Source organism: Orbicella franksi, chromosome 10, assembly GCF_964199315.1.
Source record: "Orbicella franksi chromosome 10, jaOrbFran1.1, whole genome shotgun sequence".
Lineage (NCBI taxonomy): Eukaryota > Metazoa > Cnidaria > Anthozoa > Scleractinia > Merulinidae > Orbicella > Orbicella franksi.
In genome coordinates this window covers 9,287,761-9,348,708 of record NC_138154.1, presented here as the reverse complement: position 1 = coordinate 9,348,708, position 60,948 = coordinate 9,287,761, and the positions used below count along the sequence as shown (strand labels likewise).

Below are 60,948 nucleotides of genomic sequence, written 5' to 3'. Positions count from 1 at the left end.
TATATATTTTGCAAAAAGAATGGGGGAAAAGGCTTTTTTTACTTTTTAAGTTAAAGCAAAAAAACTATTTTTGAATATCATTAACCCCTTACAGCGCGTTGACACCTCTAATTAAAATTCACCGCCAGTTGTCACATGTAATGCGAATTGCGGTGTGATATTTCATTTGTGCACGCGAACTGTTCTCGATCTGGTTGTTTCATCGCAAGTTGGCTTTCGTTCTTGTCAAATTTTCTTTATGTCAGGACGAAAAATTCTTGCCCATTTTCGTCTTCTAAGAAGCCGAAGAGGCGAAAATCTGGTGGAACCCACAGGTTCAGCGTCGAACAAGATCTTTGGCTCTGAGCGACCAAGGGTCGCACTAGAACCAAGAAGACTGGTTGAAGGAACTCGAGGACACTGGTCCCGCCAATGAAGCTAAAGGACAAAATACAACAAGTGCTAGTCGCACGAAATTGTTGTAGAACGGACGCGATTCCGAAACTTCCGCAACGAGAGAGTCAAGCGCAGATGTAGATGTAGACCTCGAGATTTCCTCTTTTTCATGCTTGTTGGCTTCATGAGGCATGGTTTCAAAAAATATCTGGAGAACGAAGGAGCCGACCATGAAGTCTTTTAAGTAAAAGTAATCACGGCAGTTTAACTTGTAGTTTGTCGCTTCTCGGACGATTTCACTGCAACGGGTTTCCGCGCCAGAATATTAGTCGTCTGTTTATTTCAAGTTGTCATAACCCATTGTTGTGTAAACTGACCCATGCCGACATCTGTCAGTGCCAAGGGGATTTTTAACACCAATTCATACCAATCTCATAAAAAGTTTTTAGTATTTTTCTCGATAAAATAAAACTGCATATAAGGATGAACATTTTTAGTTCGCTTACGCGCGTCTTCCTATGGAATTGGCTGAATATCGGCAGGTATGTTCTAGGAGACCTCCTTCGAAAAACGGTGTCGGGCTTTGTTTAATTTCGCTTCCGTTTCAAAGTTATGACCTCTTTAGTAGAAGGAAACGTCCGCATTAAAAATATCATAGTTTAGGAAAGTGTAGAAAAAAATCAAACGAAATCTGAGGGTGATGTGTGAGAAAACATTTCCGATGTAAATCGCGCCGCTCCGATAATTGACGCGCGGAAGCGAACCAGTTTAAGCGAAGCAGTGTTTCTGGGTATTTCTTTTAATACCACTGCGACAATAACTTTTAGAAAATTTCAGAGATATAATTGTATTCTATAACTATTAAGCTTTCCGAAAATGTATAGGTTGATGGGGTTTTCTTTCAAAGCGCCAGCGTAAGAGCGCGATTTCCGAACACTGTCAATCCACCTACCATGTTACCTTAAAAATCCAAGCTTTCGCCGATCTACTTCATCATCAGGGATAAGAAAAAATATTCCGCGTAAGGCTTATATACAAATGTCCTTAGTCACAGGATGGAGAAGGCTTATATACATCCAACGATTGTATAATTATTAATTGCGATTGAATTTTTTCTTCTGATGAAGGGAACTTGATGATGTCTGTTTTACAAGAAGACAATGATGTCTGATGATTAACTCCCTGACAATGTCGGATTGGCAGCAATAAAACTGTTTAAGTGACGCATGAACCCTTTTCTTATCTTTATCTTCACTTGATGACAGTCTTTGGGCCCCCAACCGCAGGAAGAGCTCTGAAAAATAACTTTCAAGTTATTAAGATAGCATAAATGACTCCTGCAATGGGCATGTTACTGCTAACAATACTGTAACATAAAAATACAATTTTTGGCAACGGACAAGTTTGTGTTCTTTTTAACAACTGATTTTCCCCTTCTCTCTCGCTCCCAGGAACCATTGCGTTTCTTCGGTCACGCCTAAGGGAACAATGGGCAGCGAGCGCCTGGAAGTTTAGGCGGTGAACGCCAAACCAGTTAAACTGCACCATTCTCGAACATGGGAAAAATTATTAGGGACGAGACATTTTCCGCTCATAATTATTGACAACTGGTTCATCCCTTTATCTATCCCACGACGTCATCATTGGTTGTTTCATGGTAGATCGTTATCGAAACTGTGCATCAGACAGCAAGCTGCAAATTTTGCATAATATCTAATTTTAAGCCGAGTTAATTTCATAGGCTAAAAGTTGACATATTTGGTAATATCAGTTGATTCGCTGTTTAAATGACCGAATAAAACACCAATTTGATGCAAATCAACTGAATGCCGTCTGTGGCATGGCCTGGAAAAAAAGTGGGAAATTTGCCAGCGTAAGGTTTCACCCGAAATTCTGAGAAAAATTGTGAAGCAGAGTCTCAGAGTGTCTGTCGCAGAGGTAGGTGAATTTGTTCCACCAACCGAGGTAAAAAGAAATAACTTTTGAGTTTTTGAACGACCAGCAAAGGCCCGTGTTCGTGAGGATAGACAACAACACATTCAGCCCACCTGTCTCTTCTTCGTGACTCAGTTTTGACATATTGTGGTGGATTCTAGGGAAAAAACTAGAATACCGAAAAAATAGTACTTAAAATGACGGGGAAATATAAAAGCACTCAACAGAGAAATGGCATTCGTGGAGCAGTGCATCTGATCTTTTCCCATTTAGGCAATATGAAAAGCTTTGTAAAAATGTGTTAGCCATTGAGGAAATTTTATACCGATGTCACAAAATATCAACAACCTTTCGTATTTTTCGTGTAGACTAAACACCACCTACGTAGATTAATTTATCATTCCCAGTTTATTAAGTAGACGAAGTTTCAAGAGAATCCGTGGCAAACTTATGGAAATATGGGACCTGAAACTTGACAATTTTTGCAAAGAAATATATGCCTGGAGGCAAGCGTTGCCCCCCAGTCATACATTTCTTTGTCAAAATTGGAAAGTTTGGGGCCCCATAGTTTTATGAGTTTGCAACAGATTCTTATGAAAACTCGCATATTACCCATATTCGACATGATAAATCGAGCAGTGGGCGCATTTTTTGATAGGAATGGAAAAAATTGGAAAAAATGAGACATCCGTAAAAGGTCCATTCCGCTTTTATCTTTTCATATTTAACACCTGCAGGCTCGCGAAATAAAGTAGTATTTGACATCGATGACAACAGCGATATAAATATAAAAATTTAACTCCGTAGCCTTTTCACTGATAAAGACTTTCACGGGTTGATGCGCTTTCATATATTTTTAACATTTTATCCTACATATGGCTTTCTACCTGACTGACTGGCCATATTGAACATTTCCAATATACGGAATATCTTAAAAAGTTTCTTCGCTTCTTTGCTGAACATGTACCAGCGTTTATTCCATCACAAGAAAGATTAATTAACAAGCTGAAGAACCTTCCCTTGTTAATTGACAAAAAAGATAGATTTTTGCTAGTTTTTGAAGTTTGTTGCCCACGTCTCTCTCGTAAGCCATTATTCATTAGTTTCTATCTTCTAAAATCACCCGCTCAAATTGTCTCAACATTTATTTATTTTTATTAACATTGTTTAGTATTCATCTTGCAAAATGATTCTGGTAAATCAAAGGAAACTAAGTTAATTTGGAATCATAACGTTGTCCACTCTTGATAATGTTATGTTAACAAAGATAGTTCATTTTTATTCTGTCGTAAATCCGTGCGTTCTCATTCGTTCTTTCTTTGTAGGGATTTGTAATCATAAACCATGCATTTTTTTTTCTTTAGTGCAATATATATAATAGACTACTTACTAACCTAGCCTACTCGAGCCGTACTGGGAAATATTTCCTCTTGGTCGTGCCCTAGGTCGTTTTTATATGGACCTCGCTGCGTTCAGCCAGTACTGCCACGACCCCGGGCCAACATTCCTCACACTTAGTTAGTAAGAGGTTAATATTTTTATTGTTATTTAATAGCCGAAATGGAATAATTACAAGAAGAAGCCTATAAATCTTCGTTCAAAGAAATGGCTGCTAGCAATTCTTCTGCGAAAGAGGACATTGACTGGTTTCCAGTCTTCGTCACTGAGTTTCTTGTGATATCGATGATCAATGCCATCACCATCACCGCCTTTGCAACACATCGCCATCTACGCAAGCGTAGTACGTACCTCATAATGAACATGACCGTAGCCGACCTACTGGTGGGTGTCGTGACAGGACCACTGACCGTCTACTACGATTGCACCTTGCCAGGATCAATTATTTGCGCCTTGCAAGTCACCTTCCCAATAGCTTCCCCGGTCAATCTTTCTTTGATATCTCTAGAGAGGCTACATGCAACACTTTTTCCCTTTAGACATTGCTTGATTTCGAAATGGGTTTACATCAAAATTATCATCGCTAGCTGGTTAACAAGTCTCCTTCTGGCCTTTGTCAGGAATATTTTAACAGAAGAAGCATTTGAGTACACTGAGGCATCATTTGGAGCTGTCACGTTACTTGCCCTCGTGATCTCTTATATCATAATTGTTGTAAATGTTCAAATAAGTCCTCATTCACAACATCATGGATCAATTCACAAAGAAAAGAAACTATCAGTCACATTATTCATAGTCACTGGAGTTTCCGTTCTCACGATTCTTCCTATGGCTATTTACCATTCCGTGCCAGTAGACATAAAGAACGGACGGCATAGTGCATCAAGCGCTGATATTCACGATATCCTGATGATGATATATTTTGCAAATTCCATAGTGAATCCTCTTGTATACGCCATACGAATGCAGGAATTTAGAAAAGCGTTAAGAAACCTTGTATCAGGCAAGAGGCAAGCAGCGCAGAAACGACAGAGGAGAGCCGACCAGGAAAGAGCTCTACGTTCACAACCTGAAACTAACTTGTAAACTCCAAACAAAAGACTGTTTGTACCCCTCCCTTTTCACCTACGAAAGAAGTTTACACGGAGAATATCCTCAAATGCAAGTGATGAGTTTTGTGTAAATTTGTTGAGGGTAGAAGTAGGAGCATTTCAACAAGTACATCGTGCCTGAAAACCGAATAATTGTGCTTGTTTCTATGATTTGGTAGATCGCGTAAAAGGGCTCTTTCTCAAAATAGAAAGTTTTGATAAGATCGTTGTAATCAGAACAAGAATAATTAAAAATTTGACATATCACGAGAATGATACGATTTTAATCTATTAATTTGCTAAAATATTGATTAAAGAAAAATCAATAACAATGTAATTGGGAAATGATACGTGGGTTCTATTCCAATTGAAGGCTCTGACACCAAATAGCATTTTACCACATTGATGTCAACACAACCCTGTTGTGCGTCACGTTGATAGCACACCCTCCACCAAGATGGTGTTACAAATAGAGAGAAGAAACGGACGATCGCGCTCCATTGAGAGAAGTGGTTTGCCGTCATAATATTGATAGCATCAACATCCGAACAACTCTGCCACCTTGCCTTTTGAGCCTGGCTAATTACCGACCAAAGCAAAAGTCAACCTTGTCGTGGGATTTCGGTGGCGTTCAAATCTAAAGCCCACAAGAAACCGAAATCTTTTGGTTCATAGCCAAGCAAGGCCACCGGGACGGGTTAGTTCGGTTTCATAGATAAAACTAGCCCTGAGGCCTTTAGCTTTCTTTTTCTGGTAATTTCCACGAGAAATTTAATACAAAGAAAAAGAAGATCAAATGTAGAAGTTTGGAAGAAACCCTCAACGCCATGTTAAAATTTTCATAGATTGCCACTGGTGTTGCATGTTAAGTCCAATTTAATCCTAATTACCTCTGATGCCAGATAAAAAGGCATGTTATTCCCTCGTTAACGGACCAAAAAGGATAAAAGGATGAGTGATTTAAAGAACAATCAATGTCATATACTGTATTGTGTCGACGTGTATCTCTTTGCCAGTTAGTACACGTCTAGTGTGAACAATAAACAATTGTATTTTAGTCTCGTTCTGACGAAGAGAGGTTCTGGTTCTTAAGGACGTTCGTGCTAATTGTTTCTGCGCATCCTTACAGCGCACACAAATTCACACGCCAAGTCATGCAGAGAGCGCATGCTACGTAATATCATGAATAATGAAAGGGCAGATGGCCATTGCGAGAGCTTTGCCTGGATTTAACGATCTTAGATGTTCGGTGACCCCTATTTTTCTTTTGATAAATCATTTTCTCTACCGATTTTCTACGTTTAGCGAAAAATAAGAAAATCTCTCAACTAGAAGTTTGCATTTTTTGCAAAATGCACCATCGAATTCCGTTCCTTTTAGCTCTTCGTTTATCTGTGCGACGGTTTCCAATGCCTCTTGAAGGGTTAAGTTTTGTGAAAACGTTCGTAAAATTTAGAAATATTTACGCAACACACCCACTTCTACAAAATATGACTACGGTCGTTTTCCTCCGTTGACTCACCTTCGGTATTTTTAGCTATAAACCGCTGTAGACCATGCTGAATTACGTGCGCGAATTTTTCAAAATCACGCTTGTTTTCCAGACGCTTTATCTCTGAAACGAATTCGGTGACCCCCAATTTGTTTTAGCTTTTCTGACACAAGTAACTCATTATCTGACTGCACTAAAATTTAAAACAAAATCTATCGACTGCAAAATGTTCGCGCGAACGTCCTTAAATGGTGATTTTAAGAGGACTTGTATTAGTTTTATTTAGATTTTTTCATTTTTTAATATCCCATTGTATTATTTTTACTCAGATTTTTACAGTTGGTGTGATATCTCACGATTTTTACTGACTTAACAAGTGTACCTGTAGATGTACATATCTTTGACCGTTTTAATTTAAACGTAAGGATATTAAGGCTAAAAAAATAAAGGTGTAAATAAAATTATTTAGCTGTGCATTTGTTCTCTTCGTCTTCAATTCGATCACAGCACACTTTGGATACTCAAAGACGAGGGAAAGTTTAACAAGAACTATGAAGCTACCAAGTTAACAATAACTACCAGTGCTTTTCTTCTCTTGATCTGCACGTCATGGATTCAACAGCCTTATGTCTCTAAAAGGCGAGGAAAAGTCTTAAACATAACTATTAAGTTATTAAGGTATATCGCAGGCGACAATAAAAATACTAAAGTACTTAAAGAGAAATACGAAAATTTCAGTAAAAGTATTGAACACGGACGAGTCGGTGCCGGTGTGTTCTTTTTAATAACTGCCTCCTCCGCTACTATCTCGTCCCCAGGCGCCCTTGCATTTCGTCGGTAATTCAGGAAAATAGAGCAGCACGGTGCCTGATGGTTAGGCGCAAAAATTGCTTATTTTAAAAGTGCAACAAACCAGCTACACCGTGCTAGAATATGGCAAACAAGATTGGGAACGAGGAAATTTCAGCTTATGATTATGGACATGCGGACATCCTTCCCATGACGTTCGACATTGATCGTTTCACGGCAGATCGCTATCGGAGTATCGAAGGTCGCAGATCGCCATCGAAGTACTGCCAGGATTTAGCTAGCAGGCTGGGAATTTGGTATAAAATCCCCATTCAAGCCCAGTTAATTTTAAGTTTACATGTTCGGTAACAGTTGTGCGAACTTTGATGCTCGCAAATTAACTGGATTTCGTCTGGAGCCCAAAGCAGAAGCGGATAAACAACAAAATATCTACTAGCGTAAAAATTCACCTGAAATTTCGGGGAAAGTAGTGTTAGCCGAGTTTCAAGTTGAGGTAAGTTAATTTTTTTTCCATCAAGAAAGGGAAATCAAAAAAGAAACTATATAATATGGTTTTGTCGACCAACGAAGGCCTCTGTTCGATTCCTAAGGGTAGCCGACAACAACACAAATTAAAAGCAAGAAACTGACAAAATAGCAGAGAAAATGACGAGAGAAGAAGGAGGAAGGCATTCGTAGTAACATTCATCTAATCCTTCCCGATAAAGGCGAAACAAAGACGTCTGTGAAAATGTGTTACCAGTTAATTCTGCTTAGCTTTTGTGCCAAGCGTATATAAAATTTGAGCTATTGTTTGAATTTGCAACGATGAATACAGCGCTGTAAATATTGAGTTTTGTTATTGACAGTATTTTAACCCCCAATTCTTATCGAGGATTAAGAATATCAAGGGATTGTAAGCTTTTTCATCAGTTTTAGTTTGTTACAAGATCGGGGCTACACTTCAAACCAGGGGAATACTTTGCGAAATGATTAGGGAACAAAATTCGAAGAATACTTCATTCTTTTAGGATTATTATTTACAAATTTGGTTTATTCACGTTTTTCTCTTTTACTTGCACGGCAGAATATAACAATGTTTGCATTGTTATGGCTCTCTGCCAGTCGGATAATACAAAACATTTTTGAAAAGCCAGTTTATTGCACATTTGTGAGCGAGATAGTTCTTTTCAAGCTCTAAAATGTTTATTTTAGTGGCACAAAACTATGAAGATCATTATTTTTTTCTTTCGTTGCTTGGGATGAGGCGAGGTCACCGTTTTTCAGTGCAATGTCATAAAGTTTGTTTTTGCATAGTCCGTGATAAGCTTTTATTCATTCTGTATTAATTAGCTTTCTTGGTTTTGAAATCACCTGCGCACTTGCAAATTGTCACAGCATTGCTTGTTTTTAACCTTTTTGTTTATTTTCAAAGTGCATCTTTTAGAGGTAAGTAACTTTTAAGTTACTTAAAAGTTCGTTTTGAATCATAGTATTGTCTTCTCTTCACATCGTCATGGTAATTAAAAGCAATTTATCATTATTCTTAAATAATTTCAGAACAACGAGAAAGCGTACCCAATATCAACATGAATTTATTAAATTGTCATGTCCACTGAATATATTTAGATACTTTGTATGGTTAATTCATTCGTAGCTGGACTGGAATACTAACAGGACCAAAGCTATTAAATTTTGTTCACAGAAATGACTACTGAACATTCCCCTGTAAAACAAGACACCGACTGGTTTCCAGTCCTAATCCCTGAATTTCTTGTGATATTGATAATCAATGCCATCACTATCGCCGCCTTTGCAAGAATCCGCCACCTACGCAAGCGCAGTACGTACCTCATAATAAACCTGACTGTGGCTGATCTACTGGTGGGTGCCGTGGCAGGGCCACTGTATATGTACCACAAGCGTAAGGAAGACCGCGATTTGACATGGCCAGGATTTATCACTTGGGCCGTTCAATTAACCTTCCTAATGGCTTCCCCGTTAAATCTTTCCTTAATTTCTTTAGAGCGGCTACATGCAGCACTTTTTCCCTTCAGGCATTGCTTAATCAGAAAATGGTTTTATGTTAAAATCATCATAGGTAGCTGGTTTATAACTTTGCTACTTGCCTCTCTCATGGCTGGTTTGTATTTGAACAAACCATATTCAGCATTTGCCTACGCAAGAACAGCATTTGATGTTGTAAATTTGCTTGTCCTCGCAGTCTCTTATATCATTATTATTCTAAATGTTCAAAGAAGCCGTTATCCAAAAAATGCTGCCGCATTACAAGCTGAAAGGAAACTATCCATTACACTATCGATAGTCACTGGGGTTTCTGTTCTAACCATTCTTCCCTGGGCTATTTACAAATCCCTGCCAAAACACATTGAGGCAAAACGGGACAAGAAATCAAACCTCTATATTCACCAAATGCTCGCAGTGATATCTTTTGCCAATTCCATAGTGAACCCTCTTGTATATGCCATACGAATGCAGGAATTTAGAAAAACGTTAGGAAAGCTTGTATCACGACAGAAGCAGCGACGACCAACAAGAGCCGGACAGAAAAGAACTAATCGTTCAAAACCTGACACGAAGTTATAAACTCCAACTGGAAAAGACGGAGATTAAGCGGTAAAACCTACCGTTGCAGGTGAACTGAGACCAAGGAATAAAATGAAGCCATGGAAATAACATGATTACCTTTTTGCCCGTGTTTCCCGGATAGAAAACTTTGACTACTGTTTCGTTTTCAAACGAGCTTCCATAATTATGACTTGTAGGCATTGCCATCAAGAACTTTCACAATTGTGCCTGTTGAGATCTAGGAGAGAGTGGCAACTTGTACCGTACTTGTATTGTACTTGGAAACTAGTTTTCAACAATTAACTTTCAGTTTAGCCAGAGTTGCCTATTCAGCAGCGTAACTGGGCTTTGGTGGGCTCCTTTCAAAAGAAAATTATACAATTTATTCTAGCTCAAGGAAAAGCAAGGGCTGGTACCAAAACTTGACACAATTGTACCGGGCTGTATCTGCCTTCCATTTTTTATATCTGCATCTCGAAAATAGCCTGGGTGACTCCTGTGATCTTGATTTTACCCAGAGTAGCTTCAAATACAAATGATCAGTTAAAGTAAATTTGTCTCAGAGACTGAAAATTCCTACTTTTTGGTAAAATCAGTTTTGGCATTTGTAAAACTTTTTGCCGATTTTAAAATGTTGCAACACGTATATCGCGTCTCATAAAGTGTTTAACTTTGTAACACTTTTCCCAAAATTGTGAGGAAGAAACTCTCTTTCTCAATGTACCGATTTCAACAAGTTTTGATAAGAACGTTGTATGACGAATGAAAATAATAATAATTATAATCATAATCATAATCATAATCATAATCATAATCATAATCATAATAATAACAACAACAATAGTAATAGTAATAATAATAAACTCCTGTATCTCGAGAATTAAAAGGAAGCGAAGAATAGTGCGACAACCAGTGTGGCGAGAGTTCAAAGAGGATCACTGAACAGAATAAGTCTGTTTTTCTAAACAATATAAGCTAAATACGTGTAAAGCTGCTTACTACCATCTGACGAATGTGCGACCGAACATGCAATATCGCTATCCTGAATATTGCAAAATATAAAGTATTTGGCTGCAAGGATGATATTATTTTAAATATCTTGAATCCTGTGTTGCTACTGAGCCACCCAAAAAGAATTTTACATTCCATGAAGGTTATTATAGTCTTTTCACAAAATAAAATCATTATTACTGGATTGGATACCATAGGAAAAAAATAATACTATTTCCGATTGACCAGTACTTGCGCCCTGAGTGATGGACAGACAACTTGCCTTTTGACACTGCAGTCCTACTTTCAATGTGGTGAACTGGCTCGTGTTTTTAATAAAAGATCATGAGTTAAAGACGATTTCAAAGTAGTGTTCTTACGCTAATAATGGTACTCTTTTATTAAAATAAAAAGGATTATAGATTTAGCCAAGCCTAGAAGCTAGCAGAGCTCCCATAAAATACTAATCAGTTACTGGCCATGGGAAAAAAAAAACCTTTAAAACAATTCGCCAAAAAGCATTTAGTCAAACCGGATGAATTGAACGAACAAAAAAAGGAAACTTCCCAAACATAACATGCAAATTACCACGTGCGAGTGTCAAATAGAAAATCCTTTTTGCAGTCAGATAGCAAGCTGCAAATTTTGCATAATATCTTATTTTAAGCCCAGTTAAAATAAAAGGCTAAAAGTTGACATATTCGGTAATATAGGTCGATACTGTATTTAGCCGATCAGATAAAACGAGGAATTATTACCTGGGAATTCCACGCTAAATTTTAAGCCAAAAATCCCCTTTCCGTTTAAACGAGAAAAGTGAAAACCTGATTATGAAAACTTCCTCGATCAATTTTGAATTAAAAGTTGCTGCGAGTAAATTTTTAGTCACTATTGCAAGATTTCGTTTCAGCATTGCGGAGTTCCTATCAAAACAAAAACGGTTTGTCTGTAAGTTCGTTAAGATTAAAATAGTCGAAAATACAAAATACACTAGAATAAAATTGCAGACATCGTACGAGTCGAGGCTATTGACAACAAAAGCAGCCATTTTCTTTTGAGTAGCTTCCTTTTTCCCGCTTGTGATCGTGTTAAATTGGTACTTTTTCGTGACGTCACCGATGATCTTTGTTAGCAAGGAAATTTTGCATATAATTTCAATTTAAGACCAATTAAGATCAAGCGTTGGCGTATTCTGTAATTTGATTGATGCAACTGAATGTTGTCTGGGCCCGAAGACAAAACCGAAGGAACAGTAAGAAAATAACCAGGGTATAATTTACTTTTAATTTCTGGAGAAAGCTGTGTTTCAAGGTAAGAAAAAAACTCTTGCGAACTAGAAAAGTTTAGAATTTTTCTATGAGAAAGGATTTGGATCAAAAGGTTTTGTTGAACAGTTCAGCACATCTGTGTCCTCTTTTGGATTTTATGTTGTTCGGGTTGTGGTAGATTTTAGTCGTAAAACCAAAATCCTGCCAAACATAGCACCTTAGATGACCGGGAGTATTGAATGAATAGCGGTACTCATCTACGACGTTATCCCAACTGACTGTTTTATGGAAAAGAGTCAGGTCTTTTGTACTACACCAAATTTAATCCTTCAAAGTAAACACAATACAGAATTGCGAAGTTAAGTCCGCTTGACTCTTGTGTATTTCTAAGATCAAGATCATATAACTCTCAAATCATTGAGCAGTGTCTGGAATTAAGAATATAATTGTTGAAAGCTCTCTAGCAGATGGCCAATTGTCGGTAACACTGTCTTCGTTAGTAGATAAGCTACTTGTCAAGGGAGATAAGTATTTGCTGAATTATCAAGTATGTTTTTGCTAACGAAATAAAAAGTAAAGAACCTTAGATTTCGCAGAATCATTACTACGAAAATGGGTTTGCTGGTTGAAGAAGGTTTCCTCGTGCAGTAGGAGGTGACCATAATAAGCGTCCAAAATAAAACCATCTCGCTGACACATCATATTAAACATCCTGCATAGACGACCGGTGGCAAACACATGCCGAGCAGAAGTGAAAACACTGAGGTGGACTTCTTTCTAATCATAAAGAAACGCTTGCTCAACCATTTTTCCATATATCGGTGAAATTTGTTATTCCCGGTCCAGAATAAAGTTTTTTTTTCATCACCATCATTTGAATAAATCGATGATCATCGAATCAGCTGCACAAAATTTTGTCCATCTGCTCATGGCTATATGGGCATGAATTTTCACACACTGCTTTTTATTGAGCTTGTTTATCTATCCAAGTAAAATATGTTTTATGAAATCTAAAATCCATGTTCTCACGGATCATTCATTCTTAAACAATTACTGAAGCAAAGACCTATAAAAAACTTAATTTATCAGATTGTCGTGTAAGACTTCTCAAGAGACTGAATATACTTAAGCAACTTTATACCACAATTCTTTCTTAAATCGTTTTAGCTGGGCTGGAATAAATACGAGAACGCCATTGCAGAAGGAACGTTGAATCTCGTTTCATGAGATGACTACTGATCAAGAAGATTCTGCAGTCTTGTTTCCAGTCTTCATCACTGAATTTCTTGTGATATCGATTATCAATGCCATCACTATCATCGCCTTTGCAAGAATCCGCCACCTACGCAAGCGCAGTACGTACCTCATAATGAACCTGACTGTCATTGATCTGCTGGTGGGTGCCGTGACGGGACCAATGTACGTTTACCAGGAAGATAAAGAAAGTAACGGTTTCACGTGGCCAGGATCTCTTGTTTGGGCTATAGAAATTACCTTCCCAATAGCTTCCCAGGTCAATCTTTCCTTGATATCCTTAGAGCGGCTACATGCAACACTTTTTCCCTTCAGGCATTGCTTGATCACAAAACGGCTTTACTTTAAAATCATCGTTGGTAGCTGGCTGATAATTTTCGCTATCGCCTTTGTCATGGCTAGTTTATCAGAGTCATTTCAATACGCATGGGCATCATTTAGTGCTGTCACTTTACTTGTCCTAGCAGTCTGTTGTATCATTATCGTTGTAAATGTTCAAAGAAGTCCCCATTCACAACATCATGGTTCAGTTCACACGGAGAGAAAACTATCAATAACATTATTACTAGCGACTGGAGTTTCCGTTCTCACTACTTTGCCCTGGATTGTTTACCATTCCATGCCAGGTGATCTACAAGAAGAATTGTCCGATTCGTCAAGGGTTGAAATCTCTGACAAGCTAGCTATAATCTATTTCGCGAGTTCCATTGTAAATCCTCTCGTGTATGCCATACGAATGCATGAGTTTAGAAAAGCCATAGGAAACCTTGTTTGTAACAGAACGCAGGTCAGAGTGAATCCTTCACAGCCTCATATCGTGCCATAAACTGTAAACCACGGAAACGGTGAGCTAAAACCCACATTACCCAGACTATCGAAACTACCAACTATCAACTAAAGAGAAACAATTCCAGGAGAAGACGCTGCAGTAAAAATTGAGGTAAGTACTGAAATGGCTAGCTATTCACAGCAGTCCCTTTCATGCTCGTATAATTTTTGGAGAAAATTGGCGACCGCGTTCAAAGAGACCTAATGTGAAGACGAAAATAGGGGGTTCGGTGAGGGAGGGAAAATAAAAACCAAAGAAAGAGAACTCGGCCAAAAGGATGGAAGGTATGAGCGTGAGAGGGAGAAGCACTCGTTAAGGATCTGGGCTAGAGAACGCTAGTCACTTGAAAGCTGTTTATATGAATACACTAGGGAGTCGGACCTTATACTCGCTCTGCAAGGGACTGGTCCGAATAGCCAATTATTCACAGATGTCCCTTTCATGCTCGCATAAGATTTGGAGAAAACTGACGACAGTGGAAAGTCACACGAAATGTGCAAACACACAACACCCATCTAAACAAACTCCATAACTTCAGACAAACCAATAAAAGTTCCACGACTCAAAGTCATTAAACAAGCCAAAACTAATTTTAGTCCAAAACTCAACAGGCCCTTATGCATTTATATACTCCATGCCATTCGATATCAACGCAACAGTAAGGCAAAAGAAAATAGATAAAGGGGAACTAAGAAAACAATACCATGAGTACAAACCGAGGATAAGGAAATCTTGATGAAATATAGGCTGCCATCCCTTGGGGGAACCTACAGGAACAAAGGAACAATAAAACTTAAAACAAAAGGGCAAGGAAGACAAAAACACAAAGAAACCCTCTAATGCAAGGGATGGTAGCCTGAGCGCCAGTAATCCGGCCAGGCACTAGCTATAGACACCCTTTCAGGTTACCATGGAGAGAAAAAAGAAAATAGAAAAATAAAGGAAGGGAAACAGTAGAAACAAATTAGGAGAAGCAGCGAGATAGCGAGAGGTCAAGGTAAACAACAGGAAGACAAGCGAAACAAAGGAACTGGCAAAATGAACGGTAACAATTGGCGAGAAAAGCCGGCACAAAACAAAGCAAAAAACCTGCAACTGTAAGTTAGCTTGAGTGTCATCCTGAACAACAGCCTGGGTGACCTCAACGCCTTGAGCGGCCCGACCTTGACCAACCTCATCCACCATAGTAGCAAGCTATTACAGAGAGGAAAGGATAAAGTGCTTAGAGCACGCTAGCTACGTAAAAGTGATATGAATACATTAGAGAGTCGGATCTCCTACTCGCTCTGCAAGGGACTGGTGCGAATACCGAAACAGTTTATCTACCTCTGCTCCTTAGATGGAAAATGTCGAACACTGACATTTTCGTATGTCAATAGTTTCCAGAATCTTACATACAATTTGATAAGGCCCACATAACGAGCTACATGACTTAAACGTAACTAAAATAATGACTAACTAAATAAACAAATAAATAACCAAACTAAGAAAGAAAATGATTACAGTTCACGTTAAACAAAACACTACTTCTTTAATTAGGCACAGAGTTAACCTTCACAGAGCTCCATTAGAACACTAAGAGATTACAATGCACGATACTGATTACAATTGAAAATATTGTAGAATTATTATACGTAACATGCAGGGAACACCCATCTAAGTTATGGAGTTCTAAAGAGATTGTTTTTTTTCTTTCACCGTTGTTTCATTGATTACACCATTTTTGTCTCTTTTTTTTCTAGTTGGTAACAGCATTTTTGACATTAATTCATTCAATTGTTTAAGGAAATTAGTACTTCAGCCACAATATAACATCGCTTATATATAATTGCTTAAACTGAACTTAGATGTGTTGCTGTGTGATCGAAACATCATCGGATCTTCCTCGGATATCTTCGGTTATCTTCGGAAATCTTCGGAAATTTTCGGAAAATGTTCGGAATATCGAGTTGAACACGATTTGAATTCGAATTGAATTTGAATTCGAGTTGAATTCGTATCCACGCGCGGGCATGTAATATCCTCTATATATACATGGTACACAAGTTATTACTAATTTGAGACGTAAACTTAAGATGATTAGAATAAGGATGTATAAATAAATAAATGAAATGTGCAAGGGTAAAAAAAAGGAAAAGTTCCTAAACTTAGAAAAAATCTAGAACAAGAACCATAAATAAATATACATGTATAGCTAATTCAATATGAAACAAAAAAGCAGTATTTGATAAAAATTCTTCCACTTTCTGATAAAAGCTTCAAGGGTTATATTTTTAAAGCAATTTGTTGAGGGATCTCTAACTTGTTTTTCGGGAAAGAAAGAGAGCTGTCAAACATACAATATTGCATTCCTGAATATCGTAAAAGATAAAGTATCTGGCTACAAGAATGATATAATTTAAAATATCTTGAACTCCGTGTTGCTATCGTGCCAACTAAAATGGAAATTACAGTCCGTGAGGGTTATTGTCTTTTGACAAAACAAAATCATTATTACTGAATTGGATACCATAGGGATAAAATAATACTATTTTTGATTGCCCAGCACTTGCGCCCTTTCATGTGATGGATATATAACCTGCCTTTTATTGCTACAATCCTAAAATATTTTTCTTGCAATAATAAATGTACTCTTATATTACTATTAAAACACAATATAGATTTAGCCAGCCTACAAGCGGAGCTCCCATAAAATACTTATCATTTAATGAAAAAAAAAACATTTAAATAAATTCACCAAAAAGGATTTCACCAAACCGAATGAATTGAACGGACAAAACGAGAAAATTTACATAAACACAATATGCAAATTTCCATGTGCGAGTGTCAAATAGAAAATCATGTTTGCTTTTAAAGCATAGAATTCTCTACGAAAGATAACCGAATGAAAGAAAAGTTAAGTACTTCATAAAGTTAAGTAAATCATCATTCAAGCAAAGCTAGGATATGCATATAATAGCAGAAAACGTCGAAAATTTTAAAGAATTACTCCCCTCAGTGTCGGTAGCTAGTGGTGGATGGTTACCGAGCATCGAGTCACCTCCACTGCGGGGAATATTGTTAAAAACTCACGTTACAATTAGATTATTTTTACCGACAGCTTTGCAATTATTTTATCGGCTGTAGCTTTGCCAGTCGTTTAAAAAATCGAATCCCACTTCGAAGCAATACTGTACATTGCCATTTTGTTTTCCCGAAAGTTGCATTAAATGGGCGATCTCTATTCCGAACACAGTTGAAAGCGCATTGATAGTCATGTCAGCCATCAAGGAAAAGGTAAATGTCGTCTGAGTCCTGAAAAAATAAGCGGGAAACAGCAAGAATTTTGTCAACGTGAAGCTTCAACTAGAATTCTGAGGAAATCGTGAAGCCGAGTTTCAGCTTAGGAAGTAATAAATGTTTTATGATCAAGAAAATGAAAAACAAGAAAGTTAGAATTTTTTTTTAACCAACAAAGGCCTGTGATCTTATGTAGCAAAAACACATCTAGCCCATCTGTATCTTCTTAGTATCTAAGTTTTGACATAATGTCGTGGATTCTAGCGGGAAAAGAAAAATATAGCTTTTAAAATGAAGGGAACATATCAAGGCGCTCAACAGAGGGATATCATTTGTAGTAAAATGCATCTGACGCTTCCCGATAAAGGAAATATATAAATGTCTGTCAAAATGTGGCAGTCATTAATTCCAATTTTGTGTCGTTTATTTTCAATAACCGTTTAAAAAAAGAATATTTCAAGAACTCACTTAACTACACATGTGCAAGCAAACGTTTTTTTTTTTGTCACAAAAAAGATTATACGAATGTTTCTGTGTTATTCCGCATGAAAAGAAGATTTTTTTTTTCAGGTTGATAGCTTTTTCTTGCTCACGATTCTCTCAAAGCCATTATTCCATCCGTTGGAATAAGGTGTCTTTCCTTTAAAGTAACCTGCAATACTCTGCCTGCACTGAGAAATTAGTGACAGCCTGAGTTAGAATCGCAAAACTAAAACCTGCGCTTCAAAACTGAACGCGAAAGACGCAGATTTGACTTATCAAACCCGATTCCCAGTTTGGCCATTTTAACTCATCCTTTTCTCAGTCTGTTAACAACCCTCTCTGACACTGAGTTGGTATTATTTCAACTTACACGGCAAATGAAAACCGGATCATGGCAATTTCCTTCAGCAAATTTGAATTAAAGGCTTGCTTCAAGAAAACTGTCAGTCACTATTACAATAATGCGTCAAAAGCATTGCGGAGTTCCTATCAAACAAACACGGTTTGTCTGTAAGTTCTAGACATCAAAGAAGTCTGAGATACAAAAACGCACGCTTTACATTATTGGTAACAATGCACTAGAATAAAATTGCTAACATCGGATAAGTTTAAGCTATAGGCAACAATAGCAGACATTTTCTATATTTTTTGAGCAACTGCTTTTTCCCCGCTTTGTCGTTTTGCTGACGTCATGGAAGATCGTTTCATGGCAGAACGCTGCTGACTTTGACGGTCAGGTTGACAAGCAATGAAATTTTGAATAAGATTCGATTAAGCCAAATCTTAATTAAGTTAGATGTCAATTTCAATATCGAGCGTTGACATATTTTGTAAAATGATTGATATACAACTGAATATCGTCTGAGCCCGAAGACAAACCCCGAGGAAAAGCAAGAAAATAACCAAAGTAAAATTTACCTTTAACCGTCTGGAAAAAAATATCTTTCAAGGTAAGAGAAATGTCTTGCAAAAAAGGAAACAGTTCAGCACATCTGTCTTATCTTTTCGATTACATGTTGGTCGGGTTGTGGTAAATTTTAATCGTAAAAATCCGGACATAACATCAAGAGTGGAGGGGGATATTGACTGAATGGCGGTACTCATCTTGAACGTTATCAAAACTGTCTGTTTCATGAAATAGAGTCAGGTCGCTTGTGCTACGAAAAAATTTAATCCTTCCGAGTGAAGGCAATACGGACTTGCTAAGTTAACTCTACTTTACTCTGGTGTAGATTCGACCCATTTCGTCCCTGTCCATAAAAATGGAAAATAACTCGGCAAGGGTCAAAAATTCGATTTCGCTCATATTTTCATGGTAGATAGGCTAGGGCATAACAAAAACTACTGGATAGTTTTTTTGGCAAAATATCCTTTTCAAATATCCTTTTATTTCAAAGAAATAGGCAAATTACCAAATTCCGTTAAAATTGTCATTTGACGCACCATTTTATTAAACAAGTTTGAGAGCCTCGCATGCAAAACCACGAAATGTTCTAGCCTTATTTGGTTTAAAAGGCAGGTCTAAAGCCGATTTGACGTGTTTCTAGTCGATCTCTCAACATTTGTCGCACATAAAGCAGAAGTTTGCTTTTGTTTACACAACGTTAACGTCCGATGTACATCGCCTACTGTCAACCTATTATTGGTCGAATACCATGAATCTGTGACCATCTTTCTGCGCATACGAACATCACTGCATCTGAGTCAAAAACGGCTGAGTCATTTGTAGATAGGTGCTTTTTTTTGCACTGCGCCAAAATATTACGTTTGATCGATTGCTGACCATTGCTGATAAGCGTGTCGGCGCAGCACAATCTTACAGCCGTTATTTGTACGTCACGCAATGCTGTCACGGCATATGCTGCGCATTTTGATCTATTGTGTATAGAGCACTCTCAGGATAAGTGAAACAATTTAATCATTGTTCCTCTGTTTGTTCATATATATAATAATATGTGTATATTTATATAATCGTATTCTATAGTGTACTTGGCCTCGGTTCAAATCACATTTGTACGTTCTGATGTTTCAGACAACAGCTGATAAAGCTAGTGCCTGTACTCACTAGAATTTTTAAAAAATCGCCATAAACAAATTATAGATCAATGAAGCAAGAACTAGCTGAAATAAAAATAGGAAATCACAACGTGTCTAATTCGTGAGAAAAGCAGACTAAATTTAATTAGTAATTACGTGAGTAAATAGCCCTGGCAATGCCATTTTATTTGGTGTATTTTGTTTGTTTAGTGGCGACGCATTGGTATGTTTGTAACAGAAAATAGAGGACTGTTGTCAATACAGTCCAAAATTATTGTCAGTGAAATATTGTAAATAAAACACCTATTGACCGGTTACCACCGCGGCCACCATTTGGTCGTTCCGATAAGGGTTTCATTTAAGCGGCCACTCAAAATTTAAAAACTTTGTTTTGGAAAGGCCGGGCGATGGCAGATAAGAGTCTGAAATTGAAGGTGCATGACGAGTGATAATTCAAACACACGTCTATCACGATTGTCTTAAATTGACTCCATGTTCACCTAGAAATTTATAACCCGAAAGTGAAAAATTAAATATTTAAGGTACACCAACCTCTATTTAAGCGGCTAGCCCCATTAAGCGGTCACCACCAATTTCCCCGAGGGTAGCCCACTGTATTACTAGTAAACCAAAAATAATTGCACAGCGCGAAAAGACCTAGGTATGAGTTTAGCGTTACAGTATTACGCAAGGCGTGTAGGTAGCGGTGGTCGAGTAAAAGATAACAACAGGGGCAATGGTAAACTATTCATTCTTTTAATTTCTTAATTTAATCTCTTCCTTCTCAACGCGATTGTGCGTTCCCAGTGGTTCTAAAGGCTTACGGAGCCTTACATATTAGGATAGAAATTGTCCTATCCCTACCCCCTAAAATGGGATGACAACATTGCGTGACGAACAAGGAACCGCTGCAAGCAAGGATTCAAGCCATCAAACCATGATGATCAAATGTAATATTTTGGTGTAGTGCAAAGCAAGCAACTATCTACAAATGACTTAGCCGTTTTGGACTTAGATGCAGTGGTGATCATATATGTCGAAAGAGGGTCACAGATTCGTGGTATTCGACCGTTAAATAATTTGACAGTTGGCGATGTACATCGGACGTTATGTAAACAAAAGCAAACTTCTGCTTTATGTGCGACGAAACACGTCAAATCGGCTTTGGACCTGCCTTTTACAGCCAATGAGGTTAGAACATTTCGAAATTATCAGCTCTGTGTCTATTTCAACTTAACGTAGGTCAAGTCATGTGGCGCATGCTAAAATATACGTCTAACCCGTAAATTGAAATTTGACGAGGGAATGGTCAAATATTTGCATTTTTAACGTACTTTGAAAAGCTCTCGCGTCGCTCACAATGATCTGCCCAAAGAAATTTTTACAGGAATCTGTAGACCGTCCTTCTGCGATTCAACCACCGGAAGCTTAATCCATTTGAAGGTTTCGCACATAGTGAAAAATTAATTATATTCACGAAGTACTTTTAAGTGAATGAAATACATGTCTTCGAAATTTAATTATTTTGCACCCAAAAAGACAACGCAACATTCCCTAAAATCAACCCAGTACACATTTAAACATTGCACAAAAATATGTGAGTGTTTAAAAGACGGAAGAATCATGTGGTTTTGCATGCGAGGCTCCCAAACTTGCTTAATAAAATGGTGCGTCAACTGACGATTTTAACGGAATTTGGTAATTTGCTTATTTCTTTGAAATAAAAGGATATTTTGCCAAAAAGAACTATCCAGTAGATTTTGTCATGCCCTAGCCTATCATCCATAAGAATATGAGCGAAATCGAATTTTCGACCCTTGCCGCGAAATTAAGAATTTGTCTGATTTTTACAGGCAGGCACTCTTAAGATCATATAACGCTAAATAGATAACCTACTGTCGGTTTTACTCCGCTAGCCGGATAAGCTACATGTCGAGGGAAATAAGTATTTGCTGGATAGGCCAATTTCGATATAACCAAATTTTAACTTGGCTCCGAGGCTTAGGGGAACATAACAAAAGTAATAATTGTTAATTATTCATCCTTCATCCTCGAAGCGAGTTCATTTATTTTATTCCCATAAGCCTCGTAGCCATTTTAGAGTTTTAACGTATTGAAATTGGCCTATTATCAGCTATTTTGTTCTAACGAAATGAAAAGTGAAGAACCTTAAATTTCGCACAAACATTATCAGCTAAATGGGCTTGCTGGTTGACAGAGTTTCCTTCCGAAGTGAGGGCTTAAGGCTGCCGCACACTAGCCGATTTTAAGTCGCCAACAAAAAATCTTCACTTGTCGGCTAGTGTGCGGGAAATTCAGACAAGTCGGGGCTTCTCGGGCGATATCTGACAGTGCTAGATCTCAAAACGTCTTGTCGGGCTTTGTCTGCTAGTATGCGGTGAACCAAGGTAATTTGTCGGGGCTCGCGTGCGCCTCAACGTATTAGGAAATGTCATGAGGGTCACGGCAGTGGAATAGGCGCCATCTTGATTTTGGACGACTTAGCACCAAGCCTCAACGCGGTTAGTCGCGACAAAAAATCGGGTAGTGTGCGGCAAGCTGATGGCCCGACAAATTTTAACCCGATTTGACTCCGACAAAAAATCTGCAGTTCTACGACAAAAAATCGGCTAGTGTTCGGCAGCCTTTAAATGTACAGTAATTCGCTACATGGGTTTCATTCTTGTAAAGACACATAACTCTGTTACAAGAAAATAACGAGAGTGTATCGTTTAGTTCGAGATTTTAACTTTATTATACTTTACGAAGTTTCTCAGAGCGCTTTACGCAGGTGTACTCGAACCATAGGCGTACGAGTTGGGGGAGGGGGGGCGAGAGGGGCTACAGCCCCCCCCCCCCCCCACCCCTCCCCAGCTACGGAAAATTACGTAATTTTTCGGGCAAAACGGTCATGATTCGGGTAACGACATTTGGGAGAAAACATGAAAAAATAATGCTGTTGATGTGATTTCCAAAACTCGTAACAAAAAAAGTTTCTACTTTTTATGAAGCTCTGTGCGATTAGACGCCCGACCGGGTGTCTGTAGGCCGTTAAGTTCGTACCTGAAGCAGTATCGTGAGCGTACCGTACGATCGTTCTGTAGAAAGTGTACCATTTGTATCTGCTGCTGATCATAAGTATCGTTAGCGCACCCAAAACGCCACGGTAGTCAGTCGGGACAGCGCTTTCAGCCTTTCCTTTTAGATTTTAAGGCTTGTAAGCTACTTTCTCTGACATTTGCCTTGCAAAAAAGGACTTAGACTGAAATTTTATGAGGGACCTGGGGTTTTCTGTCAGCTACATGTTGGCTAAATGTGTATCGCGGAAATCCACAATAAGGATATTATTTCCTTTCCCAATTTTCCATCAACAAAACAAGGACATGAATCAAAGCGAACGAAGACCAAGGCTTTTTTCTTGTGGTGGCTCTGAAAGGGCCTTTTGGAATGCCTTAACAATGGGGTGTTTTAATTTCTTCCTTGAATTTTTCTTTGGAGGTGTTCCTCTAATACGTCCATGTTGTTTACCATCCTATTTACGTGGCTTCTGAATTCATTGAAGGCTTGCAGTGTGCGCTGCAAGTCTGCTGTGGCCAAGACTATCTCGAACGACTTCTAGGAATGCCTCACGTTGTTCTTTGAACGTCTCGAGTATGTCGAGACGTACGTCTGGAATATATGATTGCTTCTGTAACGGTCCATCTTCAAACACAACTGTCACTGTTGCTGATGAGCCGATCGCTGAACGAACGCCATGAAAAGGAGCACTTTCTCTTTTAATAAGTTTTAGATTTTAGTAGATTGAGACTGTTGATAGAGGACATTGAGTATGCAAGCTTTCAATTTTACTATCTTTATGAACGTTTATGTTTGTCACGCAATTTGAGTGCGTTTGCATCCCGATTTCAACACTCACACATTGGCATTGAGTAATTTTTTCGGGCAACAAGGTCACCCCCCCCCCCCCCTAACCTTTCTGCTCTTGTTGCTCAGACGTTCTTGAGTTCGTGCTGGGATTCTACTTGGTTCACGATCACGTCTAAAAATACGATGACGTTTCTGAAGATGCTTTTTGTCAAGTTGAAGAGTTGATAGCCCCGGTTGATAGCTCCCTTGGTATAACATGATTCTTGATAAATTCACTCAAAATGTTCGTTCGTAAATTGATTTCTCGTAAGGCTTGCAAACCGACCCGTTCCGAAAACACTTAACGTCCTTTGGTGTTGGTCTACCGCGAACGGTGTGTAACGTCCTTTACTGTTGATCTACCGCGAACGGTGTGTTCGTTTGTATGTGATTTCATCGCCCTAGAAATCATGGAATCCGTGCTAACTTTTCACGACGGCAACTTCTGTAAATTCCGTGTACTGCACGCATGTACAGGTGGCGCATACGCTTTAGAGACCAGACGATGATTTGTGACTGAACGAGGAAAAAAAAAACGGAGAGCCGAATTTTAAACCCAGGCCTCACTGCCTGGGTAATGGGTAGTTCACATTTTGTTAAAGCCTCTGTATACAAGAATTGTAGAACAGTTCATAATTGCGAAATGTCTTCATGCGAAGCTTCGATAGGTCAATTGGTAGGACGCTGGAGTGCAGTATTTTTCCACCGTCTTGCGGTAATTCGTTCAAATCAGTTACAAATGATTAATTTTCGTTTATTTTATTTTTTTTTCTTTTTGCTGAGGATGAACAGCGGTTGGATATATCGTTCACCAAGACATCGCCGTAGTTTTCTTGCAATTTCCTTTGTTTATGAACAAAAACAAGACCTTTAAATTAATTAAGATGGTGAATTTTAAGCTCGGTAACGAAATGTGAAGGTGAATTAATCAACATGACACGAGCGTGGGACAAAGAAAAATTCTGAGTCCCCGACAGGAATCGAACCCATGACCTCCCGAACACCGGGCGGGCGCTCTATCCACTGAGCTACGAGAACTCATGGAGAGCAAGGTTATTTAACTGAGTTCATATATGTTCATATATGAACTCAGTTAACATATATGGACTGAGTTCATATATCTTCATATATGAACTTAGTTAAATGACTTTGCTCTCCATGAGTTCTCGTAACTCAGTGGATAGAGCGCCCGCCCGGTGGTCGGGAGGTCATGGGTTTGATTCCTGTCAGGGACTCAGAATTTTTCTTTGTCCCACGCTCGTGTCATGTTGATTAATTCACCTTCACAAGACCTTTAAAGTTTGTAAATTTGCGCAAGTGGTGAAAGTACGTACACACGTACGTAGAAACGGACAGGCGTGGAACAGAAAATGACGTGCCAACCAAAACTTTTTACCTCGATGGGCTACCAACTTTTCTAAGTATGGTATCCCGCTGCGGCACCTTCGAAGCGCAGGAGCTTCGCCGTTAAGACAGCGTGAATGGCAATCCAAATACTCCAGTGTTTGAAATGTTAATGCTAACAACACATTAAAATGAAAATATAATGCTTGAGAAAAGAGGATTTTTAACCACAACTAAAACCGATTTCATTTTAACAACTGAGATTTCTGCTTCTGTCTCGTTCCAAGGACCTTTGCATTTCATCGCCAACCGCGGGGCTTGATGAATTTTTCAAGAGTAACAGGCCCACAATTCAACTGCGTCACTGCCTCGAACATTAGAAAAAATTGTTGAGTACGAGACATTTTCCGCTCAAAATTCTTGACAACTGGTTCATCCCTTTATCTGTCCCATGACGTGATATTTGATTGTTTAATAGCAGATCGCTATTGAAATTGTGCCGTCAGATGGCAAGCTGCAAATTTTGCATAATGTATAACTTTAAGCCGAGTTAATTTCAAAGACTAAAATTTGGCGTCTTCGGTAATATCGGTTGATTCTCTGTTTAACAGACCGAATAAAACGCGAAATTTGATGCAAATCAACTGATAGTCGTCTGAGGAATGGAACCGAAGCGGGAAACAGTAAGCAATTTGCCAACATGAAGTTTTACCTTAAATGCTCGGCAAAATTATGAATCCGAGTCTCAGCCTAAGAGGCAAGTAATGTTTTCTATCAAGAAAATGAAAACAGAAAGGTTAGAATTTTTTAACCAACAAAGTCGTGTTTGTAAGGAACAGACACAAATTCAGCTCATCTATCTCTTCTTTGTAAATCAGTTTTGATAGATTGTGGTGGATTCTAGTGGAAAAAAGTGGAATACCGAAAAAATAGCTCTTAAAATACCACTTAAAATAGCTCTTAAAATTCAGTCACATAATAGAGGGATGTCATCTATAGTAGAATTCATCTGACCCTTCCCAATAAAGGAATCATACAAATGTCTGTCAAAATGTGGCAGTTATGATTCAGCTTTTATGTCGTTGATATTCATTTGCTCCAAAAAAAAGGTATATTTTTACAAAGTCGCTTAACTACTCATTATTGATTCTTTTATGACAGATCGCTATCGAAACTGTACATCAGATAGCAAGCTGCAAATAGCCTCATTTTAGGCCAAGTTAATTTCAAAGGCTAAACGTTGGCGTATTCGATAATATCAGTTGATTCCCTGTTTAACGGACCGAATAAAACATCAAATTTGATTCTAAATCAGCTGAATGTCGTCTGAGGCCTGAAACAAAAGCGGGAAACAGCAACAAATTTGCCAACGCGAAGTTTCACCTGAAATTCTGGGGAAACCTGTGAAGCCGAGTCTCAGCTTAGGAGGTAAGTACTGTTTTATGATCAAGAAAATGAAAAACAACAAAGTTAGAATTTTCTTTAACCAACAAAGGCCTGTAATCTTATGGGGCAAAAACACATCCAGCCCATCTCTCTCTTCTTCGTATGTCAGTTTTGACATAACGTCGTGGATTCTAGGAGAAAATGAAAAAAAATATTGCTTTTAAAATGAAGGGAACATAGCAAGGCGCTTTGACTCTTATGCAAGGAAATTTTCCATATGAGTCAAATTTAAGCCTAATTTAGATGTCAATTTCAAAGATCAAGCGTTGACATAGACTGTAAAATGGTTGATGCAACTGAATTTCCCGAAGACAAACCCCAAGAAAAAGCAAGAAAATAACCAATGTAAATTTACCTGTAATTTCTGAGCAAAAATATCTTTCAGGGTAAGAGAAATGCCTTGCGAAAAAGGAAGCAGTTCAGCACATCTGTCTCGTCTTTTCGATTATATGTTGGTCGGGTTGTGGCAAATTTTAGTCGTAAAACTACAATCCTGCCAAACATAGCACCTTAGATGACCGGGCATATTGAATGAATGGCGGTACTCATCTAGAACGTTATCAAAACCGACTGTTTCATGGAATAGAGTCAGGTCGTTTGTACTACAAAAACATTTAATCCTTCAGATTGAACGCAATACAGAATTGCTAAGCTAACTCCGCTTTACTCTAATCTATATTTGACCCATTCAAGATCATATAACACTAAAGTTTACTTCCAGCCTCGAAGAACTCTCCAGTAGACAACCTATTGTCGGTTTTACTCCGCTGGTAGATAAGCAACCTCTCGAGAGAAATAAGTATTTGCTGAATAGGCCAGTTTCGATATATCCAAATTCTAACTTGGCTCCGAAGCTTAAGGGAACAAAACAAAAGAGATTAATTATTCAGTCCTCATCCTCGATGCAGGTTCATTTATTTTATTCCCGTAGCCAAGTTAGAGTTTTTATATACTAAAATTGGCCTATTATCAGATTTTTTTTTCTAACGAAATGAAAAGTGAGGAACCTTCACAGAAACAATATCACGTAAATGGGCTTGCTGGTTAACAAAGTTTCCTTCCGAAGTGGGGAATCAATAATAAGCGTCCTACAATAAAGCCTATGAAAGGCAAAACTTCCCGGATAGACACCCAGCGAACAGGCGACAAGCAGCAATGAGAAGGGCGAGGTGACCGAGGTGGACTTCTTTCTTACCGAAAACTAGCACTTGCTCAACAATTTTTCCTTATATTGGTAAAATTTGTTATTCCCAATCTGAAATAAGGTGTTATTCATCAGCAGCATTTGAATATAAAGCGATGTTCGTCAAATCAGCTGAGCAAAATTTCGTCCATCTGTTTACGGCTATATGGGCATAAATTGTCACACAACACTGCTCTTTAATGAGCTTGTTTATCCAAAGCGAAACATTATCATCCGGCGAGTAAAATATGTCTATGACAACTGAAATCCGTGTAAATTATAATCATTTATTCTTAAATATTTAAGGGAGCACAGGCATATAAAAACGTAACATTATTTATTAAATTTTTACGTTTGCTTTCTCTAAACTGGCAACGAGCTATACTAATGTACTTTATTTCATTATCATTCTTGTTTTGAAATGACCTTAGCTGTGCTGGAATAAATACGAGAACGCCATTGCAGAAAGAACGTTGAATCCGGGTTAACGAGATCACTACTAATGATTCTCCAGTCTGGTTCCCAGTCTTCATCACTGAATTTCTTGTGATATCGATTATCAATGCCATCACTATCATCGCCTTTGCAAGAATCTGCCATCTACGCAAGCGCAGTACGAACCTTATAATTAACCTGACGGTGGCCGATCTACTGGTGGGTGCCGTGACAGGACCACTGTTTGTGTGCCACCAAAGAAAGAAAGACATGCTGCCACGCTTTATTATTAGGCCCATTGATCTCACCTTCCCAATAGCTTCCCAGGTCAATCTTTCCTTGATATCCTCAGAGCGGCTACATGCCACACTTTTTCCTTTCAGGCATTGCTTCATCACGAAACGGCTTTACTTTAAAATTATCGTCGGTAGCTGGCTTATAATTTTCGCTATCGCCTTTGTCATGGCTAATTTGTCAAAACAAGCATTTCAATACGCATGGGCATCATTTAGTGTTCTCACACTCCTTGTCCTTACAGTTTCATATATCATTATTATCGTAAATGTTCAAAGAAGTCCTTGTTCTCAACATCATGGTTCAATTCACACGGAAAGAAAACTGTCAGTAACATTATTCATAGTCACTGGAGTTTCCGTTCTCACCATTTTACCCTGGGCTGTGTCCCATTCTATGCCAGTCGATCTACAGGAAGAATTGTCCGATGCGTCAGGGATTGAAATCCATCTTGTGCTAGCTGTAATCTATTTCGCGAGTTCCATTGTGAATCCTCTTGTGTATGCCATACGAATGCAGGAATTTCGAAAAGCTATAAGAAATCTTGTTTGTTAAAGTACGGAGCCCACCAGAGTGAGTCCTTTACAGCTTCAAACCATGCCGTAAACTGTAAACCACAGAAACGTTGAACTAAACACACGTCACACAGACCATCGACGGCGTCAACTCTCAACTGAAGAGAAACAATTCCAGGAGAAGATGCAGCAGTAAAAACTGAGCTGAGAAAAATACCAAATCATTTTATCCATTTCTGCCTTACAGATGCAAAATGTCCAACACTGACATTTTTGGTATGTCAATAGTTTCCAGAATCTTACGTTCAAGTCACTAAGGCCCAGGCACTCCGAGCTACAAGACTAAACATGGATATAATACTGGCTAATTACACAAACAAGATATGAAATAAATAAAGTTAAATACTCGAATAGTTAAATAATTCGTATAGCTCGAATGTTAGACCTTTTCTTCTGATATCTCGTGAAACGTATTCCTATGTGCCACTTGGCCATACATTCTCTGTAATAACCTTCCCATAATGGTACATACTCGGTAATTAAACAAATAATTTTCCTAGCTTGAGAATTAAAGGTATTGACCTGAAATTTAGCCGACATCATCTCTGTATCATTAACTTTAAAATAATTATTTTAGTTTGGGATTTGAATTACTTTTAAACGAGTGATTAACATCTCTTTTTAAGTGTCTCTATGCATAAATTGTTAAACAGTAATTAATTGCAGCATGTCTTCATGCGACACTTCGATAGCTCAATAGACCAATTTCGATAAATTAAAATTCAGCCTGAAACAATAGATCCCAGTACGAGTTTCTGGGGAATAACTACGAGTTTGTGGGGTTTATTTCCCAGAGCCTCGTGCTGAGGTCTATTGTGTTAGGCTGAATTTTAATATATCGAAATTGGTCTATTGGTACGACCCTGGAGTGCAGTTTTTGTCCACTGTCTTGCGGTAACTGGCTCAAATCCGTTACAAATATTTAATTTTCGTTTTTCTTTTATTTTTGCTGAGGATAAACGGCCGCTAGGTATATCGTTTACCTAGACATCGCCGTAGTTTTGTTGCAATTTCCTTTGTTTATGAACAAAAACAAGACCTTTAAAGCTTGTAAATTTGCGTGAGTGGTGAAGGTACGCAGGTATGTAGGGACGGACAGGCGTCAAACGGAAAATGGCATTACAACCAAACTTTAATTAACTCGATGGGCTACCAAATTTTCTAAGTCTGGGCCCCGCTGTCGCGCCTTCGAGGCCCAAATGCTCTGCTGTTAAACACGGAGCGATCCTATATAACGGGGCTAAGGTGTTCAGCCTGACAATCACAAATCCCAAAGGATTACCAATGCTCCCATTTGATTGGCTTATTCTCTCAGGTCTAATTTTAGCGCGTTGCCACAAAATTTTGGAGAGCGATGGGTGTAATTTTCTGTTTTATTTTACAAGTAAGCAATGCGTTTTGAAATAAATGAACAATAGCTTTAAGAGAAGAGTTTACAAAGAAAACTGACTTTTTTAATTTCAACTTCATAATTTTGTTCCTCCATTTGCGAAAGCCTATCGTATGAATTCGCGCTTTTCACTCGAATTTACAAATGCCGTGTCTAGTTCTTTTGACGCCAGAGTGTCTTTGCTCCTTCGAGGATTAATGCGGTTGGGAAATTAAAACTCGTAAAAAAAAAAAACAGGTACAAGCAGACTGCGAAGGGTATATATTATATCTACGGTAATATGGTAATTCTTCAGCCAGTTTACAAAAGAAATTCGGTAAGGTGAACATTGGCTGCTATTGTATTCTTGCGGCTAAAATTCAGCCGACCTTTTACGAACGCAACTTTTTATTTTTTTTATTGCATTCCGCCATGAGCCTTCCTTTTTCTTTCTAATGTCAATATTCTGCAGGCGAAATCTCACTTTGCATTTTTCAAGTTCTCTTGTTTCTTTGTTGTACTTTTTGTTTCCGATTTCTTTGCTCTAAATATAGAACAGTTTGAGGAATATAAACTCAGCGCTTCTGCGCCATCATTACGCTCACAAATCTGAATGATTTTAAATATCCCACCAAAATCCGTCTGTGTTCACGGGCTAACCAAAATCATCTCTTACGAGATTTGTTTTCGTTCTCGGCATGCTGAGATAAGTGGAAACAGATAGCTTGTTGACCGCAGGCATCAGCTTTGTTATTTTAGCTAGCGGCGAAATTTGAATGATCCGCGAAGTGACGAAGATAATTCATCGTATTTGTTCTTCCAAAGGCATCTTCTGAAGTGTTAATATAAGTTTTATTTTCACCTTATTTTTATTGTTTACCTTATATTATTCTGTGTAAATGACTCCGTTTTTTTAACGAGCAAAACGCTATTTCTCCACGGCTTCTATGTTATGCGACCGTTATTTCGGCTTTCCACCATTGCACAAAAAAGCCAACAAAGTGCTTCAAAGGTGGCGTGTCCGTGCCTTTTATAGGATCGCTCCGTGTTTAAGACAGCGTAAGTGGTAATCCAAATACTCCTCTGTAAGGCATGTCAGTGCTAACAATTCACGAACCTAAAAATAAAATGTTTGACAAAAGCGAGTTTTAACGACAACGAAAACCGTTTTCTTTTCAACATCTGGATTTTCCGCTTTCTCTCGTCCCCAGGCATCTTTGCAGTCAATCGGTCAGGCCGGACTCGAACATCAGAAAAACTATTGAGTACGAGACATTTTTCCGCTCATAATTACTGACAACTGATCAGTCCGGAATATCCCGATAAATTAGGACATCTGTGATGTCACGAAACTCACGTTTCAACCAATGAGAATGCGTGTTTTGGTTGGAGTGTTGTGTTTCAAAACAAACCAAGAGATTCAAGATGGCGGACAAAGGGAGTCGCGAGTACTTTCCAATGCCATGAATGCGGACCTTCGGAGGTATAGATTTATCTCGAATTGAGTTAAATACTGTCCAAATTATAAAATAAAAGGAAAATTTGTGTTAGCGTTCCATGTCACAGACAATTCTGCCCAGATAACGATTATCCTCGGACCGAAGGAAGCACCACAGAACGCAATGCGGGCCACGTTTGACGAGCTGCTGTTATCATTCTTTGGAAAGAGACCGTACAATCGGTAAGCATCTTTACTCTGCATTTTTCTAAGCACAGAAATGATCGATATGAGAATTGAGGTTTTCCTCTTATCTAGGGATTATCGGGCCGAAATCGACAGCACGCGCGTGTTCTTATATGCCAGCAAAGATAAATTGTAGATGTCCGAAATGTTATACGTTTTGGCTAAATCGAGGAAATGAAATCATCATTAAACAAATTTCACGAGTGAGAAAATCTTGTTCTGTTATACAAAATATACTAAGCTAGAGAAAATGTATCCAAAATTTTAGTGTCGTCAGATGCAGGGATAGTCAAAAATTCTGTCAATATGTTCTTTGTAAATCTGAAATTTCTCCATTTTGGTATTTATTTCAAATATTTCTTGTATCTATTTATTACTCTGCTAAAACATGTCATGTCTGATTTCCACATTTAAATTATGAAAACTTACATATAATTGCTGACTTTCACAAGTTATTTACCCAAAAATATCAAAATATAATTCCTGGACAGGTTGACAAGGGAGCATTCACAATCCATCCACATCTCCCAAGGTTTTATTATATATTTATTTAAAGTATACAAAACAAACTCAGTCTTGAAAGTGAAATCCATTTTATTTTATTCACTCTTTAGGTACTCTCAACCTTGAATTTGCCTCTTGGCAGAATGCAGGACCTGAAACAAATCACAAGCGCTTAGAAGATTATTACATTGCTTACAGATGTCAATATTATTACAAATGTATTTTTCGTTTTAACATGTGAATTTATTTTGAATGTAGTTACCACATTAGCCTCATTAAATAAGAGATTGCCCTCAAGTGGTCTGATAACTCTTATTTTTTCTATTTTTTATTACATATTCTTAACCAAACTGATATGTTTCCTGTTCACAACCAATTAATGTTTTGCATTAGTTTCACAATTAGTGATGTTCAACACTCGACATTACATTCTAAACTCTCGTACCTTTTCAGTCTTTGCGTTCATAAAAATTGTTTTGCAAAAACATTACTTTCTGGTGCATTCAAGCTTCATGGGGAGGTGAAAAGAACTATCATCTACTAGGAACAGCTGCTGTGTGTATAGTTTTTAAACAATGCCAAAAAAAAGAGTACAATGCCCCCTTCAAACCTTAACTTACATGTTTTCATGGCCCTCAACGTCTAGTAAATGAGCACAAACAATCTCTCTACCCTTTGTGCCATTGCTTGAGATACTGATAGCATCCATTTACAGGGAATCACTGCACTACCCCTGGCCTGTCTGTTTCGCTGCTACCTCTGTGCTGTAGGTGGTTTTCAACAGGCTGCTGGCTCTCCAGTGATAAAACTGGGGTGCACATTCGGTGAATCCACCAAAACAGAGACCTCCCAAATTTGTTTAATTTCGTCCGCGTACTTAGCGACGTCTTATTTCCTCTCTTTTCCCTTTGTTTTTTCCCCAAAAATTCGGCAAAGTGCTTCGCGCAGTCGAGTATTCTCTTCCATGTACTTATGAGAGAGAAATTGAAAACAACTGTCATAAAAAATGAAGGAACGATGCATTACTCAAGCCTTATAACAACAGCGGTTCAGGTACACTTGTAACGCCTCAAATTCAAAGAGAGTTTACAAAATATCGACGTTGTTTACAACCGTGTAATTTGGCATGATGAAACTTTAACAACATTAGAACCAGTAAAAAATATACACAGCTCAATGAAAAATACGTGAATACTAGAAAATAATGCGTACACTTTACTAACCTTCATATTTGGCCACCAAATGGCGTCTACATCGTCGCTTGACACCAAAAAAACTCAAAGATTAGAAGACAGTCAACGTTCTCCTACTACCAAAATGGCCGCTTATTCTCCTTCTCAACGTTTGGTCGCAAAAAGTCCTGGATAATGCTGGCCAGACGCTATGCGAGACTGGAAACAACATACTTTCTTTGTCCGCATAAAAGGTCCGCCATTTTCCCTGCTAACAATAGCTTCATGACGTCATGACTGTCCTAATTTATCGGGATATTCCGGACTGCTGTTCAATCTCTTCATCTATCCCATGACGTCATTATCAATTGTTTCATGACAGATCGCTAACGATAGCGAGATAAGATAGCAATTTGCAAATTTTGCATATAGGTTCATTTCAGGCCAAATTATTTTCAAAGACTCAAAGTTAGATAATATCAGTTGATTCCCTGTTTAACGGACAGAATAAAAGACTGAATTTGATTCTAAATCAACTGAATGTCGTTTGTGGCCTGGAACAAAAGCGGGAAACAGCAAGACATTTGCTAACGTAAAGTTTTACCTGAAATACTCGGGAAAGTCGTGAAGTCAAGTCTCAGCATAGGAGGTAAGCAATGTTTTCGATCAAGAAAATGAAAACCATTTTTAACCAACAAATTTCTGTGTTTGTAAACACTTCTTCGTAAGTCAGTTCCGATATGATGTAGTAAATTCTAGCGGGAAAATTAGCTATAGAATACCGAGACAAATAGTACTTAAAATGACGGGAAGATATCAAGGCGCAAATTCATCAGACCCTACCCGATAAAGAAAATACACAGATGTCTGTTAAAAAGTGGCAGTCATAATTCTGCTTTGTGTCATTTATATTCATTTTCTGTTTAAAAAAGGATTATTTGAAAAAGTCACTTGACTGTACATGAACAAGCAGAACAGTTTTCCCTTAAGCACTAGCTTTTATTGTAATTGCATCCTATCACAAAAAGATTATTTACAACTCTGACGAACGTCCCTTTGTTATTCGGCATGAAAAGTAAATTTTTGCAGGTGTGTGGTTTCTCTGGCTCACGTCTCTCTCATAAGCCATCATTCATTCCGTTGGAATATAAATTGTCTTTTCTAAAGTCCACCTACACAACATTGCCTGTTATTGAACTTTTTATCCTTGTAAAATGCATCCCTTAGATCTAATTGCTGTCAAAGGGGCAAAATTGCCAGCCATTATCGCAAAAAACAAAATCCGACGCAAGTTTTTGCAAAATTTCAAACACTTTGCAAGACGAATGCACTTGAAATACATTTCCCAGGTTCAAAACAAAACCATTTACCCCTTCCACGTTAGATATACCTGGGATCTCTCAGTGTAAAGCAGGAGCTCTAGAAACCTACCTGAAGGAAGTTAAGAGGCATTGCCTTTATTTTTGTCTCCTGCGGAGAGAACGACAGGATTGTTAGGTTTTGACTACCGCTCGTATTGCGGGCGCAGCTACCGTAAGCAAGGAAACTGCTGACAAAAAGGTACAAGGGGAGCCATGGGGAAAAAAATCGAGCAAGCGATTTCTATCCAGGTCCTGTGTTTGACTTTGAAATTCTTTTGCAAGCTATTGTCCTCCAAAAACACTATGCACAACCTAAACGTGAGAAGAAAAATATTCATGTCCTAGAAAATTGTCCAACAATTACCCTCCTCCCCCGTCAATAAAATAATGGTCCGTTCCTAAATTGAATCTATTATATTGTCAAGTTTGTGTCCTCTAAATTACTAAATAATGTTAGCTATTTTTTAACCCTTAGCTGAAATGGAACAATTACAAGAAGAAGCCTATTATTCTTCGTTCAAAGAAATGACTGCTGAAGATTTTCCAAAAAAAAGAGGATACTAACTGGTTTCCAGTCGTCATCACTGAGTTTCTTGTGATATCCATAACCAATGCCATCACAATTATCGCCTTTATAAAAAAATCGCCATCTACGCAAGCGCAGTACTTACCTCATAATTAATCTGACTGTGGGCGATCTACTGGTGGGTACCGTGACGGGACCAATGTTTGTGTACTTTGGACAGCAAGATTGCACCTGGCCAGGATTATTTAGTTGCGCCTTGCAAGTCATGTTCCCAATAGCTTCACAGGTCAATCTTTCCTTGATATCCTTGGAGCGGCTACATGCAACACTTTTCCCTTTCAGGCATTGCTTGACCACGAAATGGGTTTACTTTAAAATTATCATCGCTAGCTGGTTAATACGTTTCTCTCTGGCCTTTGTCATGGTTAATTTAACACAAGAGGCCATACACTACGCATTGGCATCATTCAGTGTTGTCACTTTACTTATCCTCACGGTCTCCTATATCATCATTTTCATAAATGTTCAAAGCAACCCTTATTCACAACATCATGGTTCAGTTGGCAAGGAAAGGAAACTGTCAGTAGCATTATTCATAGTCACTGGAGTTTCCATTCTCACCATTCTTCCTATGGCTATCCTAAACTCCTTACCAGAAGGCATGATGCAAAAATGGCTCAGTGCGTCAAGCGTCGATCTCCATAAAACTCTAGCTGTGATATATTTTGATAATTCCATTGTGAATCCTCTTGTATATGCCATACGAATGCAGGAATTTAGAAAAGCGTTTGTAAACTTGGTATCACGACCAAGCCAAGTCGATAAGCGACAACAGGCGGGAGCCGAGCAGAAAAGATGTCATCGTTCACAAACTCAAACTGTGTTGTAAACTGCCAAAGATTCGAAAAGATCCTGGCGAGGTAGGTTACCGCACCCTCGTTGATATTTAAAACTCGGTGAGAAAACTTATACTATTATCTCGTTTGGAAACGAACAACCATAACCTTGACGCGGACATCACTGAATAGAAACTGTGCCCCTAGCTGGATTTTTTTTTTTTTTTTTTTTTTTTTTTTTTTTACAGTCTACGAATACATCACAGAAAAGGAATTTTTTAGTAGGTAAATTTTATTTACATAAATTAAATAATTACTGGAGCAAAGACCTATAAATAATGGTAATTGAACTGAGTGGAGTGCAATTTGGTCTGAAATCACAAGTATGATTTCAGACCAAAATTGCACGACACGAAGTTCAATTGCCACGTTATTAGATCCATTTTGAAATCGCACAATTTTATCGCGTTAAATTGTAGATTTTTGCTGTATTGTTCCAATAGCCGGTTTGTTGAAAATAACGGGACCGGAAACGCAATTACGTCTCATTTAGTGTGCAAAACGATGTCATGTGACGAAAACTCATTCGAGCATTACAAAGAAACAAGCAATTCTGCAGTCAGAACGAAAATAGTCTACTTCAAGCATAAAAGTTCAATTCTCGTCGCCTAAATCAATGATGGAAGGCCTTCCTTTCTTCTGTGGTTGAGGTTGAGACTTTTCGTTGTCTTTTGAGAAGGAATTTGAAGGTGCATCCGGTGTAATTCTGCGATGGATTTCTTTTGAGTTGTGAAACTCCCTCGAGTGCACGATGCCCAGTGGATAGTACGTTTTTCTTTTTCTTTTAAATATCGTTTAATGGCATGATTTTAAGGGAGTCCAGCTTGTTGTCATCTCCGTTTTTTGTGACCTCGTGTAGAACTGAATACTCAGGACCTTGTCAGTTCTTGCAGCGCCGTTTGTTTTAAGATATTTTCAAGATGGCGGGACTGGCACCAGCTTCGGAAGACGTTCGTTCATTCACTGTTTCGTGGAGTAGGGCGTATATTGACTATGTTTATTCACAGCAACAGAGCTGAGCTATAATGTTGCTTTGTTTGAAACTACCGGAAACCTGGAAACATCTACCTTCTTGAGATGGCTCTGAATTTGTTGTTGTGCGCTTTTCGTTTGTTTATGTTTTTCTGTACTCAGTATCATACGGATCTTGAGCAGATGTTGAAGAAAAATCGCCTAAATATTCGTCAAAATGGACACTGAAAGTTGGAAACTTCCAGTAAAGCAGGTCTTCAGCCTGAAGGAGCTCATAATCGTCATTCAGAAACTGTAATTAATTAAATTCGTCAATTGTTTTGGAAAAAAAACAATAACAAAGTTTTGGCAATAGCAGTTACAAACTTCTCCACGCAGTGGCTCTTTGCCTTTCATTTCCCTGAAATTTTATTGATTATTTTAAACTAACCTTGAAATCTGATTGGTTGTTTTGTTTAACAGCCCCATTCTCATTGGCTGAGAAAAAGATGCGATTTAGAGCAAAAAATAGTGCGATTCGTGAATAAATCGCACCACTGAGAGCCAATCCGATTGCAAGGATAGCCACTGATTTCAAAATGGATTTAATAAAGAACTTAATTTATCACATTGTCGTGTTAGACTTCTCGAAACTCAGTAGAGACTGAATACACTTAAGCATCTTTACACCACAATTCTTTTTTAAATCGTTTTAGCTGGGCTGGAATAAATACGAGAACGCCATTGCAGAAAGAACGTTGAATCTCGTTTCATGAGATGACCACTGATCAGGAAGATTCTGCAGTCTTGTTTTCACTCGTCATCACTGAATTTCATGGATATCGATTATCAATGCCATCACTATCATCGCCTTTGCAAGAATCCGCCAGCTACGCAAGCGCAGTACGTACCTCATAATGAACCTGACTGTGGCCGATCTACTGGTGGGTGCCGTGACGGGACCAATGTACGTTTACTAGGAAGATAAAGAAAGCAACGGTTTCACGTGGCCAGGATCTCTTGTTTGGGCTACAGAAATCACCTTCCCAATAGCTTCCCAGGTCAATATTTCCTTGATACCCTTAGAGCGGCAACATGTAACACTTTTCCCTTCGCTTGATCACGAAACGGCTTTACTTTAAAATCATCGTCGGTAGCTGGCTGATAGTTTTCGCTATCGCCTTTGTCATGGCTAGTTTATCAGAATCATTTCAATACGCATGGGCATCATTTAGTGCTGTCACTTTACTTCTCCTAGCAGTCTGTTGGATCATTATCATTGTAAATGTTCAAAGAAGTCCCAATTCACAACATCATGGTTCAGTTCACACGGAAAGAAAACTATCAGTCACATTATTACTAGTGACTGGAGTTTCCGTTCTCACTACTTTGCCCTGGGCTGTTTACCATTCCATGCCAGGCGATCTACAAGAAGAATTGCCCGATTCGTCAAGGGTTGAAATCTCTGACATGCTAGCTATAATCTATTTCGCGAGTTCCATTGTAAATCCTCTCGTGTATGCCATGCGAATGCATCAGTTTAGGAAAGCCGTAGGAAACCTTGTTTGTCAGGTTTGTAACAGAACGCAGGCCCGAGTGGATCCTTTACAGCCTCATACCGTGCCATAAACTGTAAACCACGGAAACGATGAGCTAAAACCCACATTACCCAGACTATCGACACTATAATTGTAATTATAATTATAATTTATTGATTTATAGTGCGCTTTTTAACATACCAGGTGATCAAAAGCGCATTACAACAATAAATAACCTAAAACTATACAAGTATTAAAAATGTACAATAAAATTTAAAAATAATAATAAAAAAAACACTACATCATTTATTATATATACATATTTAAGAAATATTAAAAGCTAATTTAAAAAGATAAGTTTTAAGACTTCACTTAAAAGTGGAAATACATTTGATCATGCGGAGGCTAACAGGAAGAGTGTTCCACAGAGTGGGCTCAGCCACACTGAAGAATCTGTCACCAAATGACTTTTTCATTCTCTCCGAAGGATGCTTTAATAAAACACCTTCAGTAGAGCGCAGCGAATAGCGTGTAATAGTCTTAATATGAGTTAAATCAATGATGTAACTAGGTGCCATGCCATAGAGGGCTTTGAAAGTAAGTAATAAAATTTAAAATTAATTCTATATGTTACTGGTAACCAGTGTAAATTTATCAAAATGGGCGTAATATGGTCATACTTTTTACATGACATAAGCAGCCTAGCTGCAGCGTTTTGAACTCTTTGCAATTTAGCTATTTCACAGTCCGGTAGTCCATAGAGAAGTCCATTACAATAATCAATTTCATGCAATACCATTTCTAATTTATCCCTAGGCAGAAAGTGGCTTATTCTCTTGATATTATGTAACCAGAAAAATGCCGCACTACAAGACTTAGAAATATGGGTCGACATAGAAAAATGCGAGTCGAACCAGGCGCCTAGATTACGCACTACCTTAACAGGCTTAATATCGATCATGCCAACACGGACTGAACAGTGATTGATTTTCAGCAACTGTTGTCTCGATCCGATAACAAGAAATTCAGTCTTATCATCGTTGATCTTTAATTTGTCCCGGTACATCCATTTACGTAAGTCACTAATGCATCGCTCCATGGCTTCCAATGCCTTCACTTGATCCATAGGACTGTTAGGATTAAAAGACAAGTAAAGTTGCGTGTCGTCAGCGAAGCAGTGCGCATTCGGCAGGTGGACTTGTACTATCTCAAAGAGCTTGGAGGCGTAAACCACAAACAGAAGCGGGCCGAGACAGCTGCCTTGTGGGACACCAAAACGCAGATCGAAGCTATCAGATGTAGCCCCCTCAAACAAACACGCTGGCTGCGTCCCGACAAATACGACGAGAACCACTCTAAAGCCTTCCCGCCTATACCAAAATCAGTGGTCAAGCGTTTTAGCAAAATCGAGTGGTCTACGGTGTCAAAAGCAGCGCTTAAGTCAAAGAGGACAAGTAGTGTAACACGCTGCGAGTTCATATTCAATAGAATATCATTAGCAACTTTGACCAACGCTGTCTCCGTACTGTGATACCGGCGATATGCCGATTGTAATAGCGGATAGAGACCGAACCGGACAAGGTGGTCGTATGTCTGATTGAATACTGCGCGCTCAGTGAGCTTGGAAATATAAGCCAAGTTGCTTACAGGACGCGAGTTCTTGAAGAGAGATTCGAGTCCCATCCGATCCGAGTTCTTTAACAGTGGTATGACCACGGCCTCTTTCCAGCTGTCAGGAAAAATTCCCGATTCCAACGAGCTGTTAATTATGTTGGTGATCACCGGAATAAGTGGTTCACTACAGGACTTCAGTAAGTGCGTGGGTATGGGATCGAGGCAACAGGATGTTGATTTAGAGTTCGCAATGAGCATACGCACATCATCCTCGGCTAATAGCTCAAAAGCTTCAGTACGAGTCGGAGGAATTGTAGAGTCACTATTTACAACACTGTCATCCATGACATAACCCTGATCATTCGGGACATAACCCTGGTCAAGCTCTTCGCGCAGTCGGCTGATTTTTTGCACAAAGTACTTCCCAATGTCATTTGCAAGCGCTGATTTGTCCGTATAGTCCGAGAGGCATAACGAGTTCTTTTCCACCAGAAGGTTTTTCACAGCACGAAATAACTTGCCTTGGTTATCAGAATTCTAGCTGATAAAATCCGTTAGAAAAGCTGATTTTGCTTCTTTCAGCAAATGCGTAACATGGTTTTTGTGTCGTTTTGTGTCAACTAAAGAGAAGCAATTCAAGGAGAAGACGCTGTAGTAAAAACTGAGCTAAGTACTGAAATAGCTAGCTATTCACAGCAGTCCCTATCATACTCGTATAATTTTGGGGGAAACTTGGCGACCGCGTTCAAAGAGACCTAATGTGAAGACGAAAATAGGGGGTTCGGTGAGGGAGGGAAAATAAAAACCAAAGAAAGAGAACTCGGCCAAAAGGATGGAAGGTATGAGCGTGAAAGGGAGATGCACTTGTTAAGGATCTGGGCTAGAGAACGCCAGTCACTTGAAAGCTGTTGATAGGAATACTCCAGGGAGTCGGATCTTATACTCACTCTGCAAGGGACTGGTCCGAATAGCCAATTATTCACAGCAGTCCCTTTCATGCTTGCATAAGATTTGGAGAAAACTGACGACAGTGGAAAGTCACACGAAATGTGCAAACACACAACACCCATCTAAACAAACTCCATAACTTCAGACAAACCAATAAAGCTCCACGACTCAAAGTCATTAAACAAGCCAAAACTAATTTTAGTCCAAAACTCAACAGGCCCTTATACATTTATATACTCCATGCCATTCGATATCAACGCAACAGTAAGGCAAAAGAAAATAGATAAAGGGGAACTAAGAAAACAATACCATGAGTACAAACCGAGGATAAGGAAATATTGATGAAATATAGGCTGCCATCCCTTGGGGGAACATACAGGAACAAAGAAACAATAAAACAAAAGGGCAAAGAAGACAAAAACACAAAGAAACCCTCTCATGCAAGGGATGGTAGCCTGAGCGCCCGCAATCCGGCGAGGCACTAGCTATAGACACCCTTCCGGAAACATAAAGGAAGGGAAACAGTAGAAACAAATTAGGAGAAGCAGTGAGATAGCGAGAGGTCAAGGTAAACAACAGGAAGACAAGCGAAACATAGGAACTGGCAAAATGAACGGTAACAATTGGCGAGAAGAGCCGGCACAAAACAAAGCAAAAACCTGCAACTGTAAGTTAGCTTGAGTATCATCCTGAACAACAGCCTGGTTGACCTCAACGCCTTGAGCGGCCGGAGCTTGACCAACATTCATCCACCATAGTAGCAAGCTATTAGAGCGAAGGAAGGATTAAGTGCTTCGAGCACGCTAGCTACGTGAAAGTGATATTAATACATTAGAGAGTCGGATCTTCTACTCGCTCTGTAAGGGACTGGTGCGAATACCGAAACAGTTTATCTACCTCTGCTCCTTAGATGGAAAATATCTAACACTGACATTTTCGTATGTCAATAGTTTCCAGAATCTTACATACAAGTCAATAACTGAATGACTAAATGAATAAACAAATGAATAACTAAACTAAGAAAGAAAATGATTACAGTTCACGTTACAAAGAACCGCCACTTCTTTAATTAGGCACAGAGTCAACCTTTACAGAGCTCCATTACAGCACTAAGACATTACAATACTCGATACTGATTACAATTGACAATATTGTAGAATTATTATACGTAAACTTTATGTGTAAAAAGCATGGATCGCCCATCTAAGTTATGGAGTTCTAAAGAGAGGTTTTTTCTTTCACCGTTGTTTTATTAATTACATCATTTTTGTCTCTTTTTTTTTTGTTGGTAACAGCATTTTTGACATTAATTCATTCAATCGTTTAGGGAAATAGTACTTTAGCCACAATATAACAATATTTATTATATAAACACTAGTGAAATATCAGGATTTCTTCTTTTACTAAAAAATCATATCTTCATCGCGCGCAGTGAAGATACTATTTTTATCTTTTACGTGTGAGGATATTGGTTTCGCCATGGTTTCTAACATGATAATCGCTTAAACTGAACTTAGATGTGTTGCTGTGTGATCGAAACATCATCGGATCTTCCTCGGATATCGTCGGTTATCTTCGGAAACCTTCGGTAATCTTCGGAAATTTTCGGGAAATTTTCGGAAACGTTTGCCTGGCCTTCTGACAACTTTTGGAGAATCTGGAGAACACTCGAAGATAAACTTCGTATCCACGCGCGGGCATGTAATATCCTCTATATATACATGGTACAACTTATTACCAATTTGACACGTAAACGTTAGATGATTAGAATGAGGATGTATAAATAAATAAATGAAATGTGCAAAGGTAAAAAAAGAGGAAAAGTTCATAAACTTAGAAAAAAAATCTAGAACAAGAGCCATAAATAAATATATAACTAATTCAATATGAAACAAAAAAGCAGTATTTGATAAAAATTCTTCCACTTTCTGATAAAAGCTTCAAGGATTATATTTTAAAACAATTTGTTCAGGGATCTCTAACTTGTTTTTCGGGAAAGAAAGAGAGCTGTCAAACATACAATATTGCATTCCTGAATGTCGTAAAAGATAAAGTACTTGGCTACAAGGATGATATAATTTAAAATATCTTGAATTCCGTGTTGCTATCGTGCCAACTAAAATGGATATTACAGTACGTGAGGGTTATTGTCTTGTGACAGAACAAAATCATTATAACTGGGTCGGATACGATAGGGATAAAATAATACTATTTCTGATTGCCCAGCACTTGCGCCCTTTCATGTGATGGATAGACAACCTGCCTTTTACTGCTACAATCCTAAAATATTTTTCTTGCAATAATAAATGTACCTTTTTATCACTATTAAAACACAATATAGATTTAGCCAGCCTACAGTAGGAGCTCCCATAAAATACTCATTTACATAAAATAATCATTTACTGAAAGAAAAAAAAAACATTTGAATAAATTCACCAAAAAGGATTTCGCCAAACCGAATGAATTGAACGGACAAAACGAGGAAATTTACATAACCACAATATGCAAATTACCATGTGAGAGTGTCAAATAGAAAACCCAGTTTGCTTTTAAAGCATAGAATTCTCTACGAAAGATAACCGAATGAAAGAAAAGTTAAGTACTTCGTAAGTAAATCATCATTCAAGCAAAGCTAGGATATGCATATAATAGCAGTAAACGTCGAAAATTTTAAAGAATTATTCCCCTCAGTGTCGGTAGCCTGTGGTGGATGGTTACCGAGCATCGAGTCACCTCCACTGCGGGGTATAATTGTTAAAAACTCACGCTACAATTTGATTATGTTTACCGACAGCTTTGCAATCATTTTATCGGCTGTAGCTTTGCCAGTCGTTTAAAAAATCGAATCCCACTTCGAAGCAATACTATACATTACCATTTTGTTTTCCTGAAAGTTGTATTAAATGGGCGATCACTATTCCGAACACAGTTGAAAGCGCGTTGATAGTCATGTCACCCATCAAAGAAAAGGTAAATGTCGTCTGAGTCCTGAAAAAAAAGCGGGAAACAGCAAGAATTTTGCCAACGTGATGCTTCACCTAGAATTCCGAGGAAAATTGTGAAGCCGAGTCTCAGCTTAGGAAGTAATAAATGTTTTATGATCAAGAAAATGAAAAACAAGAAAGTTAGAATTTTTTTAACCAACAAAGGCCTGTGATCTTATGTAGCAAAAACACATCTAGCCCATCTGTATCTTCTTCGTATCTCAGTTTTGACATAACGTCGTGGATTCTAGCGGGAAAAGAAAAATATAGCTTTTAAAATGAAGGGAACATATCGAGGCGCTCAACAGAGCGATGTCATTTGTAGTAAAATGCATCTGACCCTTCTCGATAAAGGAAATATACAAATGTCTGTCAAAATGTGGCACTCATTAATTCCAATTTTCTGTCGTTTATTTTCAATAACCGTTTAAAAAGAACGTTTTCAAGAACTCACCTAACTACACATGTGCAAGCAAACGATTTTTTCTTTTATCACAAAAAAGATTATACGAATGTTTCTGTGTTATTCTGAGTTTCTCTTAAAGCCATTATTCCATCCGTTGGAATAAGGTGTCTTTCATTTAAAATAACCTGCAATACTTTGCCTGCACTGAGAAATTAGTGACAGCCTGAGTTAGAATCGCAAAACTAAAACCTGCGCTTCAAAACTGAACGACAAAGACGCAGATTTGACTTGTCAAACGCGATTCCCAGTTTGGCCATTTTAACTCATCCTTTTCTCAGTCTGTTAACAAATCTCTCTGACACTGAGTTGGTATTATTTCAATTTACATAGCAAGTGAAAATCGGATCATGGCAATTTCCTCCAGCAAATTTGAATTAAAGGCATGCTTCGAGAAAACTGTCAGTCACTATTACAATAATGCGTCAAAAGCATTGCGGAGTTCCTATCAAAACAAACACGGTTTGTCTGTAAGTTCTAGACATCAAAGAAGTCTGAGATACAAAAACGCACGAATTACGTTATTGGTAACAATACACTAGAATAAAATTGCTGACATCGGATAAGTTCAAGCTATAGGCAACAATAGCAGACATTTTCTATATTTTTTTGAGCAACTGCTTTTTCCCCGCTTTGTCGTTTTGCTGATGTCATCGAGGATCGTTTCATGGCAGAACGCTGCTGACTTTGACGGTCAGGTTGAAAAGCAAGGAAATTTTGAATAAGATTCAATTAAGCCCAATCTTAATTAAGTTAGATGTCAATTTCAAATATCGAGCGTTGACATATTTTGTAAAATAATTGATATGCAACTGAATCTCGTCTGAGCCCGAAGACAAACCCCGAGGAAAAGCAAGAAAATAACCAAAGTAAAATTTACCTGTAATTTCTGGGCAAAAATATCTTTCAAGGTAAGAGAAATGTCTTGAAACAAGGAAACAGTTCAGCACATCTGTCTTATCTTTTCGATTATATGTTGGTCGGGTTGTGGTAAATTTTAATCGTAAAAATTCCGGACATAGCACCAAGAGTGGCAGGGGATATTGACTGAATGGCGGTACTCATCTTGAACGTTATCAAAACTGTCTGTTTGATGAAATAGAGTCAGGTCGCTTGTGCTACGAAGAAATTTAATCCCTCAGAGTGAAGGCAATGTGGACTTGCTAAGTTAACTCTGCTTCACTCTGGTGTAGATTCGACCCATATAAGATTATATAACGCTAAAATTTATTTACAGCCTCGAAGAACTCTCCAGTAGATAACCTACTGTCGGTTTTACTCCGCTAGCCGGATAAGCTACATGTCGAGGGAAATAAGTATTTGCTGAATAGGCCAATTTCGATATAACCAAATTTTAAATTGGCTCCGAGGCTTAGGTGAACATAACAAAAGTAATAATTGTTAATTATTCATCCTTTATCCTCGATACGAGTTCATTTATTTTATTCCCCTAAGCCTCGTAGCCATTTTAGAGTTTAAACATATTGAAATTGGCCTATTATCAGGTATTTTGTTCTAACGAAATGAAAAGTAAAGAACCTTAAATTTCGCAGAAACATTATCAGCTAAATGGGCTTGCTGGTTAACAGAGTTTCCTTCCGAAGTGGGAGAATCAGTAGTAAGCGTCCTACAATGAAGTCTATGAAAGGCAATATTAAAAATCCAAAATAGACGACCAGCGAACACATGACGAGAAGCAATGAGAACGCTAAGGTGGACTTCTTTCTTATCGAAAAGAAACCCAACCATTTTTACATATATTAGTAAAATATGATATTCCCGATCTAAAATAAGGTATTCTTCATCAGTACCATTTGAATATCAAATCAGCTGCAAAAAATTTCGTCCATCTGTTCATGGCTATATGGGCACATATTGTCACACAACGCTACTTTTTAACGAGCTTGTTTATCCAAGGCAAAACATTAACATGCGAGAAAAATATGTCTATGATACTGGCGTTCGTGTATATTATAATCATTTATTCTTAAATATTTACCGGAGCACAGGCATATAAAAACGTAATATTATTTATTAGATTTTTACGTTTGCTTTCTCTAAACTAGCAACGGGCTATACTAATGCACTTTATTTCATTATCATTCTTTTTTTTGAAATCACCCTAGCTGGGCTGGTAAAAATACGAGAACGCCATTGCAGAAAGAACGTTGAATCCGGGTTAACGAAATGACTACTGATGATTCTCCAGTCTGGTTTCCAGTCTTCATCACTGAATTTCTTGTGATATCGATTATCAATGCCATCACTATCATCGCCTTTGCAAGAATCCGCCACCTACGCAAGCGCAGTACGTACCTCATAATTAACCTGACTGTGGCCGATCTACTGGTGGGTGCCGTGACAGGACCACTGTTTGTGTGCCGCCAAAGAAAGGAAGACATGCTGCCACGCTTTATTATTAGGCCCATTGATCTCACCTTCCCAATAGCTTCCCAGGTCAATCTTTCCTTGTTATCCTCAGAGCGGCTACATGCAACGCTTTTTCCTTTCAGGCATTGCTTGATCACTAAACGGCTCTACATTAAAATCATTGTCGGTAGCTGGCTCATAATTTTCGCTATCGCCTTTGTCATGGCTAATTTATCAAAACAAGCATTTCAATACGCATGGGCATCATTTAGTGTTCTCACACTCCTTGTCCTTACAGTTTCATATATCATTATTATCGTAAATGTTCAAAGAAGTCCTTGTTCTCGACATCATGGTTCAATTCACACGGAAAGAAAACTGTCAGTAACATTATTCATAGTCACTGGAGTTTCCGTTCTCACCGTTTTACCCTGGGCTGTTTCCCATTCTATGCCAGTCGATCTACAGGAAGAATTGTCCGATGGGTCAAGGATTGAAATCCATCATGTGCTAACTGCAATCTATTTCGCGAGTTCCATTGTGAATCCTCTTGTGTATGCCATACGAATGCAGGAATTTAGAAAAGCTATAAGAAACCTTGTTTGTTGAAGTACGGAGCCCACCAGAGTGAGTCCTTTACAGCTTCAAACCATGCCGTAAACTGTAAACCACAGAAACGTTGAACTAAACACACATCACACAGACCATCGACGGCGTCAACTCTCAACTAAAGAGAAACAATTCCAGGAGAAGATGCAGCAGTAAAAACTGAGCTGAGAAAAATACCAAATCATTTTATCCATTTCTGCCTTACAGATGCAAAATGTCCAACACTGACATTTTTGGTATGTCAATAGTTTCCAGAATCTTACGTTCAAGTCACTAAGGCCCACGCACACCGAGCTACAAGACTTAAACATAGATAGAATACTGGCTAATTACACAAACAAGATATAAAATAAATAAAGTTAAATACTCGAATAGTTGAATAATTCGTATAGCTCGAATGTTAGACCTTTTCTTCTGATATCTAGTGAAACGTATTCCTATGTGCCACTTGGCCATACATTCTCTGTAATAACCTTCCCATAATGGTACATACTCGGTAATTAAACAAAAAATTTTTCTAGCTTGAGAATTAAAGGTATTGATCTGAACTTTAGCCCACATCATCTGTGTATCATTAACTTTAAAATAATTATTTGAGTTTGGGATTTGAATTACTTTTAAATGAGTAATTAACATTTCTTTTTAAGTGTCTCTATGCATAAATTGTTAAACAGTAAATAATTGCAGCATGTCTTTATGCGACACTTCGATAACTCAATTGGCACGACGCTGGAGTGCAGTTTTTGTCCACTGTCTTGCGGTAACTGGCTCAAATCCGTTACAAATATTTAATTTTCGTTTTTCTTATATTTTTGCTGAGGATGAACAGCGGCTAGGTATATCGTTTACCAAGACATCGCCGTAGTTTTGTTGCAATTTCCTTTGTTTATGAACAAAAACAAGACCTTTAAAGCTTGTAAATTTGCGTGAGTGGTGAAGGTACGCACGTATGTAGGGACGGACAGGCGTGAGGAATTATATAAACTCATCGCTTCTGCACCATCATTACGCTCATAAATCTGAATGATTTTAAATATACCACCAAAATCCGTCTGTGTTCACAGGCTAACCAAAATCACCTCTTACGAGATTTGTTTTCGTTCTCGGCGTGCTGAGATAAGTGGAAACAGATAGCTGGTCGACCGCAGGCATCAACTTTGTTATTTTAGTTAGCGGCGAAATTTGAATGATCCGCGAAGTGACGAAGATAATTCATCGTTTTTGTTCTTCCAAAGGCATCTTTTGAAGTGTTAATATAAGTATTTTCACCTTATTTTTATTGTTTACCATAGATTATTCTGTGTAAATGACTCCGTTTTTTTAACGAGCAAAACGCTATTTCTCCACGACTTCTATGTTATGCGACCGTTATTTCGGCTTTCCACCATTGCACAAAAAAGCCAACAAAGTGCTTCAAAGGTGACGTGTCCGTGCCTTTTATAGGATCGCTCCGTGTTTAAGACAGCGTAAGTGGCAATCCAAATACTCCTCTGTTAGGCATGTCAATGCAAGTCATGTGGCGCATGCTAAAACATACGTCTAACCCGTAAATTGAAATTTGACGACGGATGGTCAAATATTTGCATTTTTAACGTACTTTGAAAAGCTCTCGCGTAGCTCACAATCATTTGCCCAAAGAAATTTTTACAGGAATCTGTAGAGCATCCTTCTGCGATTCAACCACCGGAAGCTTAATCCCTTTGAAGGTTTCGCACATGGTGAAAATTAATTATATTCACGAAGTACTTTTAAGTGAATGAAATACATGTCTTCGAAATTTAATTATTTTGCACCCAAAAAGACAACGCAACATCCCCTAAAATCAACCCAGTACACATTTAAACATTGCACAAAAATATTTGAGTGTATTAAAGACGGAAGAATGATGTGGTTTTGCATGCAAGGCTCTCAAACTTGTTTAATAAAATGGTGCGTCAAATGACGATTTTAACGGAATTTGGTAATTTGCATATTTCTTTGAAATAAAAGGATATTTTGCCAAAAAAAATAACCAGTAGTTTTTGTCATGCCCTAGCCTATCTACCAAAAAAATATGAGCGAAATCGAATTTTCGACCCTTGCCGAGTTAGTTTCCATTTTTATGGACAGGGACTCTTAAGCACTAGCTTTTATGGTAATTGCATCCTATCACAAAAAGATTATTTACAACTCTGACGAACGTCCCTTTGTTATTCGGCACGAAAAGTAAATTTTTGCAGGTGCATAGTTTCTCTGGCTCACATCTCTCTCATAATCCATCATTCATTCCGTTGGAATATAAATTGTCTTTTCTAAAATCCACCTACACAACATTGCCTGTTATTGAACTTTTTATCCTTGTAAAATGCATCCCTTAGATCTAATTGCTGTCAAAGGGGCCAAATTTTCACCAGCCATTGTCGCACAAAATAAAATCCGACGCAAGTTCTTGCAAGATTTCCAACACTTTGCAAGACGAATGCACTTGAAATACGTTTCCCAGATTCAAAACAAAACCATTTACCCCTTCCACGTCAGATATACCTGGGATCTCTCAGTGCAGCAGTAGCTCTAGAAACCTACCTGAAGGAAGTTAAGAGGCATTGCCTTTATTGTTTTCTCCTGCGGAGAGAACGCCAGGATTGTTGGGTTTTGACTACCGCTCGTATTTCGGGCGCAGCTACCGTATGCAAGGAAACCGCTGACAAAAAGGTATAAGGGGAGCCATGGGGAACAAAAAACGAGCAAGCGATTTCTATCCAGGTCCTGTGTTTGACTTTGAAATTCTTTTGCAAGCTATTGTCCTCCAAAAACACTATGCACAACCTAAACGTGAGAAGAAAAATATTCATGTCCTAGAAAATTGTCCAACCACCACTCCCCTCCCCCGTCACTAAAAGAAATGTCCGTTCCTAAATTAAATCTATTATGTTGTCAAGTTTGTGTCCTCTAAATTACTAAATAATGTTAGCTATTTTTTAACCCTTAGCTGAAATGGAACAATTACAAGAAGAAGCCTATTAATCTTCGTTCAAAGAAATGACTGCTGAAGATTTTCCAAAAACAGAGGACACTAACTGGTTTCCAGTCGTCATCACTGAGTTTCATGTGATATCGATAATCAATGCCATCACAATTATCGCCTTTATAAAAAATCACCATCTACGCAAGCGCAGTACTTACCTCATAATGAACCTGACTGTGGCCGATCTACTGGTGGGTACCGTGATGGGACCACTCTTTTTGTACTTTGGACAGCAAGATTGCACCTGGTCAGGATTATTTATTTGCGTAAACCACGAAATGGGTTTATTTTAAAATTATCATCGCTAACTGGTTAATAAGTTTCTCTCTGGCCTTTGTCATGGTTAATTTAACACAAGAAGCCATACAGTACGCATGGACATCATTCAGTGTTGTCACTTTACTTGTCCTCACGGTCTCCTATATCATCATTTTCATAAATGTTCAAAGCAACCCTTATTCACAACATCATGGTTCAGTTGGCAAGGAAAGGAAACTGTCAGTAACATTATTCATAGTCACTGGAGTTTCCATTCTCACCATTCTTCCTATGGCTATCCTAAACTCCTTGCCAGAAGGCATAAAGCAAAAATGGCTCAATGCGTCAAGCGTCTATCTCCATAAAACTCTAGCTGTGATATATTTTGCTAATTCCATTGTGAATCCTCTTGTATACGCCATACGAATGCGGGAATTTAGAAAAGCGTTTGTAAACTTGGTATCACGACCGAGCCAAGCCGATAAGCGACAACAGGCGGGAGCCGAGCAGAAAAGATGTCATCGTTCACAAACTCAAACTGTGTTGTAAACTGCCAAAGATTCGAAAAGATCCTGGCGAGGTAGGTTACCGCACCCACGTTGATATTTAAAACTCGGTGAGAAAACTTATACCATTATCTCGTTCAGAAACGAATAACCATAATCTTGATGCGGAAATTACTGAATAGAAACTGTGCCCCTAGCTGGATTTTTTTTTTTTTTTTTTTTTTTTTTTTACAGTCTACGAATACATCATAGGAAAGGAATTTTTTAGTAGATAAATTTTATTTACTCAAGATGGCCTAGTAAGCTGCGCAGCCGGTCTCCAGCGGAAGACTACTGATAAATATACTATAATTTTCCCAAACTAGCTATAATAAAACAAATTTAAAACAGGGGATAGTACGATGGGTGAAAAGCAGATTTGCACGATAGTGTCATTTGACTACAACTACCAGAATTCATTTCGTTTTTCTTTTATTATTTAACTTTTGAGTCCCCAGTAGACAAATGACGCCATCATGCAAATCGCCTATTGTAATGGATTGTAGCCAGGTTGCCGTGCGTCTGTTCAATAATAGATCACTGATGGCGTCAAAATGTGGCAAAACCAAAAACGTGGCACACGAAGGGATAGCCGAGTGTGTCACTGATGTTCTTACCACATTTTGACGTCATCTGCGATCTATTACTGAACAGACGCACTGCAACATGGAATCTATTTGCTTTATACAACAAAGAAACAAACTACTACATAATAAAAGCCTTTTTCTTTCAAAATCTTTTAACATGGCTGCAAAGCCGGGCCTTTGCCCACTTTGACAAACACCAAAATAGCCATTTGACCTAATCTATTGTCTATACAAAAGAAAAAGAAATCTCATTGGTTGCTATATGTAACAAAGAATAGCGATTGGTTCAGGGAAATCACGCAACTGTCAATCGCTTCTCGTTGGATGAAAACTTACAGGAAAAGCAGAATTGAGCTGCGAAAACAACATATCTTATACAAAATTCTGGAAAACAGAAGTCAGTTTTTGCCATCAGAGCTTCCCTGTGAGCTAAAAAACCTGGACGTTGCCTTGAATATTGCAGGAGCTGAAAAATACGCTCGGAAAACTAACGGTTGCGGTCAACACTGGAGGCCATTCGATTTAATTTTTGAATAAAAGGAACGTTAGTGACGGTAGAAATTTGTTTCCTCTGTGGTTGGTGATTCTCAAATCACTTTGATATAGTGTCGATGACACTTTCTGGCTGCGATGCAGTTGGCCGTTAGCTGTAGTAAGCTATACTCTGCTCACTGCTGTGCCCTCAAAACGGACTGGAGCATTCGCGTTGAAAAGCATGGACTGTTCACAGCCGCTCTGTATTCACGCACGCTAAAGAAAAACCGAGCGAAGCGAGCGCGAGGCACGCGGGGGAGGGGCGGGGGTGGGGTTTGCGAGCGAAGCGAGCAAGAAGAATAGAGAGGCTGTAGACATCTTTGGCAAAAAGTGGACTTATTACGCTCCTCCCCTGTTATCGCCTTGTTGTTAACAGCTCCACCCATTGACAAATTTACTAAATCAGACCAGTAAAATTTGAGTGGTAAATTGCTTGTTTGATTGATTGCAAGTATCAGTTTGCAAACAACAACACGTACATGTGTTCGTGTGTCGAGAATGTCGTCTCAGATGACTTCTTCAACTCCAAGAAAAGCTGCTAAAAGGGGAGAAAGCCGAAATCAACCGGTCCTTCCAGTTTTTGTACGATATACGTTCTTTTGCTATTCGCTTCAGGGAATCTTGGCAAGACGTCTTACATATCTGCGAAGAATCTTTACCGAAGGCGTTACACGGTGTGGCATTTGTCAACTACAATGAAATTTCTCTTAACGGGATTCTCCATTTTGAATCACAGCACGTGTTAGTGATGACAACTGCTGCAAGCCGCAAAACGCGCCTGGACGCAATCATGATCAGCCGTTGTCAAGGTGATGACACTTTTTTTTGCCTTTCAACCAATGGGAATTTTCCGTTTATGGAGAAACGGAGAATTCACTTTTTCCAAAGATGTCTATTATTCTTCATCCCAACCCCCTACCCAGTCAAGTCTTCCGTTTTGCGCTGGCGTCCAGTTCTGTCACGATTCTATCCACGTGTTCAACGATCGAATAAACATACGAGAAAACAGAGGGCTGTGAACAGTCTAGGGAAAGCAAGGTTATGTCAGTGTTTATTTTAACTAATTTTAAGATGCGGTGTTGTGATGTTTCATTCCTGACATCAATCTGTGTCAACAATTATTTTGATATTGAGAAAAGATGAATTTTTAAAATAAATTAATCGCACAGACGTTTTGCTTATTGGGTTTGTAAAATTCGACACAACGTAATAGTCTCTTACCTTGAAGTAATTTCAAGACCGATTTTGTATTTGGTTTAGTCTTGCTCGACTGCCTACTGAGACTGCTCGACTATATTTTCTGAGACATTTTCTAAAAAAAGAAACGGCTTTTTCTTTCTTTTTTCTGCTTTTCGTATCTGTTTACAGCCTCGATATGACTATTTTTAGTCCTTGTCTTTCGCCTATTCACGTAAAATATTTTCTAAATTCTAAAAACTTTCCCCCACTTTAAAAAACAAAACGAAAATGTTTGTCATATTGGCGTCATTTATGCGTTTGTTGTCTAATAGATCATAGGTAAGAACCAATCAAAATGCGAGAATAATTTACTCAATATAATAATTTCCTTTCCTTTTTTAATCTGCAACTACGCCTGGCCTATGTCAATGTTACACAGTATTCGAGTAGCCCAAATACATGTGATTGGGTGATGTAAACTTGTTGCAGGTAGAAACTGGGAATTATTATCACTTTGTCGGGCATTGTGGCGCATTTTGCGGGCTAAAGTGGAGAATTTGGCGGGCTAAAATACATTTTAGAAATAAACTGTCAGTTTAACAATTGTACAATAAATTTCAACACTTAAAAATTTTTCTTTCATGTCTTCTACAAGTTTTGAAAACTCAAATGGCAAGATTTTGCAACTTCCTGCCAGTTTCGCTTGATGTATTGTGAATTTTCATTCAGGGAAAATAAAAGCCATTCAACTTGTAAACGCTCGCGTGATTGTTTACACTGTTTCGTTGTCATGTTTTTTAGCTTTTATTTTCTCAATGCCCTCCAAAGTGATTTAATAATATTAATAGAGTTCATGTTCTTGGGCATAAATATGTTTTGGGCTCTTCTCAGAGCTCATTTTAATCCTCGCCTAGTAGCTCGGTCGGGCCCAAAACATATTTATGCCCGCGAACATACATTCTATTGTTTTATTACAGTTAACAATATTGTAACATTATTATACGCACACCTTTTGTGTAAAAAAGTTAGAACGCCCAGCCTAAGTTATGGAATTCTTAAGAGATTATTGCTTTATTAATTACATTTTTTCTATTCAGTAACACCTTTTTTGACATTAATAAATCTAATTGTTTAACGAACTTTGTATTTTAGCTGCAATATATATATACCATACATTGTGATGTAAACGTTAGCTCATTATAATGATGATACATAAGTAAAAAAAATACGCAAAGGCTTGAAGGAAAAGTTTGGGAGAAGGAGAAGTTTGGAATTGAAGAACTCGAAAAACCTGTGGAAACACTCGCCTGCGGTTCGTGTTCCCACAGCATTTCTCGTTCTCCCAAACTTCTACTCGTGTTTCTATAACTCGATAGACTGACACGGCACATGTTTTCTATTTCTTAACGAAAACCGTTTTCTTTTTAACAACTGAATTTTCCACCACTGTCTCGCCCCTAGGCACCTTTGATGTCAATCGGTCAGGCCGGAAACAAAGGGCAGCGAAGGGGTTTGATGGATTTTTCAAGAATAACATGTCCACAATTCAATTGCGTCATGTTCGAACATTGGAAAACTATTGGGCACGAGACATCATGATTGTTGACAACTGCTCCATTCCTTTATCTATCCCATGACGTCATTATTGATTCTTTTATGACAGATCGCTGTCGAAACTGTGCGTCAGATAGCAAGCTGCAAATTTTGCAGATAGGTTCATTTTAAGCCAAGCAAATTTGAAAGGCTAAAAGTTGGCGAATTCGATAACATCACTTGATTCCCTGTTTAACGGACCGAATAAAACATCAAATTTGATTCTCAATCAACTGAATGTCGTCTGAGGCCTGAAACAAAAGCGGGAAACAGCAAAAAATTTGCCAACGTGAAGTTTTACCTGAAATTCTGGGGAAACTTGTGAAACCGGGTCTCAGCTTAGGAGGTAAGTAATTCTTTTATGATCAAGAAATCGAAAAACAAGAAAGTTTGAATTTTTTTAACCAGCAAAGGCCTGTAATCTTATGGGGCAAAAACACATCCAGCCCATCTGTCTCTTCTTCGTATGTCCGTTTTGACATAATGTCATGAATTCTAGGGGAAAATGAAAAATGAAATACTCGTAGTCGCTTCATGCTATAGAAACGGGATAAACTCCGGCCTGGTGGGCCACTTGGCCCTTATACAGACTTTACCTTACCTTATTTGCTGAATAGGCCATTCCGATATATTACAATTCTAAGTTGGCTCGGAGGCTTAGGGGAGCAAAACAAAAGAAATTAATTATTTATCCCTCATCCTCGATGCGAGTTCATTTGTTTTATTCCCCGAAGCCTCGTAACCAAGAGTTTTAATATATTGAAACTGGCCTATTATCAGGTATTTTTTCCTAACGAAATAAAAGCCAAAAACCTTAAATTTCGCAGAAACATTATCACGTAAATGGGCTTGCTGGTTAACAGAGTTTCCTTCTGAACTTAGAATCAATAATAGTGAAAGACAAATATTAAAAATTCAGAATAGACGACCAGCGAACACATCACGAGAAGCAATGAGAACGCTGAGGTGGACTTCTTTCTTATCGAAAAGAAACCCAACCATTTTTACATATATTAGTATAATATGATATTCCCGATCTAAAATAAGGTATTCTTCATCAGCACCATTTGAATATCAAATTAGCTGCACAAAATTTCGTCCATCTGTTCATGGCTATATGGGCACACATTGTCACACAACACTGCTTTTTAACGAGCTTGTTTATCCAAGGCAAAACATTAACATCCGAGAAAAATATGTTTATGATAACTGACGTCCGTGTATATTATAATCATTTATTCTTAAATATTTACCGGAACACAGGCATATAAAAAGCTACCATTATTTATTAGATCTTTACGTGTGATTTCTCTAAACTAGCATAGGGCTATACTAATGTACTTTATTTTATTACCATTCTTTTCTTGCAATCACCTTAGCTGGGCTGGAATAAATACGAGAACGCCATTGCGGAAACAGCGTTGAATCCGGATCAACGAAATGACTACTGATGATTCTCCAGCCTGGTTCCCAGTCTTCATCACTGAATTTCTTGTGATATCGATTATCAATGCCATCACTATCACTGCCTTTGCAAGAATCTGCCATCTACGCAAGCGCAGCATGTACCTTATAATAAACCTGACTGTGGCCGATCTACTGGTTGGTGCCGTGACAGGACCTTTGTTCTCTTTAAAACCACAAATAGAAAGCAATGTCCTCATACGGGGCATTACACTCACCTTCCCAATAGCTTCCCAGGTCAATCTTTCCTTGATATCCTTAGAGCGGCTACATGCCACACTTTTTCCTTTCAGGCATTGCCTGATTAAGAAACGGCTCTACTTTACAATCATCGTCGGTAGCTGGCTTATAATTTTCGCTATCGCCTTTGTCATGGCTAATTTATCAAAACAAGCATTTCGATACGCATGGGCATCATTTAGTGTTCTCACCCTCCTTGTCCTTACAGTTTCTTATGTCATTATTATCGTAAATGTTCCAAGAAGTCCTCATTCTCAACATCATGGTTCAATCCACACGGAAAGGAAACTGTCAGTAACATTATTCATAGTCACTGGAGTTTCCGTTCTCACCATTTTACCCTGGGCTGTTTTCCATTCTATGCCAGTCGATCTACAGGAAGAATTGTTCAATGCGTCAAGGATTGAAATCCATCTTGTGCTAGCTGCAATCTATTTCGCAAGTTCCATTGTGAATCCTCTTGTGTATGCCATACGAATGCGGGAATTTAGAAAAGCTATAAGAAACCTTGTTTGTTAAAGTACAGAGCCCACCAGAGTGAATCCTTTACAGCTTCAAACCATGCCGTAAACTGTAAACCACAGAAACGATGAACTAAACACACATCAAACAGACTATCGACGCCATCAACTCTCAACTAAAGAAAAACAATTCCAGGAAAAGACACAGCAATAAAAACTGAGCTGAGAAAAATACTAAAATACTTTATCCAGCTCCACTCCATAGATGGAAAATGTCCAACGCTGACATTTTTTGTATGTCAATAGTTCCCAGAATCTTACGTTCAAGTCACTAAGGCCCACGCACACCGAGCTACAAAACTTAAACATAGATATAATACTGGCTAATTACACAAACAAGATATAAAATATATAAAGTTAAATACTCCAATAGTTGAATAATTCGTATAGCTCGAATGTTAGACCTTTTCTGCTGATATTTAGTGAAACGTATTCCTATGTACCACCTGGCCATACATTTTCTGTAATAACGGTCCCATAATGGTACATACTCGGTAATTAAACAAATAATTTTTCTGGCTTGAGAATTAAAGCTATTAATCTGAAATTTAGCCGACATCATCTCTGTATCACTGACTTCAAAACCCATTTGGGTTTACGATTGAGTTATTTATATATGAGTAATTCGCACTTTTTTAAAGCGTCTGTATACATAAATTGTAGAACAGTTAATAATTGCAGCATGTCTTCATGCGACACTTCGATAGCTCAATTGGTAGGACGCTGGAGTGCAGTATTTGTCCACCGTCTTGCGATAATTGGTTCAAAATCAGTTACAAATGATAAATTTTCCTTTTTACTTTATTTTTGCTGAGGATGAACAGCGGATGTATGTATCGTTTACCAAGACAGCGCTGTAGTTTTCTAGCAATTTTCTGTGTTTATGAACAAGAACAAGGCTTATTAATTTGCGTAAGTGGTAAAGGTACGCACGTTCGTAGGGACGGACAGGCTTGGAACGGAAAATGACACGCCAACCAAAATATTTTAACTCCATGGACTACCAAATTTTCTAAGTATGGGATCCCGATGTGGCGCCTTCGAGGCGCAGGAGCTACGCTGTTAAGACAGCAAGAGTCGCAATCCAATACTCCAGTGTTCGGAATGTTAATGCTAACAATACACTTACATGAAAATATAATGCTTGAGAAAAGAAGAGTTTTAACCACAACGAAAACCGATTTCATTTTAACAGCTGAGTTTTCCGCTTCTGTCTCGTCCCCAGGGCCTTTGCATTTCATCACCCAGCGCGGGGCTTGATGTACTTTTCAAGAGTAACAGGCCCACAATTCAACTGCGTCACTGACTCGATCATTAGAAAAAAAATATTGGGTGCGAGACATTTTCCGCCCAAAATTATTGACAACTGGTTCCTCCCTTTATATATCTGTCCCATGACGTGATATTTGATTGTTTAATAGCAGGTCACTATTGAAATTGTGCCGTCAGGTAGCAAGCTGCAAATTTTGCGTAATGTATAACTTTAAGCCGAGTTAATTTCAAAGACTAAAATTTGGCGTCTTCGGTAATATCGGTTGATTCTCCGTTTAACAGCCTGAATAAAACGCGAAATTTGATGCAAATCATCTGATTGTCGTCTGAGGCCTGGAACCGAAGCGGGAAACAGCAAGCAATTTGCCAACATGAAGTTTCACCTCAAATGCTCGGCAAAATTATGAATCCGAGTCTCAGCCTAAGAGGCAAGTGATGTTTGCTATTAAGAAAATGAAAACAGAAAGGTTAGAAGTTTTTAACCAACAAAGTCGTGTTTGTAAGGAACAGAAACAAATTCAGCTCATCTGTCTCTTCTTCGTAAATCAGTTTTGACAGATTGTGCTAGATTCTAGTGCAAAAAACTGGAATATCGAAAAAATAGCTCTTAAAATACCACTTAAAATAGCTCTTAAAATTCAGTCACATAACAGAGGGATGCCATCTGTAGTAAAATTCATCTGACCCTTCCCAATAAAGGAATCATACAAATTTCTGTCAAAATGTGGCAGTTATAATTCACCTTTTGTGTCGTTTATATTCATTTCCTCTTAAAAAAGGAATATTTTTAAAGTCACTTAACTACTCATTGTTGATTCTTTTATGACAGATCGATATCGAAACTGTTCATCAGACAGCAAGCTGCAAATAGGCTCATTTTAGGCCAAGTTAATTTCAAAGGCTAAACGTTGGCGTATTCGACAATATCAGTTGATTCCCTGTTTAACGGACCGAATAAAACATCAAATTTGATTCTAAATCAGCTAAATGTCGTCTGATGCCTGAAACAAAAGCGGGGAGACAGAACAAATTTGCCAACGTGAAGTTTCACCTGAAATTCTGGGAAAACCCGCTGTGAAGCCGAGTCTCCGCTTAAGAGGTAACTACTGTTTTATGAACAAGAAAATGAAAAACAAGAAAGTTAGAATTTTCTTTAACCTACAAAGGCCTGTAATCTTATGGGGCAAAAACACATCCAGCCCAGCTGTCACTTCTTTGTATGTCAGTTTTGACATAACGTCGTGGATTCTAGGGGAAAATGGAAAAAATATTGCTCTTAAAATGAAAGGAACATAGCAAGGCGCTTTGACTCTTATGCAAGGAAATTTTGCATATGAGTCAAATTTAAGCCTTATTTGTAAAATGGTTGTGCTGATGATGCAACTGAATTTCCCGAAGACAAACCCCCAGAAAAAGCAAAAATATCTTTCAAGGGTAAGAGAAATGCCTTGCGAAAAAGGAAACAGTTCAGCACATCTGTGTCATGTTTTGGGTTATATGTTGGTCAGATTGTGGTAAATTTTAGTCGTAAAACTACAATCTTGCCAAACATAGCCCCTTAGATGACCGGGGATATTGAATGAATGGTGGTACTCATCTAGAACGTTGTCAAAACCGACTGTTTCATGGAATAGAGTCAGGTCGTCTGTACTACAAAAACATTTAATCCTTCAGATTGAACGCAAAACAGAATTGCTAAGCTAACTCCGCTTTACTCCTATCTATATTCGACCCATTCAAGATCATATAACACTAAAGTTTATTTCCAGC

The 60,948-nt window shown here is 38.3% G+C and overlaps 5 protein-coding genes and 4 pseudogenes across 5 annotated transcripts; all 9 read left to right on the top strand.

The window, feature by feature from the left end:
* The first annotated feature begins 3,590 nt into the window (after window positions 1-3,590).
* LOC145500559 (histamine H2 receptor-like) lies at window positions 3,591-5,706 on the top strand. The gene has a single exon (XM_081480080.1). It carries the CDS (start codon window positions 3,916-3,918, stop codon window positions 4,792-4,794), a length of 879 nt encoding a protein of 292 aa, XP_081336206.1. The 5' UTR covers window positions 3,591-3,915; the 3' UTR covers window positions 4,795-5,706.
* A 2,821-nt stretch (window positions 5,707-8,527) lies between these two features.
* Window positions 8,528-10,313, top strand: LOC145500932 (melanocyte-stimulating hormone receptor-like). Its single transcript, XM_081480486.1, has one exon. The coding sequence runs from the start codon at window positions 8,788-8,790 to the stop codon at window positions 9,685-9,687; it is 900 nt and encodes a 299-aa protein (XP_081336612.1). The 5' UTR covers window positions 8,528-8,787; the 3' UTR covers window positions 9,688-10,313.
* A 2,721-nt stretch (window positions 10,314-13,034) lies between these two features.
* On the top strand, window positions 13,035-14,665 carry LOC145500155 (histamine H2 receptor-like). Its single transcript, XM_081479635.1, has one exon. The coding sequence runs from the start codon at window positions 13,156-13,158 to the stop codon at window positions 14,005-14,007; it is 852 nt and encodes a 283-aa protein (XP_081335761.1). The 5' UTR covers window positions 13,035-13,155; the 3' UTR covers window positions 14,008-14,665.
* Window positions 14,666-24,358: 9,693 nt separating this feature from the next.
* Window positions 24,359-29,023, top strand: LOC145501614 (uncharacterized; annotated as a pseudogene).
* A 6,584-nt stretch (window positions 29,024-35,607) lies between these two features.
* On the top strand, window positions 35,608-36,497 carry LOC145500014 (alpha-1A adrenergic receptor-like; annotated as a pseudogene).
* Window positions 36,498-38,232: 1,735 nt separating this feature from the next.
* On the top strand, window positions 38,233-39,084 carry LOC145499996 (uncharacterized; annotated as a pseudogene).
* An 8,105-nt stretch (window positions 39,085-47,189) lies between these two features.
* Window positions 47,190-48,021, top strand: LOC145499922 (melanocortin receptor 5-like). The gene has a single exon (XM_081479437.1). The coding sequence runs from the start codon at window positions 47,190-47,192 to the stop codon at window positions 47,979-47,981; it is 792 nt and encodes a 263-aa protein (XP_081335563.1). The 3' UTR covers window positions 47,982-48,021.
* Window positions 48,022-50,999: 2,978 nt separating this feature from the next.
* LOC145499868 (uncharacterized) lies at window positions 51,000-51,792 on the top strand (annotated as a pseudogene).
* Window positions 51,793-56,943: 5,151 nt separating this feature from the next.
* On the top strand, window positions 56,944-58,224 carry LOC145501300 (melanocortin receptor 5-like). Its single transcript, XM_081480785.1, has one exon. The coding sequence runs from the start codon at window positions 57,122-57,124 to the stop codon at window positions 57,902-57,904; it is 783 nt and encodes a 260-aa protein (XP_081336911.1). The 5' UTR covers window positions 56,944-57,121; the 3' UTR covers window positions 57,905-58,224.
* Window positions 58,225-60,948: the final 2,724 nt, after the last annotated feature.

Coding starts and splice junctions, on each gene's coding strand:
- LOC145500559 (XM_081480080.1), top strand. CDS start 3,916: ATGGCTGCTAGCAATTCTTCTGCGAAAGAGGACATTGACTGGTTTCCA.
- LOC145500932 (XM_081480486.1), top strand. CDS start 8,788: ATGACTACTGAACATTCCCCTGTAAAACAAGACACCGACTGGTTTCCA.
- LOC145500155 (XM_081479635.1), top strand. CDS start 13,156: ATGACTACTGATCAAGAAGATTCTGCAGTCTTGTTTCCAGTCTTCATC.
- LOC145499922 (XM_081479437.1), top strand. CDS start 47,190: ATGACTACTGATGATTCTCCAGTCTGGTTTCCAGTCTTCATCACTGAA.
- LOC145501300 (XM_081480785.1), top strand. CDS start 57,122: ATGACTACTGATGATTCTCCAGCCTGGTTCCCAGTCTTCATCACTGAA.